The sequence below is a fragment of the Nicotiana tabacum genome, chromosome 2, assembly GCF_000715075.1.
Source record: "Nicotiana tabacum cultivar K326 chromosome 2, ASM71507v2, whole genome shotgun sequence".
Classification (NCBI taxonomy): domain Eukaryota; kingdom Viridiplantae; phylum Streptophyta; class Magnoliopsida; order Solanales; family Solanaceae; genus Nicotiana; species Nicotiana tabacum.
The window spans coordinates 70,680,798-70,752,886 of record NC_134081.1 but is presented as its reverse complement, the minus strand read 5'-3'; the positions used below and the strand labels follow the sequence as shown (position 1 = coordinate 70,752,886).

Sequence of the window (72,089 nt, the reverse complement as noted above, 5' to 3'; positions counted from 1 at the left end):
CACTCAAATCCGACTCCAAATCAATGTTCAAACTCAAAATTTAACTTAGGAATGTTTAGACAAAACCCCCAATTTCTCTTAAAAATTCATAATCCAAATGCCAAATTCGAAGATAGATTCATGAAATATAATCAAAACCGAGTAAAAAATACTTATCCCAATCCATGTGGTGAATATCACCTCCAAAATCGCCCAAATCCGAGCTCCGTAGCTCAAAATATGATAAAATGACCAAAGCCTTCCAAATAGAGTGCCTTATAAACACTGCCCAGGGATACTCTTCGTGATCGCTAGAAAGGATTCGTGATCGCGGAGAACAAATGCCACTGCCACACAAACACTCTACGCGTTCATGACACTGTGATTGCGAATATGAAGCACATAGATGCCCAAGCATCCGCGAACATGACCATGCTTACGTAAACGTGGTAAAGAATCCTCTAGCTCCCAGATCCCACTCAGCACTACGCGACCGCGATGCCCTATATGCGAACACAAACTGTAACTAAACCAAACCTGCACGAACACGTATCCTGAGTCACGTCCGCAATGAACAAACCACCAGTTGGACAAAACACACTTCGCGACCGCGGCTGGACCTTCGCGATCGCGAAGAACACTAGAAGCAACAGGTAATAACAGAAAACCAACAATATCAACATGGCCCAAAATGGTCTGAAACCCGTCCTAAACTCACCCAAGCTCCTCGGGACCCCGTATGAATATACCAGCAAGTTCCAAAACACAACACGAACCTACTTGAGGCCTCAAATCACACATAACACATCAAAACCATGAATCTCACCTCATATCAAATTAATGAACTTTTGAACTTTCAACTTCCAAAACTCGTGTCGAACCATGTCAAATCAACTTGGAATGACCTCAAATTTTGCACACAAGTTCCAAATGTCTTAAAAAACCTATTCCAACTCTCGAAACAATAATTCGAACCTGATATCATCAGAGTCAACTCTCGGTCAAACTTATGAATATTCCAAACCTTCAAATTTCCAACTTTCACCAAATAGTACTGAACCCTTCGAGAAACATCCAAATGGAAATTCCGGGCATACGCCTAAGTCCAAAATCACTATCCGGACCTAATGGAATCATCAAAACTCCGATCTGAGGTCAAATATACAAAAGTCAAACTAGATTAACTCTTTCAACTTAAAACTTCCTAGTTGGGAATAATTCTTCCAAATCAATCCTGAATCACCTGAAAATTAAAACCGATGATTCACACAAGTCATAATAAATTATATGAAGCTACTCAAGACTTCAAACAGTCGAACAAAATACAAATGCTTAAAACGATCGGTTGGGTCGTTACATTCTCCCTCACCTAAACATACCTTCATCCTCGAACGTGCCAAGAATTGTTCCAAAGCCATCAAATCACTATGTAAACTCACCATGGACAACCCCGTGGGTGATCCCACGTCACCCCAATCCATATAAGCCCGTCAACACAACATAACTGAAGATCCTTACTTCAACCTTAGTCTCTAACCCTTAGAAACCAATTTCCAACATATAGAATTCATTACGAGATTCGTATCTCGTATCTACACATTGTATACGTTTGAACAAACTATATCAAGCCATAACCATAACCCAAGATATAATCACATGAGATACCACATAACTTGCATACTCATAGCAATAATTTTAGATCATAGTAGTTGCCCACAAGACAAATCTGGTACCGGTAGTAAACCTCATATCAAATAAAAATCCCGTTTAAAACCTTCGTACACTACCGATAGCGAAAACAACACATAGAATCTCATAACCACTTATCAGATAAACAACTCAAGAAGATCACTCGTCCAATAAGGACCATTGCCCAAATTCTGAGCGGAAACCTCATCTCCACCAATACAAGTAACCCAACCGACAAGTCACACCAAAATCCATATGGAGCCCCACACAATGCGGTTCTGTACACCAAACAAGTAATAATTCAGACATGACAAATAATAGTAAGAAAGTTAAATAAGAAGGCTACTAAGAAAGTTAAGAAGGCGGGGTAATATTAACATCTTTCTATGAACTATTTTGAATAAAGTAAAAGCAAAGCACACAAAATAAGCATAAGGCGTTACTCCTTATCATAATACCGTTGCGGCGCGCAACCCGATCCAATCATATCAATCCACATAGGGGTACCTATAGAGCCATAATTCTCGAGCTCACTGATCACATATGTGTCAACATCAAGCACGATAGAGTACCCAAATATAAATGTGGGAAGATGATTAGGCATAACAATACTGAGAAAGACAAGCACAACTATGGTGCAATAAGCAAATCAACATCACAAGGCCCATCTCGTCCGTAGCGCCATAAGACCTAAACATAATTACAATATGCGTGCGAATAATCATGTAACCCTCACAACCCATCATAGAATAATAGAGAAGCACATAACATAGACCAAGGCGCGAATAACATCAATTATGGCTGATGATATACCTGTGGTAACAGTTGCACAAGACCGAGCATATCCGATCTGATACAGAATACACTTTCTCATTAGGCTCACAAATAACCCCCAAACCAAATTCCAATCATTCCCAAACAGGTAAATAACCTTTCAAAAGTCCATAGCAACCAATCCATAACATATACCATCAATTATCCAATCCTCAACATTTTTTCACAATTCGCAATCAAGGACTAGTCTGCCTACAAGAACATCTAGTCTCTGAACTTCATGAATACCAGAATTTCCATATCCGATCTCAACACCGCTACTCAAATGGCTGATACGTCACTCATACTCCATCATCTTACAGAACAATATTCACATGCCCAAACCCAATGCACCTGCCAACATGCGCACTCTCCTCCTCCGATATAAAATAGTGCCAGCATTCTCCTAAGCACCTGAAATCACCTGTGTCATGAAGAACTCATATCATTCCCTTAAAAACTAAAACGCAACCTTGAACTCGCAACTTTCAACCCCACACGACGCACCGCTACCAACATGCTAACTCATGAAAATACTAAAAACTCGTAATTAACTCTGAACCACAAGCAAGTTGAACACCTCATCATCCAAGAACCTTTCATTTAACTCAATCCAGGAGAACATCACCACATGCAATATATCTTCTATACCTATAGAAAACATCAACTCCGGCCCGCAGCCATAACCATGGTGAATTATTCGGAACTAATTAACACATAATCGAGTCATCAAAATTGATCTCCTCTAACTCAACCGAGTCACGCAGACTGCCAACCCGAAAGTAGCTCAATCCTATATGCTCGCTCTGAAGGAACCTTTTGCGAATCCGAAGTTGTTTCTTGCATCTCTCTAATATTGCAATGTAGAATCATTCTTGACATAGAAATACCACAGATCTGGTCACCATTCACTACCGATCTCAAGCCTTATTCATTCATAGATTCAGGAGTCCTTAAATGCCACATATGACCTGGAACTCATCAGAACCTTCTCGATAACCACTCACCTTACTCTGATCTTCAATACACAACCAATATGCACCGAGAAATCTATGCTTTACCATCATATGACTATTCAAAGAAACAACTAAGCAATCCCTCAGCTGGAAAACTGATAAAACGTATGACCCTACAATCTGATCGTCGATAACAGACCCCCTTACTTAGCTCGAAGCCATAGAACATGTCGTCGGTAATCCATAGTACCATATCTTTATAGCTACCCTGATCCTACACTACGAATCAGGTAATACTGGTCGTAGAATACGCTGAAGACTCTACCAAGCGCACACCCAATTCTTGTAATAGTCAAGAAAACTTCCCCCAAATGCTCTGAAATGATAATATATGCATTCCACCGAATGGAAACCTCATAGGAAACACAAGATCCAAACGAATAACGCAGGAGATAACCTCTTGGTTGTACTTAAATCAACACCTTACCATGAACCCACCATAATCTCAACAACTAGGCCACCCTCCAGTCTTCCCAAGTCCGTGCTTACCAACTAGATACAAGAATCTTCTTCGTACCACATATGAATGACTCAAAGATATATCACTGCATCTGCTCCCAAGACTAGACATCATGTCGCGATGATAATCAAACATCCATAGCCCTTCGTAATACAACGGCAGCATAACAACTATTCACGCATAGCTCATACCGAGTGCGCAGCATCGCATATGAGCGAATAGAAAGAATTGAAATTATAGGTTTCAAGCTGAAACAAGTCAGCACGATAAGGAAAGAAAGAAGGGAAATATTTTTCCTAAATGCCCTGTAGCTTCTCGAAGATAGGTATGTACATCATCATATCGATCCGCAAGACTCTAATAGACACTTGCTCATGACTCGTAGAACCTACGAACCAAGTGCTCTAATACAAACTTGTCACGATACAAAATCCACTAGTCATGATGGCACCTAACCCAACTCGCTAGGTAAGCCAACTAACAGTTAACATAATCTAAATGAGATTTATAAGAAAAAAGTGAAGAATTATCTGAACTTTTATACAATAATCCAAGGACTGGTAGTACAAATTATGAGCTTCTAAGACTTAGAATTTACAAAAGCTGGTACGAAATAAATACATCATTTATTCGAAATACACATAAAAAAATTTGCAAAATCTAAAGCTACCAAGGACAAGTGACAGCAATAACTGGAACGCAGGTACATCTTCGATGCCAGCTCCCACCATAAACAACAACTTCAGCTCCAAAATCTGCACGTAAGGTGCAAAAGAGTAGTATGAGTACAATCGACCCCATGTACCCAATAAGTATATTATCTAATATCGGTAAAGTAGTGACAAGGCCTTTTAGTTAAAAGATACTCACTGATATAACATGTGCACTAGACTAGTATTGAAATAATACTAAAATATAACAGAAAAGAGTACAAGAACAAATATGCGAAGCAGTAAAAGAATCATTAGAATAAATTACGGTATATATTCCTCAATATCACAATCGATCATTTCCTTATCACGATGACCATCAAACATAAAGTAGTAAATACAAAAGTTTTATTGCATGGGAAATGTACTCAAGATATCAAATCAAATAGCACAGCACCACTCTTCGTGCATTAATCTCATCCTCACCAAATATACGCATAACAGTACCAACCAGGATAATGAAATGCCAATAACCGTAGCGACAAAGTAGGAATTACTCAGGTAGCAATAACGAACAAGGCAGTGCATATAGACAATGGTTACATACTAGGTAGGAGGCGTAGAAGTAATGATAGAAATTAAGATGGAAGAACATAAACTTCACTAACTAACATGGTAGAAGGGGTAGATGTGAATATAACAAACATGAAGGAAGCATGATCTTTATAAGCTAAACAAACAAAAAGCATGGATAACTAACATAGTAGAAGGCTTAGATGTAGATATGACAAACATGAAGGAAAGCATGATCTTTATAAGCTAAATACAAGGAATGGATAAGTAACATGGTAGAAGGCTTATACGAAAGGTGCAACAATTGAGATACAACATAGATGTAGATATGACAAAAAAGAAGGAAAGCATGATATTTACAAGTTAAACAGATAGAAGGCATAGATAATACGACAACAATTGTGGTAGAGGACAAAGACAAAACAACAACAACAAGTCACATAGAAAATATAGGTGCAACAGTAACAACTCAAGATAAAAGCATGATGTTTACACAAGGAAAAGATATCACAATATATTGCATGTCTCTCGTCCTCGCCTTCACGGAAATACCCTTTGTGCAATGAACACATGATAATATAAAAATATTGGCACGACATCACCCTTCATGCTTTTGCTTTCATCCTCACATGATAATATAAATGAAATGGCACGACATCACCCTTCGTGCTCTACTCACATGGCACGACATCACCCGTCATGTTTTACACTCTTCCTTGGATGGTAATGTATATGAAATGGCATGGAATCACTCTTCGTGTTTTACACTCTTCCTAACCAAGCACATGTATATCAGTAACAAGAAAGGTAGGAAGCCTGAATAACATCAAGGAGAGTGATTAAGCGAATATTCCAAATGAACATAAATCACAACTTTCAAGCCAATAACAATTCAACAAACTTCAAGAACCTAATCTTTCAAGTATCTCAACCAATCTCAAAAAATTAATCTTCAACTCAAGTATAGATCCAATATCTCAAGAATATTGGTCGTAGCGATGTATTTGTGATTAAGTATAGGGATGACCAAATTTAGTACATTAATAGTTTCACAAAAATCCATCAAATTTTAATCATGTTTTAATAAGCTAAATCATGGTTTCTAGCATTTAACTTCATATTCATATTAATCTAGAAGTCAAGTAAAACATGAAGCAGGAAGGTCACATATTCCAACCAGGCACAAATAATCATATAATCTACCCCTCGAGCATGATTAACCCTGGCACAGGCATATACGCTCGTCACATCATATATTTATCACCCCCGCATGTAGCAAACAATATCAATTAGTAAATAATTCGTCCAATAAAGTTAGGCTAGATACTTAGCTCAAACAATTCCAATCGATACACTAGAAGCACCATCCCGCTCAAATCAACCTACGAACGGCTTGATGCTAGCCAAAACCAACTCAAAATCATCAAGTTATACCATATGAAGCAATCCCAAATGATAAAGGTCAAATCTATACACATTTACTCAAAGTCAACCAAAACGTCAACCTAGGCCCACATCTCAAAATCCGACAAAACTCACAAAATCCAACAACACATTAAATTACGAGTCCAACTATACTAATTTCACTCAAATCCAACTCCGAATCAATGTTTAAACTCAAAGATTCACTTAGGAATGTTTATACAAAAACCCCAATTTCTCTTTAAAATTCATAATCCAAATGCCAAATTGGAAGATAGATCCATGAAATATAATCAAAACCGAATAGAAAATACTTACCTTAATCCATGTGGTGAAAATTGCCTCCAAATTTTCCCAATTCCGAGCTCCATAGCTCAAAATATACTAAAATGACCAAAGCCTTCGAAATAGAGTGCCTTATAAACATTGCCCAGGGATACTCGTCGCGATCACGGGAAAAGCTTCGCGATCGCAGAGAAAACATGCCACTGCCACACAAAACCTCTATGTGTTCGCAACACTGCCAAATACGAACACAAAGCATACAGGTGCCCAAGCTTCCACGAACGCGACCACGCTTATGCGAACGCGGTGAAGAATACTCTAGATCCCAATGACCCACTCAGCACTACGCGACCGTGGTGCCCCATACGCGAACACGAACATTAACCAAACCAAACCTTCGCGAACGTGTACCCTGAGCCGCGTCCGCGATGAACAAACCACCTGTTGGCTAAAATGTACTTCACGATCGCAGCTGGACCTTCGTGATCACGAAGAACACTAGAAGCAACAGGTAATAGCAAAAAACCAACAATATCAGCATGGCCCAAAATGGTCTGAAACCAGTCTGAAACTCACCCGAGCCCCTCGGGACCCTATCTGAATATACCAATAAGTTCCAAAACACAACACGAACCTACTCGAGGCCTCAAATCACACATAACAACATCAAAACCATGAATCATACCTCAAATGAAATTTAATGAACTCTTGAACTTTAAACTTCCAAAACTCGTGTCGAACTATATCAAATCAACTCGGAATGACCTCATATTTTGCACACAAGTCAAACTTATGAACATTCAAAACCTTCAAATTTCAAACACTCGCCAAATAGTGTCGAACCCTTCTAGAAACATTCAAATGAAATTCCGGGCATACGCCCAAGTCCAAAATTACTATCCATACCTAACGGAATCATCAAAACTCTGATCCGAGGTCAAATACATAAAAGTAAAAATTGATCGATTCTTCCAACTCAAAGCTCCTAGTTGGGAATCATTCTTCCAATTCAATCCTAAATCACCTGAAAACCAAAACCGATGATTCGCACATGTCATAATATATCATATGAAGCTACTCAAGACTTCAAACACCCAAACAAAATATAAATATTCAAAATGGTCGGTCGGGTCATTACATTGGGATTTCTTTTGTTGAAGGATTATCTTGAGTCTGAGCTTTAGAGGTACGTCTTCTTTTTGGTTTTTTCTCCTTGAGCTGGGGATGCAAGGAAGATGGGTCTTCACTGGAAGTAATCGAGGCATCACGAGCCCTCTTTCGGTCAATGACTGCTCGAATTTATTGATGAGCCACAATTAGGTCATGGGAAACCTCAACAGCGGGGCTGAGAGAAGACCCCTTCGGAAGGTCTGCGTATTATGAAAAGGAGTCAATAAATTGTACTACATCATGTTGATGATTGAAAAGCAAAAGGAGAAGTTTTATTTACCATGATTCTTGGCCTCCAATTAAATTTGGGTGAAATTTCTTTCCACTAACGGGAGTCCAGTATAGAAATATCTAAAAAATATTGTACCAATTGGTTTAAGTTCTTAACTGTTAGAGAAACCCAACGGGTAGCTGAAATAAGACAAGTAAAATTTAAAAAGAGTAAATTTTCTTTAGCGTAGTAGAAAAAAGGCTATTTGAAAAACTTACAAGTAAAGTTCCAGGATTCAGGGATAGGAATTGTTGTCGTCGAAAGAATGTCCCTGGTAGAAATAACATCGAACATTTCAATCCAACCACGGACGTTATCATCATCAACACTGGTAACATTTTATTACCATGATTCTTGGCCTCCAATTAAATTTGGGTGAAATTTCTTTCCACTAACGGGAGTCCAGTATAGAAATATCTAAAAAAATATTGTACCAATTGGTTTAAGTGTTAGAGGAACCCAACGGGTAGCTGAAACAATACAAGTAAAATTTAAAAAGAGTAAATTTTCTTTAGCGCAGTAGAAAAAAGGCTATTTGAAAAACTTACAAGTAAAGTTCTAGGATTCAGGGATAGAAATTGTTGTCGCCGGAAGAATGTCCCTGGTAGAAATAACATCGAACATTTCAATCCAACCACGGACGTTATCATCATCAACACTGGTAATGTTGGCATGGTGATCACGTTTGCTGAGCTTGATCATGCATGATAAACTGCCAAAAATGCATATTTGTCGGTGTACTTTCATCTCATAACTTGTGTGGTTATGGTAGGTTACATGAGTTTTTATAGTAAATTATGCTCATTACGTGCATTCTTATGTGTAGGAGCAAGTTGGATGAAATGTAAGCAAAAGAAGTTGATTCGTGACCAAAAGACAAAAGAAAGACTTTGCTCGTTCACACTCGCGTGCACACGAGAAGGTGAACGAGCTATTGAGGCAAAGCTTGAAAAAACAACAGTGAAGTATAGCAAAAAGGCATGGAAGTGAACGAGAGACCTAGAAGAAAAATAAAAAGAGAAGAACTTTGCTCGTTCACACTCGCGTGCGCACGGGAGGGTGAACGAGCTAACCTAAAAAGGTTGTTTCGAAGTGGGCTTGTATTATTTCGTCCCATGCTAACCCTATCCCATATAAATAGTCTTTAAACTAACTTTTGAGGAAGGAGGAGGTTTTTGAGAGAACTTTTGGCCAAGGGAGAGCACGGAGCCTCCGTCGAGGCCGGAATTCATCAGGTTCCATCTTTCTTCCATCGAACTTAGTAATCTTTACGTTTTCTTGATGATTTGTTTTTTTGCTACCATGTCTATGTGGAGCTAAACGTCATGTTTTAGGGTTGTGGTTGTCATGAATATTGAAGTTTATTAATTATATTACCTTTAATTTGAGTTATCATCTTTGGTTGTTTCTCTAATTCTATGCATAATTGCTTAATTATTTGGCCAGCAATTGAGTTCTATTTACTATCTATGCTATGCTTGGGAAAGCCGTGCTTAGATTAGAGTAGAATTGGAGAGAGCTTGTTTCTGAACCCGTGGCTCGGGGAAAGATTTCGCAGTTAGGATAGGAATATACCTAACAGTCTTGCTTAGTTGAATGTTGTATTATATTCATTCATGATAGATTCTAGACCATAGAAATATAGGGTTGATATATTATGGATAGACGGATAATATTGTGGGAACATGCTATTTATATAAACGATCCGGTCAACTAGAAATCATAGATAATTTGGATTAACAAGTGTAATTACGAACTCAATAGGATTGATAAACTGACCATAACCCTGGAATCTATATCTCCCTTGGTTACGTGTTTGAATTTCGCAATAGTAGTTGTAATAGAAAAGTTAAACTTTTGATCATCTTGGACAGTATGTTGATTTTAGTTTGCTTAGTTAACGGTTATTCTAAGTCTCTGTGGGTTCGACATCCGACTTTCGAGTCACTTTATTACTTGACGGCCACGTATACTTGCGTGTACTTGGGGAACCAACAATGCCTCCACAAAATATCTTTGGAGAGTAGAGGTTGATCAGGTGAGCAAGAGTGAGGGTTTCACCGGCCCGGGAGCACAATACTCGAAGGCAAGCTACCGTTCGCCATATTGACGGACTTAGCTGAGCCAAGTAGACTTGGTAGTTGTGGAAAAATTCTAAATTAATGGGATCGATTTCTCGGCCCATTCTTAAAGTAAAAGGGCACGTGTAAATGCACATGAATCCTTATTTTTTTAAAGTAACCCTTTCCACTTTATTAGGGGCTAAACCTTCAATATTTTTCTAGTCACAATCGTCTTCACAACAAGGATACTAACAGGACAAATGGAAGAAGGATATCTACTGACATGTCTGTTTCTGTCATTTTTAGGGTTAGGGGGTTCCCGTTAAACCTGGAGATCTGTTTCACTATTTAGTTTAGAGGGGATTATGGTGTTAATAGTAGGAGGACCAACATCGACTTCCTTAGATTTGTTCTTTTTGAATGGGCCGCCACTGACGAAAGTGCCTGAGTAACCGGGGGAAGAGGTAATATAAGACATAGTGATGGAAAATGTGAATATAAATGTTTTACTGAGAAAGAGGGAGTTGAAGAAAAGCTCTAAGGAAATTCTAAGAAGAAAGGTTTGTAAGTGAAAGATAAAAATGGTAAGAATACAGATCAATTGGCAATGCAGATATTTGTAGAGCTTCCTTGTTGTCGCAATACAGATCAACTAGCAATGTCACATCTTCTCCCAACTCTTTTAATAAGCCAATCAACCAAACAACTTCAGAGACAACACTTGCCATGCTCCTATACTCAGCTTCTGCTGAGCTTTTTGAGACTGATCTTTGCTTCTTGAATTTGCAAGAGACTTATGATTCACCATACTTAATTAAGAACCCAAAAACTGGTCTTCTTGTGTTAGGGCATGATGCCCAGTCAGCATCACAAAACACAGAAATTATGTCAGACCTTTCACTGCTAAACATAAGTCCCAGCCCTGGTTCTCTTTTTATGTATCTTGCTACCCTCATAGCTGCATCCCAATGAAACCTTTTAGGTTGCTGTAGAAATTGACTAAGTGTTTGAACTGTATAAGCTATGTCTAGACTTGTTAAGGTCAAGTATAACAATTTGGCTATCAATCTTTGGTTCTGTCCCTTTTCTTCAAGTATGTGATCATCTTCACCTCCTGTTAGCCTGACATACTTTGGTATAGTCAACTTCACATTCATCTCAATAGATGTCCAAGACGGTTTGGCATCTCCCAACCCCAACTCAGATACGATCTCCAAGGCATACTTTCTCTGATTAACCAAAATGCCTTTGCTTGGCCAACTAAATTCCATACCAAGAAAAAACTTCAACTCTCCTAAGTCTTTAATCTTAAAAGCCTTGTGGAAGGAGTCTTTTGTTTCCTTTATCAACTGTTGGTTGTTCCCAGCAATTATCATATCATCTACATAAACCAGAATCACTACTACATCACCCTTTTCTTTTTTATGAACAAAGAATGATCAAGACCACTCTGCTTAAATCCTGACTGTAACAAATCTTCAATCAACTTTAAATTCCATTGTCTTCTTGTTTTCTTTACTCCATACAAGAATTTAACAAGTCTGCAAACTAGCTTAGATTTTACTAGTTGTCTCCCCCTGACTTGAAAATCCCCGTGACAGCTCCATGTAAACCTCATCATGTAGGTCACTTGCAAAAATGCATTGTAAATATCCATCTGATGGATGTGCCAATTCTTCATAGCTTCTAAGGATAAGACTGTCCAGACAGTAACAATCTTGACCACAAGTGGGAATGTCTCATTGTAGTTAAGGCCTTCCTTTTGACTATAGCCTTTGACTACTAGTCTGGCCTTAAACCTCTCTATCTCCCCATTAGCCTTAAGCTTGATCTTGTATACCCATCTACACCTAATGCAAACACACCAACTCCCATGTCTTGTTTTACTGCAATGCCTCTGTTTCTTCCTTTATTACCTCAATCCACCTAATATCACTAGTACAAGCTTCTTGAAATGACTTAGGTTCAGATATTACCGAGAAGACTCCTAAATAAGCTCCGTGAGATGGAGATGAGTGTTCATAGAAAGCAAAACTCTAGGATCAAGAAGATACATTCCTTCTTGAAAAAACTTATTCAATTTATCACATGAGGAGGGAGACTTTGGAGGATGTCAAAAAAGGCATTCCTAACATAGACGACTGCATTGTTGAAGCTCTCAGTTTAGAGACAGCCGCCTACGAGAACATTCCTGCATGGCCCATAGCTTCAAGCTCATCGAGCACTTGTTCTAATTGTTAAAAAATCGAAGAGGAAATAGAGGGAAAGGATAAAGATAAGGATGAAGGTACTGAACCGGATACAGAACAACCTTCATCTTCAAAAGATGCAGTAAAGACTTCTCATCCTTCAGACTCTGCTGATAAAACCAACTAATATAATTTTTGTTGAGTTCGGCATTTTGAGAAATGAAAAACATCTTTTACTTAGCAATTATGTAAAGACATCTTTCCAGTGATAAAGTTCGGGAATACTTTACATTCGATAACTTTAATACCGAGAATTCATACTTTCGGCTTCTACCCTTTAACTATGAGGGTTTAATAAGAGAGTTCCCTTATGTTTACGGTATTCTTGAAGGGGATGTCTCCTATTCACTCTGACACCAGCATTTGAAGTTTAACTAACTTTCAAATGAAAAAGATCATATCGCATCATTTAGACAAGAAATAAGATAAAAATAAAATGACTTTAATTTATTCCTTTCATTTGTAAAAGTACATTTACATAAGCAAAAATTCGCCAAAGTAAATAAAGCTGCCAATACATGTAGCTAACTTATACTACTTATTTCTACGGGGATGACCATGCAGTCTCCGGTCCTGACAAGATATATTTTTCGGTTCTAACAATCCCCGGTCTTAATGACACTTTTAGCGCTCTGATATAGAATAGTTCCCCCTAGTGTTCAGATGCAAAGTATGAGAATTCAAACACTGGAGTTCTTGTTGTTATCGATGATTCTTCTTCGTAGTATGCTTTACGTTGTTGTCTCATTACAAATCTTGCCATAAAAATCCAATTGGAAAAAATTGGACGAAGGGAAAGAGAGTGCAACACATACTTTCATTATCATCGAAGATCTTCAATAGTAATACCTTTTGAGGTGAGTCATGTTCTAATTGCATGGTAATTTTATTCTATCTAGTTTTTCCAACTGATGCGAACCATTACCGGTTATAGATAAAATCCAGTAAGGACCTTCCCATGTTGGTCCTAGCTTTCCAACATTGACTTATCGGGTACTTTGAATTACTTTCCGCAAAACCAAATCCCCAACTTTAAAATATCGAACATTTGCCCTGCGATTATAGTATATTTCTATCATTTGCTTTTGTATCACCATCCTCATATATGCTAAATTCGGGTGCTCTTCAAGCAAATCCAGCTAATATGCATTGCTTCTTATTCTCCTCCTTGTTTGCCCAGGAATACCTTATGGTCGGTTCCCTAATCTCCATCGAAATCAAATCTTCTGCACCATACACGAGGGAAAAAGGCATTTCACATGTGCTTGACTTTTCCATTGTTCGATATGCCCATATCACTCCCGACAACTCTTCTTGCAACTGCCTTTAGCATCCTCTAATTTATTTTTGAGGTTTTTTAAATTATCACCTTGTTTGTTGACTACGCTTGACCGTTAGCAAAATATCTTCCAGGTTTTTTGATAAGGTAAAATATCTTATAGGTTTTTTGAATTATCACCTTGATCTGCAATCCTTCCAGAAAATTTGTGACTTTGGCACCTATAAATTGTGGCCCATTCCCACAAAAAAATTCCTTTGGTACTCCAAACCAGCAAATGATATGATCCCAAATGAAATCAACCACTTCTCTCTCTCCAGTCTTTTTGAAAGCACATGCTTCAACCCATTTAGTGAAATAATCGGTAAAACCTATAAGATATTTTACCTTCCCGGGACCCTTGAGGCATATGACTAATTATATCCATCCCCCATTTAATGAATGGCCATGGTGACACCACCGAATATAGAAGCTCTAGTGGCTAATGCACTAATTGCACGTGACACTGACACTTATCACATTTGTTTACAAATTCCTTCGCGTGTTGTTCAATTCGGGGTCAATAGTAATAAGTCCTTATCAATTTAAGAACCAATGAGTCTGCACCAGAGTGATCTCCACAAACCCCTTCGTGAACTTCTCTTATCACATAATTAACCTCTGATGTCCCTAAACATCGAGCCAACGGTTCTTGAAAAGATCTTGGGTATAATTGACCATCAAAAAGGCAATAATGAGCAGCTTTAGTTCGTAGTAACCGAGAGGCTTCAGAATCTTCAGGCAATTTCTCATGCTTTAAATATTCTATAAACTCATTTCTCCAATACCAAATTAGGTTGGTTGAGTTTACTTCGCAATAACCATCCACGTCATGGACTGGATGCAATAACTGAACAACTGCATCGGAATCAGCTCCTTTTATTTTTATGGAAGACCCTATATTGGCCAACGCGTTTGCCTCTACATTCTCTTGACTTGGGATGTGAATTACCGACCACTCCCTGAACCTGGAAAGTAAATTTGAACTTTATTCAAGTACTATTGCATGAACTCTTTTTTGGTGTCAAAGAATCCATATATATGATTCACTACCAACTGGGAGTTGCATTTTACTTCAATCACCTCATATCCTAGTCACCGGGCTAATTCAAGTTTTGCAAGCAAAGCCTCATACTCGCCTTCATTGTTAGTTAAAGGAACAGTTCTAATGGCATGTCTCAGGGTCTTCCCGAAGGAGTTATTAATACTATCCCAAGACTAGACCCTTTTACGTTGGAAGCTCCATCCGTAAACAAGGTTCATACACTGGAGGCGGTTCCCGATACCATAACTATTTTTTTAGCAGCCGAATGCATCATTCCCGGACAAAAACCAGTCACAAAGTTGGCTAAGACTTGTGACTTAATAGCAGTCTGAGTTTTATATTCTATATCAGATTCACTAATTGCAATTTCCAGTTTAGCCAATCGACTCGATAGTTCAGGCTTGTGAAGGACATTCCTCAATGGAAAAGTCATCATAACAACTATTGGGTGACATTGAAAGTATGGTCTAAGCTTTCAAGGGGAAACTACAATAGTTAGAACCAACTTTTCCCTGTGTGGATAACGTATCTCAGCTCCCGGTAGTATTTTACTAACATAATAAAAAATAAATTACGTATCTCCTTCCTCCCAGACCAAGAATGCACTCACCGCAACTTCCGAGACCGCTAAGTAAATTAATAATTATTTACCCTCATTTAATTTACACATTACCATAGGACTGGACAAGTACATTTTCAGGTCTCTTAACACTTGTTGGCATTTCGGAGTCCACGAAAAATCATTCTTCTTTTCCAAAACTGAAAAGAAATAATTATATTTTTCTGACGACCTCGATATGAATCTTCTAAGGACCGCCAACCTGCCAGGCAACCTTTGCACCTCTTTTACACTTGTTAGTTGGCCAGGGATATATTCTGTGTCCTTAATATTGTCTTGATTCACTTATTCCTCTTTTAGAAACTAAGAAGCCAAGAAACTTCCCAAACCCAATTCCAAAAGCACATTTTTCAGGGTTAGGCTTCATGTTCGTATTTTTTTAAAATATCAAATGTCTCTTGTAGATGAGTCATGGATTCCTACACTAAGATACTTAACCAACATGTCATTACTATAAATTTCCATAGTCTTACCAGTTTGACGTTCAAAATTTTTATTGACGAGCCTATGATAAGTAGCTTAGGCATTCTTAAGCCCAAACAGCATCACATTATCGCAATAAGTGCTAAAATTTGTGATGAATGAGGTTTTTTCTTGATCTTTCGAGTGCATCCTAATTTAATTATACCCGGACTACGCATCATGGAAACTCGTCAATTCACATATTCTCCCAAATCTTTCAATAAGCCAATCAACCAAACAACTTCAGAGACAACACTTGCCATGCTCCTATACTCAGCTTCTGCTGAGCTTTTTGAGACTGAGCTTTGCTTCTTGCATTTGCAAGAGACTAATGATTCACCATACTTAATTAAGAACCCAAAAACTGGTCTTCTTGTGTTAGGGCATGATGCCCAGTCAGCATCACAAAACACAGAAATTATGTCAGACCTTTCACTGCTAAACATAACTCGCAGCCCTGGTTCTCTTTTTATGTATCTTGCTACCCTCATAGCTGCACCCAATGAGACCTTTTAGGTTGCTGTAGAAACTGACTAAGTGTTTGAACTGTATAAGCTATGTCTAGCCTTGTTAAGGTCAAGTATAACAACTTGGCTATCAATCATTGGTTCTGTCCCTTTTCTTCAAGTATGTGATCATCTTCACCTCCTGTTAGCCTAACATACTTTGGTATAGTCAACTTCACATTCATCTCAATAGGTGTCCAAGATGGTTTGGCATCTCCCAGCCCCAACTCAGATACGATCTCCAAGGCATACTTTCTCTGATTAACCAAAATGCCTTTGCTTGGCCAACTAAATTCCATACCAAGAAAAAACTTCAACTCTCCTAAGTCATTTGGTCAATGTTTGACAACGGGAAAGAATCTTTAGGGCATGCCTTATTTAGATCTTTATAATCTATACACATTCTAAACTTATTATTCTTTTTAGGAAGAACCTCTATGTTAGCTAACCAATTAGGATAATTTACTTCACGAATTAAACCTATATTTATCAACCAAGTTACCTCCTCTTTAACAGACCCATTCCTGACTTCTACTATTGGCCATTCTTTTGCTTCACCGACGGGAAATTAGGGTCCAAACTTAACTTGTGGACAACCACATCTAGTGGAATCCATGTCATATCATAATGAGACCATGCGAATCAATCGAAGTTAGCTTTTAAGAACTCAATAAGTTTAAGCACGAGTTCAGGACTCAACCCCTTTCCCCGGTAAACGTTTTTATATGGGAACTCTATTAACAAAGCAATTTGTTCCAGTTCCTCTGTGGTCGACTTTGTAGCATTTGATTCTTTTTGTAGCTGAAAGGATCTAGGCACCTGATAATAATTTGTTGTCTCCTCATCTCCAATACCTTTGACCGGATATGGAAGGGAAATAGACATTAGTTTTTATAGTTTCTATTTGCTCATTCCTCCCGCCTTACTACTGGATAAGGTGACAATGTTTATTTCTCTCGCAGCAGGTTGATCACCTCTAATCTTCTTGATCCCATCTGGCATAGGGAACTTCAGAAATTGATGATAAGTCGATGGCACAACCTTTATTTCATGAATCCATGGCCTACTAAGGATCACATTATAACCCATATCTTCATCCACCACCTCGAAATGTGTTGGCAGTAAGATCTCCTCTCGAGTTGTTACACTCGTTAGGTTGAACTCGACAAGAAGCATTGTTGCTGGAACTATACTTTGGGTTAAATTTGTTGGTTCCAAAACCCTCAATTAGATGATATTAGCTGAACTACCTAGATCAACCAACACACATTTACTTTTAAAATTTAAAACATTAAGTGATATTACGAGAGCATCATAGTGCGGCAACATAAGGCTGTCATCGTCTTCTTTCATGAAGATGATTTCATCATCTTCTGATTCTTCTTGGACTCTCTTGCAATGAGTTACCGATATCTTTGTCTTCTTTTCTGCCAAAAATGTCACCCCATTTACTTCACCTCCACCAAAAATCATGTTTATTATTAAATAGGGTGACCTTGCGGCCGATTTTGCTGGTTTCGTTGAATCTCGATTCCTCCCATAATTATTCTTGGCCAGATGAATAAAACATTCTCTAAGACGGTCATTCTTCAACTATGTTGCAACCTCTTCACGAAGTGCCGGCAGTCCCCAGTCCTGTGGCCATGCATTTTGCGGAATTCACACCACAGACTAAGATTTGACCGAATTGGTTTCGGAAATCTTGCCTCCTTGATCTTTCTCTTAGCTGAAACCAATTTTACAAAACTAATATTGAAGTTGTAATATGATAACCGGGTGATATGCCTAATCCCGAGACCTCGATGGTTCTTTCTCCTACAAAACCCTGCTATTCCGACCACAATCCGTCCTTCTATCTGATACAAGCCTTTCGATGATTGCAAACCTTTAGTTTCACACTCATCAGCTCTTTCATAAGACTGGAAACGACTCCTAGAGGACCTCTGATATGCATCTAAATCACTTCTAAACTTCTCCTGATTTCGATCGCGATTGTGTCCTTTGGATGACACCAAAGAACTCAGTTGATCATCTTCAATTCTGATTTTTGATTCATAACGATTATGGATATCTTCCCATGCAGTTGCCTGAAACTCGAATAAGCTTTCCCTAAATTTCATAGAGGCATTGGAGCTTAAAGGACTGAGACCTTTGGTGAATGCTTCAACTGCCCAATCATCCGGCACTGCTGGCAACAACATCCTCTTATTTTGAAACCAAATTGTGAACTCCCGCAACAATTTAGATTCTCTTTTAGCGATTCAGAATATATCTGCTTTCCTAGATTGGACTATCCTCACCCCAACATAAGCATTAATAAAGAAATCTGCAAGCATTTCAAAAGAGTTAATCGAATGCTCAGGTAAAGAGAGAGTACCATGTTAAATCAACCTTTGTTAGTGTTTCTTCGAATTTCTTCAGCAGAACAGATTCGATCTCATGCAAATCATTTCCCTTTACAGCCATAGTGTAAGTTTTGATATGCTCTTGTGGATCCAAAGTTCCATCATACTTTAAAATATCGGTTTGAACGGCAACTGCATATACTTCTTTGAATCCGACTCCTTTAATAATGGTGGTTCTCCTGAGATCTAATCCATTAGAGAGTAGAATTCTTTAAATTTTGATACATCCAATCATTCATTTCCCTCATGAATCTCATGAGATTGGTTTTTAAGGGATCATTTGTGTTATTGTCGTTCTCGGATCCACCACCTACACTACCTGCTTGATTTTTATTGAATCCAAACTCCTCTCTTGAAAGCGATATTACCGGTTCTTTGCATTGTTTGATTTGTAGGCACGCTGGGAGGGGCTCGAACTCCTCCATTGGAATTATTGGAGGCAACCGAAAGTACTTGCTAGAGCTCCGTCATTATTCGGTCTTGTCTTGAGAGATGGTTCATGATTTCCCTTTGCTGTGCTCTCAAAACATTCACCGTTTCAACAACAGGTTCATTGTCCATATCATCAGGAGTTCGACTTCTCACATGCCGAGGATTTCATTCTTTGGAACCAGAGTTGCCTTATCTCTATCGTTACGAGTTTCACTGGTAGAATCATCACACTGGAACATATGCTCACACTCATTGTTTGTTCCAACATTGAAGGAGTTGTTCACATCATTCGTTGCCATATCCATTTTTACTTTACTGATGAAAAAGCGTCAAAAAGTTGTTACTAACATATGAATGGATCAAAGTAATACCACAGTTACCTATGCCCCACATTGGGTGCCAAACTGTTTATCCATAAAATAATATAGTTAAATTTATAACGTGGTTTAGAGACACTTGGATTAATTTAATCCAAGAATATAAAATACTTAAGAATAGAAATAAATTAATTAAAGAAACTTGAAGAAACTACAAGCCTAGCTGTGAGATTTGCTTCTCCGGAAGCAATACTAAGAACAGTATGTAGAACAGAAAGAAAAAATATTGTTAATAGAATACGAGCAAGTTTAGCCTTTTTGCATACAGATTTTCTTGTCTTGCAATGAATACAAATTCTCCTATTTATAGATCAATTCAGGAAGACAAGATCCCCAAAGTAAGCTCTTCTTCAATAAGAATAAAACTCCTCTTGATGGTTGTTTAATGGTTGAGTAAAATGCAAAGATTCTTTATAACGATTGCTCATTGGATATTGCCTTTTCCAACAGATATATTCTTTTCAAACTTTTGTCCCCAGTTCTAGCGTCTTCGAAAGTCACTCAGTACCAGTCACTCATATCTTATTTGTCTTTACTGTCACGTGTCAAATCGACGAGCATCAACCTGTCATTCATCAATTTTACCCCATACAAGGCTTATTTTCTTCAAGTTTCACTTTATCAAAGCTTTCTAATATAATTCACTCCTACCAAAATCTTTCAATTTTTTTGGTAATAAAATACTTTTATTCAAAGTAAACTACTTTAAGATTCATTACATCGGGATACAAGTCTAGGCAACATAGTACCCATACTATCTCTAACAAAAGAAGAAAAGATAAGGGCAGGGTATTAGGGTACACCAAAAGCTTTCAAAAAATATCCAAGCTACATACAATTTTTTCTGACTAGTCCGCCACTCCATTAGATGCTCTATACATGTGCTTAAAGGTTGGATTGACCGTATAAGATAATAGGGACCTGCAATCATCAATCAAGTTTTGATATATACAATTTTCTATAGTTAACATATTGATTAATTCTTGGCAATTAGTTTTGATAGTTAAAGGCAGGAAGCCTTTTTCCAAAGCAAGCTTTACTCCATGAAATAAAAGCTAGTGCTTATATGTAGATGTTAATAGCATGTTGTATCCCCATATTGAATCCCAGGATCCATGTTTTATTTCTATCTCTAAAGATAACCCTAATACTACCTTTTCCCGGATTTCCTAAATAGGATCCATCAATATTAAGCTTATAGGGGGTGGTAGCCATGGGTTCCCACTTCATGTAGATAGTCACCTTGGTAGGATTATTATGCCCCTTATTGGTCATGAATAAGTATTCTAGGTTCTATTAACTGGGTTTCTTATGTGTGGATGAGAAGTGTTATTTTGGAATATTTTGCTATTTCTAGTATTCCATAGGAACCAAAGCATGACAGGTAGGAGCTCAGCCCAGTTAATATAACTATCGAATTATTTTTTGGATTTAAGATGTTTTTGAGCCATATGAACATTGTATCATTTTAAAATTGGTTGAACGGATAATTATGGGGGATATTGTGATGACCCAGCCAGTCGTCTTGTGTATTGTAGCCCCGTTCCTCTGTTATTACTTATTCTATATGCATTTGTGATCACGTGACTTGTCGGTGTGGTTGGTTTGATTTTGGGGATATGTCAGAGTGAATTGGGACACTTAGTTCCAAGGTTGGAAGTTTAAGTTGAAAGCATTGATTGGATGTTGAATTTTATGTAAATAACTTCGAAATGGAGTTTTGATGGCCCCGATAGCTTCATATGGTGATTTTGGACTTAGGCGTATGTCCAGATTTGGATTTGGAGGTCCTTAGGTGGTTTTGGCTTGAATTGGCGAAAGTTGAAAAATTGAAGGTTTGAAAAGTTGGAAATTTTTTCGAGAGTTGACTTTGTTGATATCGGGCTCAGATTTTGGTCTCGAGAGTTGGAGTAGGTCCATTTTGTTATTTATGACTTGTGTGCAAAATTTGAGGTCAATTAGAGTTGGTTTGATATGATTCGGCATTAGTTTTAGAAGTTGGAAGTTCATTAGTTCGTTAGGCTTGAATTGGGGTGCAGTTTGTAATTTTGATATTGTTTGATGTGATTTGATGCTTTGACTAAGTTCATATCATATTTTAGGACATGTTGGTATGTTTGGATGGGGTCCTCGGAGCCTCATGTGTGTTTCAGATCAAGTTGGGACTCATTTTGAACTTTATTGGATTGTTGATATGTGTGCTTCTAGCAGGTGGGAATTTTCTCAATACGTTTGCGAGCTTGAGGATAAGATCGCGAAGCTTTGGTTACTTGTACTCTAGAACCTCAGAAAGAGATTGGCCGACGCCAAAGGAAAATGGAAAGAAATCTTGCCCGAAGTCCTATGGGCATATCGTACTACCTTGAAGTCCAACACCGGGGCCACCTCGTTCTCATTGGTTTACGGCGCCAAAGCTCTAATACCGGTCGAAGTCGGAGAACCGAGTCTCAGGTTCCGATATGCAACCGAAGAATCAAACAACGAGACCATGAATACAAGCCTGGAACTGTTAGATGAAAGGCACGAATTTGCCCTTGTCCGGTTGGCCGGCCAAAAACAACGAATCGAGAGGTATTACAATCGAAGAGCCAACCTTCGACACTTCAATGTCAGGGACTTAGTATTGAGAAAGGTCACATTAAACACCCGGGAGCTGAACAAAGGGAAGCTGGGGCCGAACTAGGAAGGTCTGTATCAAATTATCGAGATCACCAAAAAAGGGTCATACAAACTCGGAGCAATAAACGGTGAGCGACTACCAAATAACTGGAATATAACTCACTTGAAACGATACTACTACTAAGGTACGACCCCATTTACTTCTTTTATTTATTTGCATTTTGGACTAACACTTGCAAGTAATGCGTCAAAGAATGACACAATTTTTTAGGCCTAAAAGCACGCGTTGCACTCTTTTTCCCTTGAACCAGTTTTGTCCCAAATGGATTTTCCGTCAAGGTTTTTAACGAGGCAATAATAGATCGTGCTAACTTAGGATCGAAGACCGGTTTTCAATAGTATCCGAGGCTTCTCTATGATCGACCTCGAACACTGGGGGCATCACCCTCGGATAGTCCAGGCTCGATCGTTAAGATTTACTGTAAGGGCCAAATGGTTGACTGAACCGTTCACACATAGACTGCCCGAGACCGGACACAAAGCTTGAACACATGTGTAACTTTGTATATTACACACAAAATTGAAAGGAAGTTTCTACCTTGCGGATAAATATTTTTCCCCTTGAAAATTTTTCTTTCTTACATTTGATCTCCTAAACACATCGAGCCCAATGGCCACCTCATTCGGGGACTGCTGCCCAAGGCAGGTTCGGATAGCCCGGGATAATAAAGCCCAGGGGCACAAAGCTTATTTGGCAGTGCATGAACTTTAAAGGCTACGGCCACCCCCATTTGGGGACGGTTATCTCGGTTAAGCCCGGATGACTCAGGGTAACAAGGCCACTGGGAAACACCCGAACTAAAAAGGCTACGGCCGTCTTAAAACGGCTCGGAGACGTCCGAGACCCGTAACCAAAAAAAAAACATGGCCTTTAATATTTCTAAACCAGTTCAAAAGGCTACCATCGGCAAATTGTAATCTAAAACATTCTAAGTACTTTGGAGAAAGCTTTCGGTCATACCAATCCCGCCACAAGTCTTAAACAAAATAATATCGAGAGTAAGGCCTGTTTGAACCTCCGAACAAGACCTCATTATTACGTGCTAATGCATTCTTCACAATCATAAAGAAAAAAGTGAAAAGAAATAAGCTTAAAAACTGTTGAAGGGAAAAAGAGCCTTATATATAAAAAAAGATCTTTACAAAGGCCAAACGGCCTCGACAAAAAGGTACAAAAGTACAAAAACAAGGAAAAAACTACAAGACATTTAAACGGCTTGGTCTCTACCAGAACCCGCCTCATCACCGGAGCCATCAGAGTCTTCTCTGCCCCCGGATCCACCCAAACCCTCGGAATCTTCTTCGTCCTTGGGATACGCCAAATTCTTGGCCTTGACCTCGAGCCCCATAGCATTTTCGACCTCGGCCAACAAATAAAAACCCCGAGCATGAACTTTCTCGAAGGCCTCCCTTCGTGACTGCCACTTCATGTACTCGACAATATCTTTCAGGCAGTTATGGGCTGCCTCGGCATTGGCTTTATACTGGGCCACCATCTAGTCGGCATCGGCTTTGGTTACTTCAACCACCGACTTGGCCGCCTTAAGCTCCTTGGCAAGAGTCTCTCGATCGGAAACAACTGAGCTTAGCTGAGACTGGAGCTCCTCAATCATTTGGGACCGTGCCTCACCCTTCTCCATCGTCGCTCGAAGCTGGGCCTCCGCCGAGGTCAACTGCGCCCGGGCAGTCTCCTTTTCCGAGGCCAAGCTGTCCATCCTGCCTCTCCACTCTTCGGCCTCGACCTTGAATGCATCCATATCGGCTCGGAGTTGGTCGATCCGATCAATATTCTATTGAACTTGCGGGTTCCGACCATTAGACATCGTGTCTAGCTCATCGTCACTAACTTCAAAGATTTTTACCTGTTCAACCAGGTAGGGGTGTTCTTTCCGAGCCGCTTCCAGCTCATCTCGAAGGCTCTTAGCCTCTCCTTTACGCTGCTTGCTGAGAAGTTTGTATGTGTCTCTTTTCTCAGTAAGCTCTCTAACTTCGGCTTCGAGTTGGTTCAGCTCATCCCGATACCGGAGGAAAGTTTCGTGGTGACGCACCGAGGCCTACAAATATGAAGAAAAATATTAGGATTATCAATGAATTAGTTCAAGTATAAGAGGAGAAATTGAAATCACCAAGTGTTATCTAGAGTTACCCGGTTCAGCGCTTGTTGTGCTTCGTTGAACAGGCAGGGCGCGTCCACCTCGTTCATTTTGGCCTGGTCTTTTTCGATCACTAGGCACCGGAGATACCTGGCCACCTCTACGGGGGCGGAAAGAACCCAGGCATCCTCCGGAATGGTGATGACAATGGACCGCTTTCGATCAGGATCCATACTCGGGGCAGGGAACCGGTTGATCAGTTTCGGGATCGAGTTAGTACCACCTGCACCCGAGGACAGACTCTTCCTCGGTACCTCTATGTCACCCAATCCGGTGATGTCTTTCTTGGCGGTGGAATCCACGCCATCAAAAACGCTGCAGAGCAGGTCGTATGCTCTGTGGGCCCCCTCGTTGGGGCGCTCTTTCACCGTTGGGGCCTCGTTGTACATAGACTCAGTAAACGAGGGTGACTCGATGATGTCTATCACACCGAGTGCCTCCTTCGGGGCACTACCTGCATCCCCGGGAAGCCTCGGCCCCTGTCTCTTCATCGACCTCCCTGGCTCTAGGCAGATCGGCCTCACGGATCTCTGGTTTAGAGGCCCCCTGATTTTCGAGCTGTGACGGCTCGCGAGCCACTAGAACAAAAGGTTCTTATTCTTCTTCGGATTCGTCTCTCAGCCGATAGAGCGAATCTGAAGCTGGTTCTCGGGCACTGGTGGTTTCTTTTGACTTGCGCACTAGCCTTCTCCTTGTTTTTGTTTTCTCCGAGCTCGGGGAACTCAGAGCCTTTTTCCTCTTCTTCTCTTCGGCCTATCTCGGAGAAGGGGACTCGGCAAGAAAGTCCTCGCCACTGACTGAAGGCCTCAGCTCGACATCCTTGGATATACCTGCAAAAAGAAGTAAAGGGAGTAAGGGATTAATGATAAAAGGAGAATCCTAATACTACCTACTCGAGAAAGAAATATTACCATGGGAACGGGTATCCCAACGGCCCTTCGAGAGTTTGTGCCACGAGCGCTCGAAGTAGGGCATCTGTGATACGATACCCTCGACCCACTCCTTGAGTCGAGGGACTACATTTGGGACCCGAGTGACGTTTGCACTACCACAAAGCACCGATAAGGAAAAATAAAGTAAGTATATAATCGACATTCGAAAGTAAGTTATACTTACGTGATGTATTCCACTTCTCGGGGAATGTCCTGCACTCAGCTGAGATCAAGTACGAAGTCCTCACTCGGAAAAAATGACCTTGCCAGCCCCGATCCCGGTCCTCATCAATACCTTAGAACGGGGCTTTACTGGCCCGACGCACAAGCTTTATCAGCCCCCCCTCCCGGAAGATTCGGGGAATATATAAGCGAATAAGATGGTCGATGGTGAACGAGCACCGATCGATTTTGTTCACAAAGAACCGGAGGAGGATCACAATCCTCCAGAGGGAAGGATGAATCTGGCCTAGGCACACATTGTACCTTCTACAGAAATCTAAAATGACCGTGTCCACCGAGCCCAATGTAAAGGAATAAGTTTAAACACTTAGGTATCCCTCGATAAACGTGGTAATGGCTTCATCGGGGTCGGGGACCACTATGTCTTTATCGGCCCAGTTGCAGTCTTTTCGGACCGTAGGATGTACCTCTTCGGTAATTGTGCAGATGTATCTTGAGACCCCCTCACACCGGCCCTGTACGGAGGAAGGCTTTTCAACCTTGAAATCGACGTTGACCGAGAATCCCCCGGGGATGAACATTTTCAAAGGGGGTTCAGGTACTGGTTCATCGACGGCCGCACACGGAACGGTCTCCTCAACCTCAATAGCCCTTCCGCGAAGTAGAAGGAGCTTCTTTCTAGGGAACGATTTTGGACGTCTTTGCCATTTCTTTAGAAAATGGAGGAAAATCTGAGAAAGGTGAAGAAAGAAAGGGGGTTGAAGGATTAGACTTTTTGGCTTGAGATGAAGATGGGTAAAAATTCTTGCAAAGGACCTCGAATAACCGGAGTAAAAGTGCTAAAGAGTATTAAAATCTTAAAGGTACGAGGGTAGAAGGTTAGGATGTAAAGTTAAAATGAACAAAGAAGGGGGTATTTATAGTAGTTCAGCGGCGTTTCACATCTAAGGACGGCCGACCGGCGGCTGACATGCATTTAATACCATTATGACTTGACTGACGAGACGTTTCAGTTATTTTGTCATTTCTGTCATGGTGTATCGAAGTAAGAATCTGAAACTCGTGTCGTTTCTCGTCGTTTACTCTCCGAAAAATGACGAGACTATATGTATATGGATGAAATCGAGCTCATGGTACATCCTAACCATTGACAAAATAAGCGAGGCTCGAGACAAGGCAGCAAGGGATCGAAATCGAGCCAAAGCCCCACCGGCCCAGAATCCGGGGGCATGACGCGCTGCCATCGAGAATATCGAGGTCATGGTCCCAGAATCAGTCCTAGCCTTGAACGACTTCGAAGAACATTTTCAGACAATCCAGCATAGCAAACAGAAGGCCGAAATATCCGTGGCCGGCAGAATATTACGGAGGGGATCTCGGCACGTATCGATAAGGAACTGGCAATCAGTGAATCAGAAGATTGTTTGCCTTTTATAGAGTTGTACCTACAATAGGACTCCCCTAGTATATAAATGGGGTCTGGTAATTCATGAAAGACATTGTAACATGCACTCAAAAGCAATATATTATTATTTACTCTGTCTTTAGCTCTGGTTCTTTTTCAACAGTTTACTGGTCATGGCGAGTCCGGCTCGATAGTGGCTGTTTCACTAAGGCTGAAACTATTCAACTCGTGTGGTTCAAATTTATTTTATCTTTATTTATTCAATAGTAACTAAATTTATCGCTTTGTATTAAATTAATCCGCGTATCCTTAAAACTACTTATAAATTTAATTGTTATCCGATTACGAGGGTAAACAATATTAAAAAGTACTTTAAAATACGTAACCTTGGGCCAGAGGGCACGAGAGCTGAATTATATAATCAACTACTACTCCCTATTTGTTAAGTTCATTGTTTAATTTATGCATAATTTAGATCTCATTTGTGTTCAGAAATCAGTCAACAAGTATATTTACTCTTCTTTTTTTTTTGTTCGTATACAACTATTTCTTCGATTTAAACAGGACAAATTCCTTAAGATCTTATCAAATGTCTTAAATTATTAAGATGTTAATTATCAATATTTTGTCCGTTACCAATTTACCATCACACAAGCATTACAATCAATTTTCAGTGCATAACTACCATCACCTGCAAACAGCAAAACTCCAACCATCTCTATCGCAAATCACCACTGCCTACACTACCGCATAATTATTACCACAATAAATTCAAACATATAAGAATCTTTCTTGTAGAGTGACCAGGGGTTAATCAAGAAAGATCTTTTGTTCTTCTTATATTATAGATTATAGATTGTGATTGGATTCACATATATTTCGTAAAGAGAATAAACTTATTTTTTGAGAATTTAATAAAAGTAATTAAATTCTATTAATTACTAATGTTTACATGAAAATATAACTTTTTACTAATGAGATGTGATTCACGGAGAAAAACATATGAGGAATTATATTGTAGAGTGATCTCTAAATTTTTTTAGTATTTAATTTTTTTGATTAAGCAGTCAACGTGAATTTTCTGCGGCGACACATGCTCTTCCGCTAAATCCACGCCTATACTATCTGTCCCAAGAAAAGCCATCCCCTCCTATCCGCTAATTAGGGAACTGAGATTCCTCTTCTTTAATTACTTGATTACTTAGTCTTTTGTAACGATTCTATCGATCTTTTTGAGTTTTAGTATCATGTTCTATAACTTAAGTATTTGAGTCGTTCATATGACCTTTTAGGACTTGCACATATAGTTGATTCGGGTCCCAAGAGGTTTAAGAGTAATTTGGAACACTTAGTTCCTAACTAGAAGTTTTAAGTAAAAAGAGTTAATAAAAGTCAATATTTTGAGTAAATGAGCTTGGGTTCATCGTTTGAAGGTTCCAATAAGTTCTTATAATGATTTTGGACTTGTACATAAAATTGAGTTAGGACCCGAAGGGCTCCGTGCACTTCAATACTATTGCATGATAATTAAAAATTTAAAGTTCATAAGTTTGACTTGAATATTGACTTTTAGTTGCAGCATTTTTTGTGTGTTTTCAGCCTTTAGACAAGTCTATATAGGGTATTTGGACTTGTCCGGATGGTTTGGAGGAGACTTGGAGTTTATTGTATCATTTTGGGAGCTAAGAAGCTAGAATTGAACCGATTTTGAAGCGATTTTCATCTATGACGATGGGGGTGAGTGATTATCACTCAAACTCATGATTATGACATATCATTAATTTTTGCGTTAGAATCAAGGATTCAAAAGTGGAAAAGAGTAGTTTTAACTTAAAAGTTACGAAAGTATATTTTGGGGGTTTGAATACCGATTTCAATTCGAATTTAAAAATTAATCACATATTTAGACTCATGACATTATGGGTCAACGAAATTTGATTTTGCTTGGGGATTGACTATGTGGCCAGAATTGACTTTTGAGATTTTGTTAAAGATCTAAGCTTTATCATTTGAAAATAACTTGTCACGACTCGGAATCCGAACCTCGGGGTCGTGATGACGCCTAACATCCACTTGCTAGGCAAGCCGGCATAAGATAATTAAATAGCTAATTTTAACAGTTAAAAACACAATGATGATATACAACGAGAAATAGAAACCTAGTCTAACACAGTACTGATATAAGTCGCATGATAATATTTAGTTCCATAAATCCGGAGTCACGAGTATGTGAGCAACTAGATGTTTACAAGCAAAGTATGAAATAAATACAACTGGTTCGAAAGAAATAAACAGTAAAAGTTGGGAAAGGAAGGGGACTTCAAGGTCTGCGGACGCCAGCATATCTACGTCGAGTCTCCTTATGCAACGATCCAAGCTGAAACATCTCACGCACTGCGGGGATCAATACCAGTATCTGCACAAGAAGTGTAGAAGTGTAGTATGAGTACAACCGACCCAATGCACTCCGTAAGTTTCGAGCCTAACCTCGACGAGGTAATGACGAGGCTATGACAGGACACCTATGTAAATAAACTTGTACAAGTATATATAAAGCAGCAATAATAATAGAGAATGATAACATGCAAACTGGGAGGGGACATGCAAGAAGGGAAAAAAATATAACAACTACGACATGTATGAAATCACGAAGTAACCAAATAAATCATCAACCGGTAAATCGGTAAAACCAATTATATGAAAATGACACAACATCACCATTCGTACTTTTTACTCTCGTCCTCACCATGAAATGATGATATGAGTAAAATAAAATGGTACAGCATCACCCTTCGTGATTTTACTCTCATCCTCACATGATGATGATATATGATAATGTTAAATGATAATGAAACAATCATGTGCATAGCATCACCCTTCATGCTTTAATCCTCATAATCACTCAATCAATGATAAAACTATGCATATATGGCATGGCAACACCCTTCGTGCTTTTCACACTTACTCACCAAGCAACAATAATAACCCAAGGTATCAAACAAAGTAAGAAACCAATTTCAACTTCAATCATGGTGCTATGATAAACAAATTCAATTTTCAATATCTCAACCACTTCAGATTAATCAATAACACGAAAGTGTAACGACCCGATCGGTCGTTTTGTATAATTACGGCCCATTACCTCTTTTATTGCTTCACACTTGTGTGTTTACGATTTTATGACTTGTGGGGTTGGTTGATTTCATTCTGAATAGCTTTAGGACCCTTGATTTTTGACTTAGAAGTTTAAATTAGAAAATATTAACCAAACTTTGACTTTTGTGAAAACGACTCCGGAACTGTATTTTTATGGATCAGATCGTATCGTGATTTCAGACTTGGGCGTATGCCCGGAATTGATTTTGAAAGTCTGTAAGTTGATTTGTGTTGATTTGCCTAAATTTGGCAATTAGAAGTTGAAAAGTTTGACCGTAGGTTGACTTTTAGCTATCGAGATCGAAATTTGATTTTAGGACTTGGAATAGGTCTGTTATGGTATTTAAAACTTTTCTGCAAGATTTGGTGTCGTTTATAGTTGATTTGATAGGATTCGAATGCTTAGTTGTAATTCTAGAAGTTCTTGAAAATTTCCTTGAATTTCATGCATTTTACAGCTCAATTCCTAGTTTTAGATGTTATTTTTGTGTTTTGATCGCGCGAGCGAGTTCGTATGATATTTTTAGACTTGTGTGGATGTTTGGTTTGGAGCCTCGAGTGGTCGGATGAGTTTCGGACATGTTCCAGAATCTTTTGGACTGAAGTTGGCAAAATCTGGTGTCTGGTGCTCTGGTATCGCAATTGCGAACACCAGAGTCGCACTTGTGAAAGTGATAGAAGGTGGCAGTTGTCGCAAATGCGACCACCCCTTCGCATTTGCGAAGCCAACGGAATTTTACCTAAGTTCGCATTTGCGAACTATTTTTTACTTTTGCGATATTGTCACGACACGAAACTCCCACCTTCGGGACCGTGATGGTGCCTAACATTTCACTTGCTAGGCAAGCCAACAATAGAACATGATCAGGTGGCATACCTGGAAGATCTTACGGGAATACATCGGGGAACTCCTGAACTACAGACACTGAATCAATAGCCGGAGTCTCTGCAGTAGTATCCCGAACATAGGCTAGATAAGCCAAACAACCCTTCTCAACCATGTGTTGAGCCTTTATAAAAGAAATAACTCGATTAAATGAATTAACAGGCGAACCCTTCCACTCCAGCTTAGGCAATGCTGGAATAGCCAAGGTAACAGTCTTGGCATGACAGTCTAGAATAACATGATATGGAGACAACCAGTCCATACCCAGAATAATTTCAAAATCGATCATCTCAAGCAATAGGAGATCTGCTCTAGTTTCATAACCACAGAATGTAATAATACAGGACCGGTAGATCCGGTCCACAACAACAGAATCGCCCACAAGAGTGGACACATAAACAGGAGTACTCAAGGACTCACGAGAAACGCCCAAGAATGGAGCAAATAGAGATGACACATATGAATACGTAGATCCCGGATCAAATAATACTGAGGCACCTTTGCCACAAACAGAAATAATACATGTAATCACGGCATCTGAGGCCTCCGCATCTGGTCTAGCCGGAAAAGCATAAAACCGAGCTGGAGCGCCAACTGGCTGGCCTCCGCCTGGCTGACCTCCACCTCTAGGACGACCCCTACCCACCTGTCCTCCACCTCTGGGTTGTCGGACTACTGGTGGAGCAACTGGTCCGGTAAGCATAGGCTGCTGACCGTGTTGTACTGGTCTACCCCGAAGCCTGGGGCAAAACCTCCGCATGTGACTGGGATCCCCACACTCGTAACAACTCTTTGGTGCGATGGGCTGCTGACTAAGTGTCTGACCCTGGGGACCTGAATACCCACTGGGAGGACACTGAATAGCTAGTGGGCGGTAAGAACTCTCTGGGATAACATTGAGATAAGGTCGCACTGGAGCACCTCGAGGAGGTGGTGGTGCTGGATATGGGGGTCTGATGGACTATCCCCTCACAAACTGACCTCTGCCCTCGGACAGAGCACCTATGAACTCTCCAGAGTACTTGAACCGCTTATCTCTCATAATCCGCTCTCGGCTCCACTGACGTACACCCTCAATCCTCTGGGCTATCTCCACAACTCGCTCATAAGAAGTACCCATCTCAACCTCTCGAGCCATAGTGGCCAGAATACCAGTATGTAAACCGGCTACAAACCTTCGCACTCTCTCCACCTCAGTAGGGAGTATCATTAGTGCATGGCAAGATAATTCAGAAAACCTCGCCTCATAATCGGTCACTGACATCTGACCCTGCTGGAGCTGCTCAAACTGAAACCGCAACTCTTCCCTCTGGGAGGGTGGAATATACCTGTCCAAGAAGATACGGGTGAACCTGTCCCAAGTCATGGGAGGAGAATCTGCTGGTCTGCCAAGAGCATAAGATTGCTACCATCTACGGGCTCTACCCTCTAGCTGAAAAGTAGCAAAATCAACCCCATGGGACTCTAATATCCTCATGTTGTACAGTCTATCCTTGCAATGATCAATGAAATCCTGTGGATCCTCATGTCGCTCACCCCCGAAGACAGAAGGATGTAGCCTAGTCCATCTGTCCAATAGTTTCTGAGGATTCGCGGCTATAGCTGGCCTGGGCTCAGGTGTAGCTGCTGCTACTGGCTGGACTCCACCCATGGGTAGTGCACCCTGGGTCTGATATACAGCAGCTGCTTGTCCATGAGCCTGCGCGGTAGGGGTCTGTGCTCCCCCGCCCGCCTGAGATGTGGCTGGGTCTGCCGGAAATAAACCGGCCTGAGTCATATTATCCATGAATCGCAGCATACGACCCAAGACATCCTGAAATCCTGGTGCAGATGTGAAGTCCACCGGAGCTGGCTCTGCCACAGGCACCTCACCCTGCTCCTCAATAATGGGATTCTCTGTTGGATCCATTGGCGGCATAACCGGAATAGTCCTGGGATGTCCTCTCCCTCTACCACGGGCTGGAGTCCTCCCTCGGCCTCTAGCAACTGGGGGAGTAGCTCTTCCCTGGTCTGGAATCTCATTAGAGCGTGTTCTCACCATCTGTGAAAGAATAAGAGAAGGATATTTAGTACTACATTAATTTCACGATAGAATATGAAGAAAGGTAGTTTCCTAACACCATATAGCCTCTCGAAGATAAGTACAGACGTCTCTGTACCGATCCGCAAGACTCTATTAGGTCTGCTCATAACTTGTGAGACCTACGTGAACCTAGTGCTCTGATACCATGTTGTCACGACCCAAATTCGCCTATAGGTCGTGATGGCGCCCAACACTACAGCTAGGCAAGCCAACTAATAAGTCAAACATACATTTGTTAAACTTTTATTCCAAGAAGATAATAAAATACCAATTTCTACTAATGTGTGTGCCAAGACCCGGTGTCACAAGTGCATGAACATCTAGTAGATTATACAAAACTCCAAATACTATCTGAAATACAATAGACAGAATAGAAAATATCAGAAGAGACACTGGTAGCTGCAGAACGGCTCAGAAAGGCAGCTCACCGCTATGCCTCGGGATGACGTGGGTATGTGATGATACGTCTTCCACTAGTACCTGTCTCAGATCCTGCACAAAAAGTGCAGCAAGTGTAGTATGAGTACATAAACAACGTGTACCCAGTAAGTATCAAGCCTAATCTCAAAGTGGTAGAGACGAGATGGCCGACTTTGACACTCACTATAGGTCAATAATAATTGAAGTAAAATTAAGATATTTAAATCAGCATGATTTACAGAATTTACAAATAATTTATTTACTCAGTGAAAATAATTAAATTCCTTCGAATGTAGCAATTCTCAATATATTAATTAAATTCCTTCAACTCAAATAATTTCCAATTTATCAATTAAATCTCATTTACAAGAGTAACAATTAATTCCTTAACAAGCAAGAATAATAATTCATTAAATTCCAAGGATTTTTCCAATTTATTAATTAGCTTCTCAATCTGAAATAAACTATTAAAGTATCGTATAATTATTATTATTAAGCACGATTTCTGCCGAGGACGTACGACCTGATCCAGAGTATCGTGTACACTGCCGAGGGACGTGCGGCGCGATCCATAGATGCATCTATCCTGCAGAGGCGTTCCGCCCGCTCCACAAGAAAGGAGGACATTTTTTTATGTGCCTCCGGAAGGACAGTATGTTTATTATATGATAAATTTGGGAGGAGAACAATTTCTTTTGACAATTAATTGATTTAAAAAGAAATCAAGCCTATGAGATTTTCATCCTTTAATATCTTTATCAAACAATTCACAATATATTCATATATATATATATATATATATATATATATATCAATTAATATTAATTAATCAAAGAATACAATTTACACAAGTAATACATGCTTTGAGTCCTAAACTACCTGGACTTTAGCATTAATAGTAGCTACGCACGGACTCTCGTCACCTCGTGCGTACGTAGCCCCCACAATTAGCAATAATTATTTAATCTTAATCACCTATGAGGTAATTTTCCCCTCACAAGATTAGACAAGAGACTTACCTCGTCTTGCTCCAATTTAATCCACAATTTTGCCTTTTCCACGATTATCCAACTCCGTCTGGCTCGAATCTAGCCAAAATAATTCGATACAATCACTAAATATTATAGGAATCAATTCTATAAGAAAATACTACATTTTAAAGAAAAGATCCCGAAATTAATTAAAAATTTGCTCGCGGGGCCCACATCTCGAAATCCGGCGAAAGTTACGAAATTCGACAACCCATTCAATTACGAGTCCAACCATACCAGTTTCACTCAAATCCGACTCCGAATCGATACCGAAATCTCAAAATTTCGTTTCTATGAAATTTCTAGATTTTTCCAAATTTCAATCTCAAAACACTAATTAGATTGTGAAAACAATGATATACTTGTATATGTAGACCAAATCCGAGTTAGAATCACTTACCCCAATGTTTTTCCCTTGAAAATCTGCCAAAAGTCGTCTCTGCTCAAGCTCAAGTTCGTCAAAAATGGCAAATGGGACGAATGCCCTCTTTTTATAACACTGCCCAACAACCTTCGGAACTGGCCCTCGAACTGGACCTCGATCGGGGCTTCGATCATAGGCTCGAGCCTGGACCTCGATCATGGCCTCGATCAGGGCATCAAGGTTGGGCCTTCGATCATAGCCCTCGAGCCATACCTTCGATCATGCCCTCGAGCCTTGCCTTCGATCTCGGCTTCGATCAGGGTATCGAGGTTAGGCCTTCGATCATAGCCTCAATCATGGCATCGAGCTTGAACCTTCGATTGTGACCCTCGATCTTGGGTCTCAATCCTGGCCCTCAAGATGGACCTTCGATCAGGGCATCGAGCATGGGTCTCGATCCTAGCCCTCGAGCATTACCTTCGATCATGCCCTCGAGCCTTGCCTTCGATCGAGGCTTTGATACTGAGCCTCGTCCCTGGCTTCGACTCAGGCCTCGATCTGAGGCTCGATATCTGGGGCTCGATCTGAGGCTCGATCACAGCCCAGAATATGCAGCAGAAGAGAAAATTGCAGCAGCTTTTTAAGTCCAACTTTTGATCCGTTAACCATCCGAAACTCACCCGAGGCCCTCGAGACCTCAACCAAATATACCAACAAGTCCTAAAACATCATACGAACTTAGTCGAACCTCTAAATCACATCAAACAACACTAAAACCATGAATCATACCCCAATTCAAGCTTAATGAAACTAAGAGTTTTCAACTTCTACATTCAATGTCGGAACCTATCAAATAAACTCCGATTGACCTCAAATTTTACACACAAGTCATAAATTACATAACGGAGCTATGAAAATTTTCGGAACTGGATTCCGACTCCGGTATCAAAAAGTCAACTCCCCGGTCAAACTTTCAAACTTTAAATTCCTATTTTAGCCACTTCAAGCCTAATTTCACCACGGACTTCCAAATAAAATTTCGATCACGCTCCTAAGTCCAAAATCACCATACGGAGCTGTTGGAATCATCAAAATTCTATTCCGGGGTCATTTTCTCAAAATGTTGACCGAAGTCAAACTTAATACATTAAGGCCAACTTAAGGAACCAAATGTTCCGGTTTCACGCCAAACACTTCCAAATCCCGAACCAACCATCCCCGCAAGTCATAAATCATTACAAGCACCTACAGGAAGTTTTATTTTAGGGAACGGGGTTCTAAAAGTTAAAATGACCGGTTGGGTCATTACATTCTCCACCTCTTAAACAAACGTTCGTCCTCGAACGGGTTTAGAATTATACCTGAAGTGCTGAAGAAGTCTGGATATCTGCTCCGCATGTTTTCCTCGGTCTCCCAAGTCGCTTCCTCGACTGGTTGGCCCCTCTACTGGACTTTTACTGTAGAAATCCTCTTGGACCTCAACTGGCGAACCTGTTTATCAACAATGGCAATTGACTCCTCTTAATAACCCAAGCTATTATCTAGCTGAACTGTGCTGAAGTCTAACACATGTGATAGGTCGGCATAATACTTCCGGAGCATAGATACGTGAAAAACCGGATGAACTCCCGATAGGTTGGGAGGCAATGCAAGCTCATAAGCAACCTCCCCAACTCGTTTCAACACCTCAAATGGGTCTATAAACCTTGGGCTCAACTTGCCCTTCTTCCCGAATCTCATGATTCCCTTCATCGGCGAAACCTTCAAGAGAACTTTTTCACCTACCATAAATGATATATCACGCGCTTTCTGATCCGCGTAACTCTTTTGTCTGGACTGAGCTGTACGAAGTCGCTCCTGAATCAACTTTACCTTTTCCAAGGCATCACTTACCAAATCAGTACCATACAACTTAGCCTCACCTGGCTCAAACCATCCGATAGGTGAACGCCATCGTCGACCATATAAAGCCTCAAATGGAGCCATCTCGATGCTGGATTGGTAACTATTATTATAAGCAAACTCGGCCAAAGGCAGGAAACGATCCCACTGACCTTCAAAGTCAATCACACATGCCCTGAGCATATCCTCCAAAATCTGAATTGTCCTCTCTAACTGCCCATCGGTCTGCGGATGAAAGGTTGTGCTGAGCTCTACACGGGTCCCTAACTCACTCTGTACTGCTCTCCAGAAATGTGAAGTAAACTGAGGGCCTCTATCTGATATGATGGAAATTGGCACACCGTGCAACCGAACTATCTCCTGAATATAAATCTGGGCCAACCTCTCTGAAGTATACGTAGTCACAACAGGAATAAAATGTGCCGACTTGGTCAACCTGTCAATAATCACCCAAACTGCATCAAACTTCCTCAAGGTCCGCGGCAACCCAACTACAAAATCCATAGTAATTCGTTCCCATTTCCACTTTGGTATGGTCATCTGCTGGAGTAGGCCACTTGGCCTCTGGTGCTCATATTTAACTTGCTGGAAATTTAGACACCGAGCTACATACTCAACTATGTCCTTTTTCATTCGTCGCCACCAATAATGCTGCCTCAAGTCACGATACATCTTCGTAGCACCTGGATGAATAGAATATCGAGAACTGTGTGCCTCCTCCAGGATCTTTTTCCTCAGTTCATCCACATTAGGAACACATAGACGATCCTGGAGTCGTAGAACACCATCCGCTCTAATAGTAACTTCCTTAGCATCACCTCATAGTACCGTTTCACGAAGAACCACCAAGTGTGGCTCATCATACTGGCGAGCCTTGATCTGTTCAAATAGTGAAGACCGGGCCACAACACATGCAAGAACTCGGCTGTGCTCTGAAATATCTAGCCTCACAAGTCTGTTAGCCAAGGACTGAATATCTGAGGCTAATGGCCTTTCCTCTGCTGAAATGAAAGCCAAACTACCCATACTCTCCGCCTTTCTGCTCAAGGCATCTGCAACCACATTTGCTTTGCCTGGATGATACAAGATAGTAATATCATAATCTTTTAGTAACTCCAGCCATCTACGCTGCCTCAAATTTAGATCCCTCTGCTTGAACAAATGTTGCAAACTGCGATGATCAGTGTAAACTTCACAAGACACCCCATAAAGATAATGCCTCCAAATCTTAAGAGCATGAACAATCGCAGCTAACTCCAAATCATGTACCGGATAATTCTTTTCGTGGGGCTTCAACTGACGTAAAGCATATGCAATAACTTGCCCTTCCTGCATCAATACACAACCCAAGCCAATGCGCGAAGCATCGCAATACACTGTATACATCCCCGAACCAGAAGGCAACACTAACACTGGTGCTGTGGTCAATGATGTCTTGAGCTTCTGAAATCTCACCTCACAATCATCGGACCATCAGAATGGAGCACCCTTCTGGGTTAATTTGGTCAAAGGTGTTGCAATAGATGAAAAACCTTCCACGAACCGACGATAATAACCTGCCAAACTCAAAAAACTCCTGATCTCCGTCGCCGAAGTGGGACGATGCCAATTCTGAACTGCCTCAATCTTTTTGGGATTAACTTTAATACCTTCGCCCAATACGATATGTCCCAAAAATGCTACAGACTCTAGCAAAAACTCACATTTAGAGAACTTAGCATATAGCTTTTGTTCCTGCAATGTCTGAAGCACTACTCTCATATGCTGCTCATGCTCCTCCTTACTACGTGAGTAGATCAAAATGTCATCAATGAAGACAATGACAAATGAGTCAATATACGGCCTGAATACCCTGTTCATCAGATCCATAAATGTTGCCGGGCATTAGTTAAACCAAAAGACATTACCAGAAACTCATAATGACCATATCTAGTACGGAAAGCAGTCTTCGGAACATCCGAATCCCGAATCTTCAACTGATGGTACCCCGACCTCAAGTCGATCTTAGAGAATACCCTAGCACCCTGCAACTGGTCAAATAGATCATCAATACGCGGCAACGGGTACTTGTTCTTAATAGTGACTTTGTTCAATTGGCGATAATCAATACACATCCGCATTGTTCCATCCTTCTTTTTCACAAATAATACTGGTGCACCCCAAGGCGATACACTCGGTCTGACAAACCCTTTGGCTAGTAACTCTTCAAGCTGTTCTTTCAATTCTTTTAATTCTTTCGGAGCCATACGATACGGTGGGATAGATATAGGCTGGGTATCTGAAGCCAAGTCAATACAGAAATCAATATCACGATCAGGTGGCATACCTGGAAGATCTTACGGGAATACATCGGGGAACTCCCGAACTACAGACACTGAATCAATAGCCGGAGTCTCTGCAGTAGTATCCCGAACATAGGCTAGATAAGCCAAACAACCCTTCTCAACCATGTGTTGAGCCTTTATAAAAGAAATAACTCGATTAAATGAATTAACAGGCGAACCCTTCCACTCCAGCTTAGGCAATGCTGGAATAGCCAAGGTAACAGTCTTAGCATGACAATCTAGAATAACATGATATGGAGACAACCAGTCCATACCCAGAATAATTTCAAAATCGATCATCTCAAGCAATAGGAGATCTGCTCTAGTTTCATAACCACAGAATGTAATAATACAGGACCGGTAGATCCGGTCCACAACAACAGAATCGCTCACAAGAGTGGACACATAAACAGGAGTACTCAAGGACTCACGAGAAATGCCCAAGAATGGAGCAAATAGAGATGACACATATGAATACGTAGATCCCGGATCAAATAATACTGAGGCACCTTTGCCAAAAACAGAAATAATACCTGTAATCACGGCATCTGAGGCCTCCGCATCTGGTCTAGCCGAAAAAGCATAAAACCGAGCTGGAGCGCCAACTGGCTGGCCTCCGCCTGGCTGACTCCACCTCTAGGACGACCCCTACCCACCTGTCCTCCACCTCTGGGTTGTCGGACTACTGGTGGAGCAACTGGTCCGGTAAGCATAGGCTGCTGACCGTGTTGTATTGGTCTACCTCGAAGCCTGGGGCAAAACCTCCGCAGGTGACTGGGATCCCCACACTCGTAATAACTCTTTGGTGCGATGGGCTGCTGACTAAGTGTTTGACCCTGGGGACCTGAATACCCACTGGGAGGACCCTGAATAGCTAGTGGGCGGTAAGAACTCTCTGGGATAGCATTGAGATAAGGTCGCACTGGAGCACATCGAGGAGGTGGTGGTGCTGGATATGGGGGTCTGCTGGACTATCCCCTCACGAAATGACCACTGCCCCCGGACGGAGCACCTCTGAACTCTCCATAGTACTTGAACCGCTTATCTCTCATAATATTCTCTCGGCTCCGCTGACGTACACCCTCAATCCTCTGGGCTATCTCCACAACTCGCTCATAAGAAGTACCCATCTCAACCTCTCGAGCCATAGTGGCCAGAATACCAGTATGTAAACCGGCTACAAACCTTCGCACTCTCTCCGCCTCAGTAGGGAGTATCATTAGTGCATGGCAAGATAATTCAGAAAACCTCGCCTCATAATCGGTCACTGACATCTGACCCTGCTGGAGCTGCTCAAACTGAAACCGCAACTCTTCCCTCTGGGAGGGTGGAATATACCTGTCCAAGAAGATACGGGTGAACCTGTCCCAAGTCATGGGAGGAGAATCTGCTGGTCTGCCAAGAGCATAAGATTGCTACCATCTACGGGCTCTACCCTCTAGCTGAAAAGTAGCAAAATCAACCCCATGGGACTCTAATATCCTCATGTTGTACAGTCTATCCTTGCAACGATCAATGAAATCCTGTGGATCCTCATGTCGCTCACCCCCGAAGACAGAAGGATGTAGCCTAGTCCATCTGTCCAATAGTTTCTGAGGATTCGCGGCTATAGCTGGCCTGGGCTCAGGTGTAGCTGCTGCTACTGGCTGGACTCCACCCATGGGTAGTGCACCCTGGGTCTGATATACAGCAGCTGCTTGTCCATGAGCCTGCGCGGTAGGGGTCTGTGCTCCCCCGCCCGCCTGAGATGTGGCTGGGTCTGCCGGAAATAAACCGGCCTGAGTCATATTATCCATGAATCGCAGCATACGACCCAAGACATCCTGAAATCCTGGTGCAGATGTGAAGTCCACCGGAGCTGGCTCTGCCACAGGCACCTCACCCTGCTCCTCAATAATGGGATTCTCTGCTGGATCCATTGGCGGCATAACCGGAATAGTCCTGGGACGTCCTCGCCCTCTACCACGGGCTGGAGCCCTCCCTCGGCCTCTAGCAACTGGGGGAGTAGCTCTTCCCTGGTCTGGAATCTCATTAGAGCGTGTTCTCACCATCTGTGAGAGAATAAGAGAAGGATATTTAGTACTACATCAATTGCACGATGGAATATGAAGAAAGGTAGTTTCCTAACACCATATAGCCTCTCGAAGATAAGTACAGACGTCTCCGTACCGATCCGCAAGACTCTATTAGGTCTGCTCATCACTTGTGAGACCTACGTGAACCTAGTGCTCTGATACCATGTTGTCACGACCCAAATTCGCCTATAGGTCGTGATGGCGCCCAACACTACAACTAGGCAAGCCAACTAATAAGTCAAACATACATTTGTTAAACTTTTATTCCAAGAAGATAATAAAATACCAATTTCTACTAATGTGTGTGCCAAGACCCGGTGTCACAAGTGCATGAGCATCTAGTAGATTATACAAAACTCCAAATACTATCTGAAATACAATAGACAGAATAGAAAATATCAGAAGAGACACTGGTAGCTGCAGAACGGCTCAGAAAGACAGCTCACCACTATGCCTCGGGATGACGTGGGTATGTGATGATAGGTCCTCCACTAGTACCTGTCTCAGATCCTGCACAAAAAGTGCAGCAAGTGTAGTATGAGTACGTAAACAACGTGTACCCAGTAAGTATCAAGCCTAATCTCAAAGTGGTAGAGACGAGATGGCCGACTTTGACACTCACTATAGGTCAATAATAATTGAAGTAAAATTAAGATATTTAAATCAGCATGATTTACAGAATTTACAAATAATTTATTTACTCAGCGGAAATAATCAAATTCCTTCGAATGTAACAATTCTCAATATATTAATTAAATTCCTTCAACTCAAATAATTTCCAATTTATCAATTAAATCTCATTTACAAGAGTAACAATTAATTCCTTAACAAGCAAGAATAATAATTCATTAAATTTCAAGGATTTTTCCAATTTATTAATTAGCTTCTCAATCTGAAATAAATTATTAAAGTATCGTATAATTATTATTATTAAGCACGATTTCTGCCGAGGACGTACGACCCGATCCAGAGTGTCGTGTAAACTGCTGAGGGACGTGCGGCGCGATCCATAGATGCATCTATCCTGCCGAGGCATTCGGCCCGCTCCACAAGAAAGGAGGACATTTTTTTATGTGCCTCCGGAAGGACAGTATGTTTATTATATGATAAATTTGGGAGGAGAACAATTTCTTTTGACAATTAATTGATTTAAAAAGAAATCAAGCCTATGAGATTTTCATCCTTTAATATCTTTATCAAACAATTCACAATATATATATATATATATATATATATATATATATATATATATATATATATATCATATATACATATATATATATCAATTAATATTAATTAATCAAAGAATACAATTTACACAAGTAATACATGCTTTGAGTCCTAAACTACCCGGACTTTAGCATTAATAGTAGCTACGCACGGACTCTCGTCACCTCGTGCGTACGTAGCCCCCACAATTAGCAACAATTATTTAATCTTAATCACCTATGAGGTAATTTTCCCCTCACAAGATTAGACAAGAGACTTACCTCGTCTTGCTCCAATTTAATCCACAATTTTGCCTTTTCCACGATTATCCAACTCCGTCTGGCTCGAATCTAGCCAAAATAATTCGATACAATCACTAAATATTATAGGAATCAATTCTATAAGAAAATACTACATTTTAAAGAAAAGATCCCGAAATTAATTAAAAATTCGCTCGCGGGGCCCACATCTCGAAATCCGGCGAAAGTTATGAAATCCGACAACCCATTCAATTACGAGTCCAACCATACCAGTTTCACTCAAATCCGACTCCGAATCGATACCGAAATCTCAAAATTTTGTTTCTATGAGATTTCTAGATTTTTCCAAATTTCAATCTCAAAACACTAATTAGATTGTGAAAACAATGATATACTTGTATATGTAGACCAAATCCGAGTTAGAATCAATTAACCCAATGTTTTTCCCTTGAAAATCTGCCAAAAGTCGTCTCTGCTCAAGCTCAAGTTCGTCAAAAATGGCAAATGGGACGAATGCCCTCTTTTTATAACACTGCACAGCAACCTTCGGAACTGGCCCTCGAACTGGACCTCGATCGGGGCTTCGATCATAGGCTCGAGCCTGGACCTCAATCATGGCCTCGATCAGGGCATCGAGGTTGGGCCTTCGATCATAGCCCTCGAGCCATACCTTCGATCATGCCCTCGAGCCTTGCCTTCGATCTCGGCTTCGATCAGGGTATCGAGGTTAGGCCTTCGATCATAGCCTCAATCATGGCATCGAGCTTGAACCTTCGATTGTGACCCTCGATCTTGGGTCTCAATCCTGACCCTCGAGATGGACCTTCGATTCACAAAAAATATCATTCACTTTACAATTGTCCTCGACGAGTTTTCATACTTTGAAAACGGTCGATAAAAGCATTATTACTTACCGTTTTAAATATCTTACGCTCTATATAGCAAACTAAATAATCATTGAGAAAATCATCATTCATCCTATTATGTAGATCATTTTTTATGTACTTCATTGATGAGAATGCTCTTTCCACACTTGCGGTAGCAACAAGTATAAGCAAAGTCAACTTCACAAGCAAATAAATAAGTGGCCAAGTAAGATCCAATTTTGTCACTATCATCACTCTAGCAAAATCCTTAATCACCTTCAGGTTAAGAAATCTACTATCATACTTTTGAGCATAGACGATGAAACTATCAAGTTGGAAATCGAGTTCTCGAAGTTTGTTATCACCAAATTCACTTAGATAATACTCTGCCAACTTCATTATACTGTCCTTATCAAAATTAGCAAATGAATCAACCGGATTCAAACTGGCCATACCAAGTAGTAAGTCAGTAGTCACAACATCAAAACGATCATTAAGCTCTTGAAATTCTAAATCAATAATCGTATAAAACACTTCCACACGAAAGTGATGTAAATATGAAACTTCGGACCTCTTACGCTTCGACTTTCCTAGAGTGTAGTCTTCATCCATTTTGGGAATTAGAATATCATGTTTACTACAAAATGAGAACATCTCATCCAACAAGGAGTTCCATTCAGTTTCTCTCATCATTTGCAATCATTTCTTTGCAAGGTCAAGCATTCTCATAGCATTTAACAATATCTTGATCTTTCTTTTGTAAAGCTTTGTTCAATTCACTTGTAAATAACAACACCTTGAACATCAAGTGCAACATAAAAATAAATCTAAATTCTTGAATCTGGCTCAAAAGATTTCCCGCTGCAAATCTATCAAGATAATATGGACAGTCGCGCTTCATATCTTTAAGCACATTAACAATTGAAGGAAATAAAATCATCAAATTATCCAAAGTTTTAAAATGAGACCCCCAACGAATATCACCCGGTGGTTGGAGGCCACATTCTTGATTCAAACTTTGCCCCGTATAGGCTTCTCCAGATTTAAGCAACTCTTCCAACTTATCTGCTTGATGTTGTCGAAGTGACTCCATGCGCTTAAATGAAGATCCAATATGTCACGACCCAAAATCAAAACTGTCGTGATGACGCCTATCTCAATACTATGCAAGCCGACAATCTCAATAAACCACCATATCTTTGAAGTTTGAAAACATAACATTGAATTTCATATAAAATCTCACAATTTCTGACATAAAAATACATTCCCAAAACTCGGTGTCACTGAGTACATGAGCATCTAATATGAATACAAAGTCTGACTAATAAAACACTGTCTGAAATATATAAAACAGTACAATAACTGAAGAAACGAGAGACAAGGTCAGCGGACATCGAGCAACTACCTTGATAGTCTCCAACAGATAAATCCTCAAATCTGGGAAACGCCGTATCCGGAAGTACTTGGATTTGCACACGAGGTGCAGAGTGTAGTATGAGTACAACCAACTCAATAAGTAACAAAACTAACCTCGGAGTTGAAAGTAGTGACGAGCTCCGCAGGTACAGTCCAGTATAAATAATAACAATACATAAATATAGGCATGCTTTCAAGTTCAACATTTGCTTTCAGTACAAATAAAACAGATCAGTTCTGAACAATACGAGGAATATGACATCTCTGTATCTACATGCCAATGTACATACTGTATGTGATGCACCTTAATGAAAATTCCGTGTACTCACAATCTAAAATACTCAATCACTCAGTACTGTATATGGCCAATCCAGCCCAGGGAAGATCCATCCCAAAATATATATGTATATCCATCAACTGACAGTCAGTCACTCAATACTGTATAAGGACAATCCAGCCCAGGGGAAGATCCATCCCCAAATATCAATGATTCTAACAAGATCCATATCTAGGAGAAATCCATCCCTCAATGTAAATACTTCGGGCAAGATCTATGCACATGGAAGATCCATCCCTTAATATTTATATCTATGGCAAGATCCATGCCCAGGGAAGATCCATCCCAGATATATATATATATATATATATATATATATATATATATATATATATATCAACTACGCTCATTGTAGGGGTGCAAACTCCGGAGGGGCTCCTTCAGCCCAAGCACTATAATAGCCAGATCCAGGCATAAACAAATAAACATAACTATCACTCAGAATCTTCAGTCTCTCGGGCTCTCAATAACATGAAGAATCAACCTGACATGATGATATGAAGTATCAATGAATAACAACAGAGACTGAGATATGATATGCAAATGATAGATGTGACTAAGTACAAAATTATAAATTTAAACAAATAGTTCAACAACAATACGACCCATGTGGGTCCCAAAACATATCGGCGCATAGCCAAATCATGATCTTTAACATGAGGCTCAGCTCAATTTCTCTAACACATAGAGGATGTGTGGATAATGACATTTATTTAATTATGCAACTCTACGGAATCAATTAGGTCACAATTCCTATTATACACGCTCACACGCCCGTCACCTAGCGTGTGCGTCATCTCCAAATGATTCATACAACATGTAATTCAGGGATTCATACCCTCAGAACCAAGTTTAGAAGTGTTACTTACCTCAAACAGCGTAATTTCTTACTCCGCTATGCCCTTGCCTCGCGAATTGGTCTCCGAAAGTTTTGTATCTAGCCATAATTAATTCGATTTAGTCAATACAACTTATAGGAAATTAATTCCATATAAAAATATAAATTTTCCAACAAAATCCGAAATTGCACTCAAAAATTGCGTCTTGGAACCCGACAAAAGTTACAAAATATGAACGCCCATCTAACCACGAGTCCAACCATATAAATTTCATCAAATTCCGACATCAACTCGGCCCTCAAATCTTCAATTAAAGTCTATGAAGATTTCTACCATTTTTAACCCAATCTTTACCCATTTGAACTCAACAATCTTTTCACAACCTTATTGGTATGTGTATGTATAATTGATGCTCTTACACCCAAGAATCGTACTTTTAATCTCCCATCTTTTACCCCAAAAATCGAAATTGAAGAATTGGGGGAAGAGATTCTTACCTCTATGAAGCCTTAGCAAGATCCTTGTGAAATCTTCAAGTCTTGAACAAGAATTGATGAACAATTGACTAAGTCTTCACTTTCTCTCTCTAAGATGCTCTCACCACTCTCTAAAATATCATATGAAACCCTTCAAAATGATCCCTAATAGTGTTTTATAAGAATGGGGTCGGGTTTATAAAATCAGAAAAATGAAGCTCTGAAGCACACTCTGCGGTCGCATATGCGATTGCAGAATTAATATATGGTCCGCATATCGGCCGCAAAAATTGGTGCCCAAAACTAGGGGTCGCTTGCCTGGGTCTGCGGTAGTTATGCGGCCCGCATACCCGTTATGTGATCGCAAATTATATCGCAGACTTGTTATGTGATCGCATAATGCACCGCATAACTTCCCTCCAGAAATCCCAAGTTGATTCTGCGATAGGTTTTGCGGTCCGCGAAATAATTATGCGGTCGCATAATTGACCGTACAATGGTCCTCAAACTTGGCTCATTTTTGCTACACTCTGCGGCCATTATGCGGTCCGCAGAGTGATACTGCGACCGCATAGTGGGCCACAGAAATGTCTTCTTCTGCCAAAAATTTTCCTGTACTCCCCAGTGCATTGTTCAACCCAAAAAGTCCGAACCGCGATGGGCTTTTATATAACCTTTGTACTAATTAATCTACCTCGGCACCATAAAGCCTTAATTTCCTTAGCAAAAATTCTCCGGGGTCGTTACACATAAGTCAACATACGATCAACCTTTTCAACTTAAATTCTAAACCTTGGAACTAAGTGTTCCAAATCATTCCAAAACCTCACCGGACCCGAACTAATTACCCCCGGCAAGTCACATAACAATCGTAAATTACAAATTGAATAGTAAATGGGGGAACATGGTTGTAATAGTCAAAACAACTGGTCAGGTCATTACATAATAGTATTCAAAACATTAGTAATAACATAAAAGAAATTATCCACATCCGAATACTTTTTAGAAAGAGCTACAAATGCTAGTTGCAATTGATGAGCAAAACAGTGAATACAATATGCAGAGGGAGTATCTTGCAAAATTAAAGACTTGAGACCACTTATTTTTCCTTGCATATTACTAGCTCCATTATAGCCCTGCCCACGTATCTTGGATCTACTTAATGAATGATCCAAAAGCAAAGAATAAATTGCTTTTTGTAATGACGAGGAATAAGTATCATCCACGTGGACAATACCCAAGAATCGCTCTATCACCATTCCACTTTTGTTGACATATCGCAAAATTAAGGCCATTTGCTCCTTATGTGAGACATCCTTTGATTCATCAACCAATATTGCAAAATAATCACCATCCAAATCTTCAATGACAGCTTTAGTTGTTTCTTTAGCAAAAGCCTCCACAATCTCTTTTTGAATTGTTGGACAAATCATCATATCATTTTGTGGTGCATGGCGTAATATTACTCTTCCCACATCCGGATGCCGATCTCCGTGTCATTCCAAAAGTTCAAGACAGCCACCTTTATATTCAGATTCTTCTCTTTCATCGTGTCCACGAAATGGAAATCCCGAAATTAAAAGAAACCTCGCCACATCAATTGAGGCAGTTAAGCGCATCCGGTAATCACCTTTTACTTTTTCACTTTGCTTATCAAAAGAAAATTGAATCGATTGACGTTGATTTTTCAAATCTAGCATCCTATAGAAGCATTTGTGATGGATACTATTTACTTCACCAACATGTTCTTTGAATCTTTCCACAACCTTCTTCCAACCCCTAAAACCATCTTTTGTAAATGCATCCCCTACATTTCCACGACTTTCAAGTTCATTCTTGAATAAATAACAACACAAACAAAATGTCGCATCTGTTTTTATGCTATACTCCAACCATTGAGAATATGATCCCCTAAATCAAGTGGGACTAAATTGACGCATTTTACTCCTAATCTTAGTTTTAGTAAAGGCATGACAAAATAGTTGACAAGGCCCTTTGTTTATATAATATCTCCTCACTTCATCTCGAATATTAGGACCATAATCCGAAATTAGCATTCTTTCTTTGGGATCAGATTCAAAAGATTTCAAATCAAGCACTTTATCCACATTTGAAAGTAGAGAAGGATTTGTCTCTCTTTGATCTTCCGGAGCGATTTGTGAACTCCTGTATGGCCAACTAGCACTAGAACTTGGTTCACCATTTTTCGACTTGGTGAGAAATCTATCCATTTTAATCTTATGGATCATTCCTACAAAATTAAATATTCACACTTCTATTTAATCTATCTTAATTCAAATAAATTATTAAATTCAAATCAATCATATTAAAGCATGTCTGTCAACAGATGAAGAAGTTATAGCACAAAAATTAGGCATCTGTAGTTCTGTACATGTATGTTTGAACTTACACACTTTAATTGTGTTTGAATATTGAGCAAGTTCTTCAATAAAGCTGCAGTGAGATAATTAAAATACAGAGCAATGAGAGAGTAGTTAGATACCTGAGGCTGAGAATGCTGCTTTCTTGAAGAATCCATTCACAGAGGCTAGAGCCGATAGAGAGAGAGGGAGAGTTGAGAGGGAGACAAACTGCGAAGTTTGCTTTTAGAAATTAGGGATTTGATATATTAGTATATACCCAAATTCCTCCTAAAAACGTGGGCCATGATTTTAGCCAAAAAGAACTATAAAAAAAAACTTGCCCATGATTTTAGCTAAAAGGAACTTTAAAAAAAAAAACTTAATATCGAAAAGGTGAAGGGACGGGGATCGAACCCTTGACCTGGGGGTACACAGGGGCACCAACTTACCAATGCACCAAGGTAGTCAATTGAGCATGGGTGGTCACGAACATATTTATATAGATAATTTTAAAATTGGTACTGTTTATACATAGCCTAGAAAGGGAAGGATGGGTGTATGTACCCCATCCCCTCCATGTAAATCTGCCTCTGTCGGCAGCCCCTTAAAGTTGTCCTCATTTTTTACTTAAATACTCTATTTTAAGTCTGTTTCATTTGAACACTTTAACCAGACCTTTACTGTGTCATTTACATAAAATGCTAACATGGCTAGCGGAGTGTTTCTCACATTTTTCAAGCGCGTAAAAAGCATCTCCACCTACGACCGTTAGGTCCTGGGTTCGAGTCACGATGGAGGAAAAGTGTGGAAACATTATAGATCCTCCTAATTTGGGAGGGAAAAAAAGTTAAAAAACAAACCTTTCATACTGTCACGCCCCAAACTTGGGGAGCGCGACCAGCGCTCCACCGAGAGAACCCGGCCGAGCAAGCCTGTTAGATTTTTTCTACCCAAACTCATCCATGAATAAATAGGAGATGTACTCCATTAATCAAACACTAAAAAGATTTTATTAACAACTTCTATTTCATTCTCATTAGCAGCTTCATTCATAATTTTTTAAAATATTACGAGTTTATAGAATTAATGAAAAACATGATTTCCAAATACCAACATTTTTAGTTCAATTCCCAACATAAATCACAACCCACAACCTGTCTACGGAGCCTCTAAGTACAATAGAAAAGTAATATGAAAATGCCGGCAGCAAGGCCCAGGCTATACTTCAAAACACAGTACATGAGAAACAAAAGTTACATGACCCCGAAATGAAGTGGGGCTCACCAAATCAACTGAAAAGAGTGTACTGCTATCACTGATTAATGCCGCCTGCTGTAGAACCACCTGCATCCATTAAAGATGCAGCGCCCCCGGCAAAAGGAATGTTAGTACTGTCGAATAGCTCTAGTACGTATAGCAAAAAGTCGTCTTTCAAAATAGAATGACCATATAAGAAAAGACAACACATAGAAACAGCAAGTCACAATCAACAATATCCAAATGTCCAGTTAAAATATAATAATTTTCAAAATACGAACTTTATATATAATTTTGGTTGGGAGATCATTAGCACCGATATACCACCGTCTTTGTTAGCGCGGAGTCCGATCATGCCCGATCGGCTAGGCCATCTCCCCACGGACAATGTGGTTTGACAGGTGATGCGAAAGAAAGTTATTACCAAGAGTAGTACCACCATGTGCGCAACATGGCGTCCGATCTCCACCCGATCAGCTAGGCCGTCTTCCCACATATGCCGTGTGGGTTGACTTTTCCAATCCACAATTGTTACCAGTTTCATCCCAATTAAGGGGAATAATATCACAATCCACCCCTATATCGATACGTGTAGTTTCAGGTGTAGGCCTTATGACCCACCCTTCCTCGGTTTTACTAATGATGCTCCCAAAAATATTTTTGATTTGATTTGCACACAAAGGTAACATAAATATAATTGTACTCACCTCAACATTTTTCGCATTGTATAAATTCTCATTAGTATTTTCAGTTATTCACAACTACAATATTTCATTGGCTCATTTGGCCATTCACAAGATTCTCTATTCCTGGCACGATGACCGTATTTCATATTTCATACTTTCACCTCTTTCAATTTCAAAGATCACCATCAAATATCAACATATAGAATATTTTAGCAATCATATAACTCAAATTTATTAGTAATGGGAACTTTAAACATAAAAGGTTTCTTTCCAAATAATTGGGCATACCGACCAGCAATACAAGCACACATCAAAATCATAAGCAATCAATAGACCATTTATTCTTGCAATACTCCTTTCCCAGAAATGATAATATATAACTTCAACACCTGAGTATGTAAGAACTCGACTCACACTGGATATATTTGTAAAGCAAAGCATTAGTTAAAGCAACCACTCATGGGCATGAATTAAGTACAAACGCTTTTAGGAAAATCTATTTTCGAAATTATTTTTAAACAATTGAGTCGAGACTCATTTCATATTCTTTATCGCATCCTCTCAAATCATTTGCACTACTAGCCACAATCATAACTTAAATTCTTGGCACGTTGGCCACATACTATTCCCCCAATTCAATTATTTTATTTCCAACCATCTTTATAGATTATCAACATTAAGACATTTCCAATCAAGACTTTAGGTACACATATGAGCAATTAAGAGTCTTAAGAATATTGAGATTTTCTCACACAATTTGGGATACTAGCTTTCATTTGAAATACGATTCAAAGCCATAACATTTTAATATGCAACCCATACTTTGAAACTCACGGGAACATTATGGAATTCGATTCTAAGAGAGAAAATTTAGCCAACATACCTCAATAGAGCTTCCTTAAACTCTAAAATATTTTGAAATTTTTAGCAACCTCAATCTATTTTAGAAATATAACAAATTGAACTAAAATTAGGAAGATGATCATAGTTCTAGCTCATTTGAGCATTTTATCAAACACTAAGTGTGCATTAAGGTTTCAAGGTCCTTTTATGGAGGATTCCATCATCCCACAACCCAATCTTTACCATTTTTAGCTCAACAATCTTCCTACACTATTTGATAACACATGCATGTAAAATAAACAACTCTCATGCCCAAATATTATCTTGCTAATCACCCATTTCTAGAAAAAAATTCGAAATTGAGGCTTAGGGTGTAGAATCTTACCTCTAGGATGAAGACCTAGTGAGTTTCCCTTCTTAATCTTCCAAAGTTTGAGCAAGAATTAAAGAACAATTATTGAGGAACACCTTCTCACTATAGGGCACTCTCTCTGACTCTAAAATGTCAAATTTTGCTAAAAAATGGCCCCTTATATCTATTTTAACGAAGTAGGGTCGGGTTTTAAAAACTCAAAAATAAAGCTCCGGAACAGGTTCTGCGGTCGCATATGCCGCATAATGATTATGCGGTCCGCGAAATGACCGTAAAATTTGGGTGCCAAAACTGGAAAGGAACTCACCAGGTATGCGGTCACTATGCGGCCCGCAGACCTGTTCTGCAGTCGTATAATGCACCGCAGAACCTCCATCCGAAAAATCCCAAAGCGGGATATGCAACAAGAGTGCGGCCCGCGAAGTGGTTATGCGGTCGTATAATGGCCGCGAAATTGACATCAAAATGACCTAGAAAACCGACCCACTATGCGACCATTCTGCGGTCGCAGAATAGGCCGCAGAAATGCCTACTTTTGCCCAACATTTTCTTTAACTCCCCAGCACACTGTTCAATCCAAAAAGTCCAAACCGCGGCTCACAAGCTCACCACGAAGAATTTATACTATTATTAACCTCTACGTCTGCCCCCGGCATTACAGAACCCCGGTTTTTAGAAAAAATTTCACGGGGCCTTACACATACTTCTTGCCGGAAAACAAATAGCTTTTGCCGGAAAACTTTTCAATGAATGTTTCTTTAAAAATTTTCGATCTTTCACACCATTATTATCTCCTCATCCAAATATGAGTACACTACCACTATCGCCATCTTTAAATTCGGCTACCACCATAAATTTTTAATTTTTGTTTTTCGTTTTTAAGATCCAATAAAAAATAGGAAAAATGACCAAATATACCCCTCTACTTTGATATATTGTTCACATATACCCTCCGTTATACTATAGGGCCAAATATACCCCTGTCGCTATACTTTGGGTTCAAATATACCCTTCATTTAAACAGAGGAACACATGTCATCGTCCTATTGGCCAATTCTAAATATCTCCTAATTAATTAAAAAGACTCATTACCCATATTCGAAAATTAATTTTCTAAAGCAATTTTTTTTTTATAAAAACTAGAAAAAACTGATTTTTTTTTTTACTAAAAACTGAAAAAACGAATCTTTTTCTCTCCAGTTTTTACAAAAATATTGCTTTAAAAAAATTAAAAAATATTTTCTAAAGCAATGTTTTTGTAAAAACTGAAAAACTAGTAAAAATTGGAAAACTAGAAAATTAGTAAAAACTGTAAAAAAAAATATTTTCGCTTTTTTTTTTTTCCAGTTTTTAGTAAAAACAAAATTCAGTTTTTTTTCTAGTTTTTACAAAAAATATTGCTTTAGAAAATTAATTTTCATTTTTTTTTTCTAGTTTTTACAAAAAAATTGCTTTTAAAAAACTGAAAAATATTTTCTAAAGCAATGTTTTTGTAAAAACTGAAAAACTAGTAAAAACTGAAAAATTAGTAAAAACTGGAAAACTGGAAAAACTAGAAAACTAGTAAAAACTGGAAAATTAGTAAAAACTGTAAAAACTGAAAAAAAAAATATTTTCGTTTTTTTTCTTTAGTTTTTAGTAAAAACAAAATTTAGTTTTTTTTCCAGTTTTTACAAAAAATATCGCTTTAGAAAATTAATTTTCAAAAAATTAATTTTCGAATATGGGTAATGAATTTTTTTAATTAATTAGGAGATATTTAGAATTGGCCAATAAGACGATGACATGTGTTCCTCCATTTAAATAAGGGGTATATTTGAACCCAAAGTATAAGAAAAAAGTATATTTGACTCTATAGTATAACGGACAAAGGGTATATTTGGCTCTATAGTATACGATGAATAATATATCAAAGTAGTGGGTATATTTGGCTCTTTTCTCTTAAAAAAAAACCTACAGATCTGAAAGTTTTGTGGGCAGTCCAAATGGATTGCAGGTGGATTTTGTCGGTACGAATTATTTCGGCGAGGCAATGTCTGATGGTGTACGAGATTAGCAACCGAACACCTAGAAGATTGTTCCTATTGCAGCAATAATTTTAGAATGGTACAAGGTCTTTGATTGGTAATTAAATAGAATGTAATTTTGATTCCTCTGAGGTTGTGATGGAACTTGTTCTCATGTGATACTTCTTGAGGCCACTATGGCGACATTTTCGCTTGAAGATTCGACGGCGGCAGGTGGTTGTCCCCCCTCTTTGCCATGTCCATGATTTCTCCATTTATTAAAACCAACAATCCTTACCTCTGTTAAAAAGGGCTATTATGCTCTTTCTTTTTCTGCTTCTGCTGTTACAACAGCTGATTTATGCAAATAAATAGCCAATTTCCGTCACCAAAAAAAATATTATCCACTCAATTTGGTTCACTCTATATTAACAGCCAAAACTCTCAATAGTTCTTAACCCAGAAAGGAAGAATGAAGAAGAAGAAGAACGAAAAAAAAAAGACCAAATTTTTGGAGCAGAAGACAGAGCTGAAAATGAAATAGTCGGAAATTGATTTTCCGGCGAGGAGTGGCGAAGATGACGATGGGTGGGGTGGGGTTCTCATTTTTACTTTTCAATTTTTTTAAAGTTAAATCCCGTCCTCGTCTTATTAGTCACTGTGGTGTGAGAATTACACACACCTTTTATGTTATGAGGCCTACGAATTTTGTGTCTCACTAATATTGTAAATGCATGATTAAAGTATTTAAATGAATCAGACTTAAAATAAAGTGTTTAAAATAAATTGAGTACAATTGTAAGGGGCTGACTATGCCTTTCTAATAGCTAGAAGTTTGAATCATGTTTAAGATCGAAATTAAAAAGTCAAGAGTATTAGCCTTTTGCTTTTAGAATACTAATTTTCTATATAACCAACCAAACATGCGTAACCTTTTGATTAATGTTTTAACAATTTTTTCTCATAATATTCCAAAAGAAATTAAAATTTATTTTTGTTGAGAAAACATGGATCAATTTACTATTTCCTTTTTTATTTGGGAATAATTATTTGAACCAAACGCCAGGCGTGGATCAATGATGGTTTAATTCGTCCTTACCTTGATTAGAAAAATATATTTCAAAGAAAAAGAAAATAAACGAAAATCAGATGCGCCATTTTTCCCCCAGTGTAGATGCGCCATTATTAGGTGCTACTAATTGTTAGCTAACGCATAATAATACGAGTGAAAAGAAAAGGAAAAAGAAAGTTGAAGACAAGCCAATTAGCCAAAGAAGAATCCAAATTAGCCTACGCACAGAGTTTTTCTTCATCGAGTTATATCCTGTAGAAGATTGAAGAGCTCATAAATCTCACAGGTACTGCTTTCCTCTCATATATATTACTATACATAATACATACACAAATTTCAAGCAAGTATTATTATGGGTAAGTATGTTCGTGTATATGGTCCAGTTGCTCCATCGACGGTTTCCTTCGTCTGCATCGCATTTCGGTATAATACGTTATCGTTTTACCAACTAATCAAAAAGATAGAGTATGATTTTAAGTGTGCCGAATAGTACAGAAGGACTACTAATTTGTGGGGTTTGGCGTGAACTTAGTTTTTGTTCCCTCACGGTTTAAGTCAAAGGTAGTGGGTGCGGCTATGATCATATTGATAATCTTCGAAATGTATGAAATCCCCATGAAAAGCTTAGCTAGGGTTAGAGAGAACACAGAGAATAGAGAGAAGAAGAAGAAGAGAGAAGCTTCTCGATTAAAATCTGATATATTCTCCCATAATGAAAACTCATTTACAAAATGTGTATAAAATGATATATATACATTGGGCCTAAGGCACTGACCCGTCCACTAACTAGTCTACTAACTATGCCGAATAAAATTACATAGGTATTGGGCTCATTTGTGACGCGGCCCAGATGCCAAATATTCTCCAAGTTCAGCACCCCCCTCCCCCCCAAGTTGGAGGGGGAAACCACCTGCAACTTGGAAAGAAAATAATGGTGACTCTGCCCAGTTAAAGGCTTTGTAAAAATGTCGGCAAGCTGCCTGGCAGTAGGAACATGAGCCAAATGAATGAGGCCATCACCTAACTTGGTCCGAATAAAATGACAATCCACCTCAATGTGTTTGGTACGCTCATGGAAGATAGGGTTCTTTGCAATATGGACAACAACCCGATTATCACAAAAAACAGAAATAGGACAGGAAACAGGAACATGCAGGTCAGCTAACAGACGAGCCAACCAAGTCAATTCTGCAACTACTTTGCGAAGAGCCCGATATTCAGCCTCGGTAGAAGACAAAGAAACAATAGGCTGTTTTTTCGATTTCCAACCAATCAAGCAATCACCCAAAAAAAATGCAAAAACCAGTCACAGAGCGGCGGGTATCAACACAAGCTGCCCAATCACTGTCTGAATAAGCAGTCAAGGTGAGGTCAGAAGAGTGAGAATAGAATAGCCCAACATCAAGTGTGCCTTTGAGGTAGCGCAGAATGTGCAAGGCAACAACCATTTGAGGGACTCTGGGACACTTTAAGAACTGACTAAGGTGTTGGACAGCAAAACAAATGTCAGGTCTAGTGTGGGTGAGAAAAAGTAACTTCCTAATCAAACTCCTATAGGTCTCAGGCTTGTCAAGCATATCACCAAATCAGCATACAGCTTCTCATGAAGCTCCAAAGGACACACCACAGAAGAAACATCAGAACAAGTATATTCAGATAACAAATCAGCAGTGAACTTCTTCTGATTAAGGAGGAGACCAGAAGGATAATAAGAGACTTCAATGCCCAAAAAATAGTTCAAAGTGTCCAGATCTTTGATTTTGAATTGATCGTGTAAAAACATCTTCAAATCAAGAATTGCATCAAGATCATCACCTGTCAATATTATATCATCAACATAAACAGCCAAAATAGTCGATGAACCAGGAGAACCCTTGATAAAAAGAGAGTAATCATTGATAGAATGAGTGAAACCCCTAGAGCATAGAGCTTGAGATAATTTGGATTGCCTAGAAACTTAGTGTAGTCCATAGAGGGACTTTCTTAATATACAAACTAAAGTAGCAGAAGAAACAGAGGGCCGAGAAACTGAAAGACCATGAGGCAATTTCATATAAACTTCTTCATTCAAATTACCATGAAGAAAAGTATTATTAACATCCAATTGAAATAAAGGCCACTTGTGTTTAACAACCACTGCTACGAGATACTTGGCAGTGGACATCTTCACAACAGGGGAAAATGTCTCAGTGAAATCAACATCTTCCACCTGTGTATCACCTCTAATCACAAGCCTAGCTTTGTACCTTTCTACACCACCATCAGCTTTATATTTCACCTTATAAACCCATTTGCAACCAATGGCTTTCTTGCCTCTAGGTAATTCTACAATATCCCAAGTGTGGTTGGCATCTAGAGCCTCAAATTCCTTTCTCATGGCATCCTGCCAAGCAGGAATGGAGGCTGCCTGAGAATATGTACTAGGTTCAAATTCAGCATGCTCAAGCATGGAATTAGAACAAGAAGAGGTAGAGGTTCTGGGAAGAGAACAAACATAGTCTTGAAGATAGGTGGGGAGATGATGTTCCCTGGAGGATCTTCTCAGATGAGGAGAAGGAACAAAAGATGAAGGAATGGAAGAAATAAGAGAAGGAGCAGAGGTAGAAGCAACAAAAGAAGGGGAAACGGTAGGAGAAGAAGAGGGAGCAACAATAGCAGAAAGAGGAGAGGAAGAAGAGGGAGATAAAGGTGCAGGATTATCAAAAAGGGAAGATGAGGGTGGAGATGGAGGAGAATCAGAAGATTCAGGATAAACAGTAGAAGGGTCAGGAACAAAAGTAGGTATACAAGGAGATGGAACGGAAGTTGGAACAGGAACCTCATTGGACTGAGAGAAAGGGAAATATTGTTCATGAAATATGACATCCCTAGAATTGAGACACTTATTAGTGGTTGAATTGTAGAGTTTGTAACCCTTTTTAGCAAATGGATATCCAAGAAAGATGCATGGAACAACCCTGGGCTTTAACTTGTCCCTATGAGGTATAGAAATTGTGGCATAGCACAAGCAACCAAAAGATCTCAAATGAGAGTAGTTGGGCACTTTACCATACAACATTTCAAAAGGGGATTTGTCATCAAGAAGTTTGGAGGGCAATCTATTAATGATGTAAGTGGCAGTCAATAAACAATCACCCTAAAATGGCAGTGGTCAACTAGACCGAAACAGCAATGCTCTAGAGGCCTCAAGTAGGGTTCTATGTTTTCTTTCAACCACCCCATTTTGTTGAGGAGTATAGGGGCAGCTAGTTTGATGGATTATTCCATGTTCTGAGTAAAAGCTAGAGGCAGAGAGGCTTGAACCCAGTTCTAAGGTATTGTCACTCCTAATGGTTTGAACTTTAGTGTGGAAATGACTCTGGACCATAGCAAGGAATGCTTTTATCAAAGGAAATGCATTACTTTTAGCCCCCATTAGATGTGTCCAAGTAGCTCTTGTATAATCATCTACAATGGTAAGGAAGTATTTATCCCCATAATGTGTAGGTGTATGATAAGGCCCCCATGTATCAATGCGTATGAGTTGGAAAGGTTTTGTAGTAGTAATGGAGCTATTCGGAAAAGGCAGCTTAGTTTGCCTTGACATAGGACAAACATTACAAATAAAAAGCTGTTTGGATGATAATTGAGATAAGCCAGAAATCAATTTCATTCTAACAAAAGGAACATGAGCAAGTCTTTGATGCCAAAGAATATCCATTTTATTCATTTCATTAGTATTACAACTCGGGATAACAGTGCAAACATTTGGTAAGCTAGGACAACTATAGTTACCTAAGTTGCTCGGACTCGGGTGCGGGTGTCCGATACGGGTGCGGATCTAGAGGTCAGATCCTTCATGATCTAAATTTAAAGATTCGGGGGTACGGATCCAGGTACAGATACGGGTGCGGGGATTCGGCTAAAAATAATTCAATTATTTAAAAATAAAGTTATAAAAATATGTCTAAATTATGAGACATTATGTAAAAAACTTACAAGGTATTTCGAGAAGGAGAAAATATTGAACAAGAGTAGAATTTTAGAAGGAGATAAAAGGAAAAGGACTGACATAGAAATTTATATATACAAGGTATTCCATTTTCTTCCATATCACCCTAGCTTTTGATTTGTTTTCAAAAATCATTGTATCTATTCCAAATTTCTCCATTGATTTGGGTCAAAGTACCCAAAATCGGTTGACCAGATCCGACACGGATCCCACACCCATACCCACACCCACGTCGTGTCGACACAGGTGCGGCACTGAAAGTGAAGAGTTCGAACAACTTAGATAGTTACAAGTGGATGTAGAAACATGAGGAATAGGAATGGAACTAGAAACAGGAGAATTACAAGTAAATGTAGAACCAGGAACAACAAATGAAGAATTAGCATTATTCATGGATTGTAAATCAGTAAAAAATTGAGATTGAGATGGTCTTTTCCAGACAAGCTTGTAAAGACTACTGTCCAATTTACCAAGATCCAGAGGCTTCTTCAGAGAAGGGCCCTATGGTATAAGTAAACAAGTTTCATAAGCAAACAGGACAAAACATCTAAACTGTTGAATGATCCTATACACGGAAATAAGATTATGCTGGAAAGAAGGAATGTATAGGACATTGTGAAGAATGAGGGATGTATGCAAGGCAAAGAACCAGTGCTGGTTACTTTTACTTTGTATCCATTAGGTAAAGACACAAGATAAGGAACAGGTAAAGGAGTAAGATTAGTAAGAAAATCTTTATTAGATGTCATGCGATCAGTAGCCCCAGAATCAATTATCCAGGTTAGATTAACTGTTTGAGAAAGCATGCATGAATTAGAACTAGTAACATTCAACAGATTACCAGATAGTAATGTACCAGCAAAATTGGTAGAAGCCATGAGATTTGACTGAGGAGAAGTATCTGACACATGAGACTGTTGTAGCAGAGTCAACAATTGATTGTACTGTTCCATGAACAACCCAAGAATCATGGAACTCTGTTAAGAAGAACCAGAATGAGAAGAACCATCAGCATTATGCCCAGCAACAGTGAACTCAGGCTCAGCAGTAGCATTTGCTGCAACTCTTCTCCCCTTTGTGAACTTGAAATTGGGAGGAAATCCATGAAGCTTGTAACACTTATCAATTGAGTGCCTATGCTTCTTACAATATTTGCAAAAGATGGGGACTTTGCCCTGATCAACATTTGCCCTTTGATCAAAATTTATCTTTTGATTATACTGTTGTTTTGGAAGAGGAGGAGGAGGAAACTTGGCATAATTGTTGACAGTTGCATTGAATGAGTCCGAGTCTGAATTGAATTGAGGAGTAGAACTAATATGTCTCTGACTCTCATCTTGGAGCAATATGTTATAAGCAATGTCAAGAGAAGGAAGTGGTTGTCTCATAAGAAGGTTGCTCCTAACACTAACATATATTTCATTAAGTCCCATTAAGAATTGATATAACTTGTCCTCCTCCAATTCCGTTTGCAAAAGACAGTTACAAGGATTTACAGAATGCTTGCACATGAAGGCCAACTTATCCCACAACCTCTTCAATTTGTTAAAATAGGATGCAATATCCAGAGATCCCTGACAAGTGGAAGCTAATTCTTTGTTAATCTCAAATATTTTGGTCCCATTAACAATACCATATCTGGTTTCAAGTTGCTTCCAAATACACTCAACAGACTCAGAGTATTGAACGATCTCAGCAATCTCAGGAGATAAAGAGCTAGTCAATCAGGATATCACCATATTATTACATCATCTATTCCAAAACTTTAATTCTGGTGCATTATCAGAAGGTATGGGACATGTGCCATCTATAAAAGCTATTTTATTCTTTGCTGACAAAGCAACTATGATTTTTCTCTTCCAACCCCCAAACCCGGTACCAGAAAATGGTATAGGCACTAAAGAAGTGCCAGGAATGTCAGATGAATGTATGAACAGAGGACTTGAAGGGTCTGGGGAGTATGTAGAAGACGAGCTGATACTATCTCCCAAAGTCATATTGAAAACAACAAAGTCAGACCAATTTTATGCAAAGAGCTACTCACGTAAAACCCTAGGACAAGGAAAACCAAATGCAACAAACAATGAGTGATAACAGGTTCAAATTTACCACACTTCTTCGCTACCGGAAGAACGGCCTTCAAAATGACAACAAACAGCAAAAACACCAAAAAAAATCAACGAATCTGACGAAGCACAACTGAGACGAAAGTGAGAGAAAATCCACAAAATCGTGTGAGGCTACCATCGGACGAGAGCTGAGTGTGAGATCTACACGAATCCTCGCTCTTATACCATGATAATCTTCGAAATGTATGAAATCGCCATGAAAAGCTTAGCTAGGGTTAGAGAGAATAGAGAGAAGCTTCTCGATTAAAATCTGATATATTCTTCCATAATGAAAACTCATTTACAAAATGTGTATAAAATGATATATATATACATTGGGCCTAAGCCACTGACCCGTCCACTAACTAGTCTACTAACTATACAGAATAAAATTACATAGGTATTGGGCTCATTTGAAACGCGGGCCCAAATGCCAAATATTCTCCCGGTCCAACACTTATTCTATGCATACCCAAAAGGGTCGGGTTGGTAGATGGTGTCAATTTAAGTGTTTAAGATAAGTATTTTAAAATCTATGAATGTATATAAGCTTTTCTTTTTAATGACAATTAAGGAGTTAAAACTTCTTGTTGTATTCACTTGAGTTTGATAATGATCATATTCTTTTGTGACAGTTAAGATGCAGAGTCACTATTGTGTATTTGTTAGTTTGAACAGAGTGAAAGAAAGTAACCATTTTTTTTTAAATTTAAATTTCTTTTTCTACAAACTCCGTCTATGTGAGCTTGCAAAGCATAGCCGGTTCCTACTTCCTATCCTGGATAAAACAGGTGGTTGTGGTAGGTTGATGGCTAGTACTAAAAATAGTCTGTGATGAATCCTTGCTGAACTGAATTGTGCAGAACGCATATAGAGGATTCGTCTAAAGCCGATTCCAACTGTGGGATTGACATGTAGTTGAATAATTGATTCTATATTTTCTTGCATCTCGATGCCCAATATCACATTGTAGTACTTATTTGCTCCGACGACTTTCACCCGGTGAAGGGTGAATTTAATCAATAGACCTAAATTAGCATGAGTGTTAGGCGCTGTAATAGGATTTGGGGTAGAACTATGACAGAGAGAATTTCAGTAATTGGAATAATAAAATAGACAAAAGAATATAAGAGGAAGGTACTTTATTGCTGATTCTCAGCACAAAGGAGGTATTTGTAATATATAGTCCACGAGGATGGTATTTGTAATATATAGTCCACGAGGAGGTATTTGTAATATATAGTCCACGAGGATGGTATATATAGTTCAGGAGGATATTCTTTGTGATTGGGAAATTGAAAGGGTCAATCTATTGTTTGAGAAACTGGAACCTGTGTTGATTCAAGATGATGTGGTTGATTCATTGTTCTGGACAGCTAAGGCAGACGGGAAGTTTTCAGTGAATTCATGCTTGGAGCAGCTGTCAAATCTGCATTCTACGGAATGAAGTACAGTGGACTTGGAAAATGTTATGGAGAACAAAAGCTTCACCAATGTGGTATATTTTGGATGGACTGGTTTGCGTTATGCATGCTTAACACAGGACAATCTGCTGAGAAGAGGATTCAGGTTATATAACAGGTGTTATTTTGTAAATCTTCAATAGAGACTTTGAATCACCTTTTCCTACACTGCAATCAGATCTGGCGGATATGTGTATGCCTGGAAGCTTGAAAGAAACATTTTGCAGCTGACAAGGCCAAAGACTAGGTTTGAGAACAATTCCCCTTTGTGTTTTAGGAACCATAGATGTTTTGATGGAGTAGGGGATACTATAGCTTGTGATAAAAGTAGAAATGTCTTCAAAATCTTCATTTTGGTATAAGTTGAGTCCTGTAAAGTGTAAACATGATAGATGGCATTCTTGATTACTGATTCCTTGCAGTCATAAAAGGAGTCAGTCTCCGCTGCAGTCTTACCTGCACTATCTGGTGCTGTTTTATTAAGAAAATTACGTTGCTTATGAAAAAGAGAACCTAATGTTGTAAGTAGGTCTTAACCAAATCCCATGCAAGTGATTTTCTGAAAAAAAGGACCAGGTTCTTATTTCCCAGTTAAACATGCCATGAGCTAGGGAGTACAGATAAATGAACTGATTCTCTTATACTATCTCCTTAGAGTGACTCAAAGAGCTACTTGTGCAGCACTGTATGATTTGTTTTAGTTTAATAAAATGTTATGAGCTCCTAAGTCATCCTGTGGTGTACCGGATTTCAAGCTGTAGGAAAAAGCATCAAAGAGTATTGCAGTAACACTAATGTTGCAAAATAGGAAATCTGAAACTGTCCAGAAACTCAATAACAGTTGCAGAGACCAAACAATATTCTTGAGAGAAAACTGCATCCATCAGGACTACCAGTTTTATCAAATATCTAGCACATGTATGCATCACAGGTTCTAGGCAAAAGTTGGAAGAATTAGCCCAATGTTGCAAAAATGAAATGCAGTAGTTCAGGGAGGCATTAGTTTTAGAATGATCGAGAAAAGAAGTCAGTAAGATGCAAGAGTTTACAGTATGAGTCGTAAAGGATCACCGTAAGATTTCAATCTTACCTTGTTCCATTTGCAACGAGGTTTTAGAAATAATCTCAAAGCGTATTTTCACTGCCCTGGTACAAGCTTCCTTGTCTGAGGTTTAGTATCTGGAAGATATCACATCTTGCCGTCCATGGCGTCTTGTTTACTGTGAAGTTTATTTTCTGAGTTGAAGCACCTGGATCTGCTATGTTCTTCCACAATCTCTTAAATTCAGATTGCCCCCCATATTGATGGTTAGTGTTTCAGTTCTCTCTGTGATGGTCAACATGCCAGTAGTGTCGTCAAATGGAATATCCATCTGAGTGGAGCTTTGAACTTGCAAACTATCTTTCCCTGTTGTTTGAGACCATCTGTGCGAGTGAAGACCTCTGCATGCACAGTTCATTGGAGGCAAGCAGTATGTATTGCGTGTGAGAAACTCCTGTTGTATAGTTGTTAAAGAAGCAATTCCAAAGGCTCCTCTTAATAAGTAGAGAATAGAAATAGAGCAGAAAAAAGAAAACATATTTTTTATAAGTTCAATTTAATGTTTAATATGTTTTTAAGTTGTCTTCACTCTTCCAGTGTATCAAGGAAAGAAACATCTTCATCCATGTCTTCTACCTAAACACAGGCCTTTTACTTTCCTTCATGTGCACAGAGCTGCTGCCAACATTCTCTTCTCTCTCTCTCTCTCACTTTATATGCTCCTTGCACCATAAATGTGCATGCAAGGACTGTCGTTGAAGAATATGAACATTATGAGGATGAATCTTTTTTTTTGATAGGGTAAATTGTATTAATCAAAAGGGAGAGAACTCCCGTATACACGAAGTATACCAAAGACGTAGAGAATTTACATCAGAACATGATTCTCTACAAAAAACGCCCAATCTTCTATACAAGTAGGGGCTAAATGAGTGCATCAAAAAGCGATCAAAGATAAAAGACTATTCTTAAGATGTGAAAAAGGAGACTCAATCTCCTCAAAAGCTCTCCTATTTCTCTCCCCCCATACTACCCACATGAGAGCTAACGGGGCGAACTTCCACGCCTTCTGCTTTCTTCTTCTCCGAAAACCGCCCCAGCTATGTAACATTTCCTTTACAGTGCTTGGCATCACCCATTGAACACCAAAAAGATTCAGGATTGCCCTCCACAAAGCAGAGGACACAGGGCAATGCAACATAAGGTGATCAACTTCTTCCCCTGAGCTTTTGCACATGTAGCACCAACTAACAAGTGTAATTCCCCTCTTTCGGAGATTTTCAGCAGTCAAGATCACTCCCCTTGCCGCTAGCCATGCAAAAAAGCACACCTTCGTGGGCGCCCTAGGAATCCAGATCGAGGAGTATGGAAAAGTGGTCTCCTCTCTCACCAACATACTCTGGTAAAAGGACTTTACGGTGAACAAACCATCGCCACGCAAGCCCCATCTCCAAGAGTCACAGGATGGCTGAAGCCTGTCTTGCCCGTATAGCAGCGCCAACAAAACTTGGAGCTCCGCAATCTCCCAATCTTGCATGTTCCTCCTGAATGAGAGGTCCCATACTACCCCCTTCAAGCTCCTTGCGAATCTGTTGGACCATCAGTTCTTTCTGGTTTGAAACTCTGAAGACGTGGGGGAAGGAGACCCTGAGAGTATCCTCTCCACACCACCTATGATTCCAAAAGCTGATTCTCCTTCCATCTCCCACCCTGTAAGTGATGTTGCCACTGAATGCTTCCCAATTCTTCATGATACTCCTCCACATGCCACAACCGAAAGGTGTTGTGATCGCCTTGGTCCTCCAACCCCCTCCCGTTGAGTCGTACTTTTCTACTATGACCTCCCTCCATAGAGCATGCTCTTCTACCCCGAATCTCCACAACCACTTTCCCATTAAAGCTCTGTTAAAAACCCTAAGATCTTTCACTCCAAGTCCACCCCACTTCTTTGGGGAAGTGTCTGTCTGCCAATTCACTAGATGAAACTTTCTAGTTCCATCCGCCGCATCCCACAGAAAGTTCCTTTGAAGTCGCTCCAGTTTTTCTGTGATGCTCACCGGTGCTTGCAACAGTGATAAGTAATAGGTGGGCATACTCGATAAAGTGCTTTTGATAAGCACTTCCTTACCTCCTTTTGACAAATACCGTTTCTGCCACCCTGCTAATCTTTTTTCAACCCGTTCGATCACTGGATTCCAAACCGTAGTATCCTTATATGAAGCGCCCAAAGGGAGACCCAGGTAAGTAGTGGGAAGGGAACCCACCTTGCATCTGAGAACACCAGACAAGGCATCAATATTAGTAACCACACCTACCGGGAAAATCTCACACTTGCCGATGTTGATTTTGAGTCCAGATACTAACTGAAACCATGCAGGACCTGCTTCAGGTAGGTCAACTGATTCATGTCGGCATCACAGAAAATTAGTGTGTCATCCGCAAAAAGCAAATGTGAGACTCTTCGGGCACTGAGCACCCCAATCGGAGCTGAGAATCCTCTCAAGAAACCTCCGCCCGCCGTCCGATCCATCATCTTGCTCAGAGTCCATCACTAAAATGAATAACATGGGGGATAGGGGGTCACCTTGTCTGAGACCCCTGGAGCTGCCAAAGAAACCACACGGGCTACCATTAACCAGGACAGAGAATCTGACTGAGAAAATGCAGAACTTTATCCATCCCCTCCATCTTTCCCCAAACCCTATCCGCATCATAATGAAGTCCAGAAACTCTCAATTGACATGGTCGAAAGATTTCTCAAGATCCAACTTGCATAGTAAGCCGGGTTCTCTATTTTTCCTTCTGGAGTCTACAAGTTCATTTGCCACCAAGGCAGCATCCAGTATCTGCCTACCTTCCACAAACGCATTCTGGGAGGACGAAACAGTCATGTCAAGTACCTTCTTAAATCTGTTGGAAAGCACTTTAGAAATAATCTTGTAAAGTTCTTAACATTTAGAAAGAATCTGTTGGAAAGCACTTTAGAAAGAATCTATAAACCATTTGCTATTGCACTGCAGAGTGGCTGCAGATTTGTGGCACATGTTCCTTTCAGTTTTTGGCATAAGTTGGACAACCCCACAAGGCATAAAAGAAGCAGTTGAAAGTTGGAGTCAGTGGAAAGTTGACAGAACCATCAAGAAGATCTGGCAGATGATCCCAGCATGTATATTTTGGTGTATTTGGACAGAAAGGAACCGCAGATACTTTGATGGCATATCAACTCCCAACAGCTCCCTGAAAGCAAAGTGCCTTAGGAATCTATATAGCTGGAGCAACCTTTCCCCTCTTTGTCTTTGGCTTGATTGCCAACCTTAGGTTTTTGGTGCTTTTGGTTAGCTCCTTGACTAGAACTGTATTTTTGTGTAAATGGAGCTAACCAACCTCTGTTGTAATGTTTTGCATCTTCTTGATGCCAGTAATATAACATCTTACTTCATCAAAAAAAAATATGGAGAAGCAAAGCCCTAAGAAGAACTAGTGTTTTCATAAGAGGCTGCCTGAAAATCCCCCTTGAGAGGTGATAACAATCTGTGGTCTCTTCACAGATTGTTTTATGGAGCTCTTGATTTTCAGGGAAAGTGATTCTCGTGTAAGTAATATGGAGAAGCAAAGCCCTAAGAAGCCTGGGAACCCCCCTTGAGAGGTGATAACGATAAAGAGGAAGGATTCACATGAAAGGGTGTCTCCGAAGGCAAAGGAGGCAGTCGATCACATCGTTGCATTTTGAATGACTGAATGGGGTGCTGGTCCATAATTTCTTCAGCTGGGGTTTTTCCTATCATGCGTCTGTTTCAAGGATCTTTTGTTGGCTAGGAAACAATACTGCATAGGAGCTAGATAAAAACTTTGTGAAATGATCATTAACTGTGTTGATGGATGGGAAAAAATATAGAGTTTTTTAGGATTAACTGATTAAGAGATGCAAATAGCAGATACGTGATAGGTTCATGCAAAATCTTTTTGTTTTGTGAGGGAGCAAAAAATCGTTATACATGAAGATGTTTCCAGCTGTTTGGTTAGTCTCAAAATGCTTTGTAAAGGACAACCTGCTTGTGGCCGTTGAGGTAGTATAGCTATGTTTTCACTTTGTAAATGGGCAGGCAACTCCTTTGTGCCGGTAAATGAAAACCTCTATAATTGTTTATGAAAAGGAAAAGATAAAAAGATCCAGACTTTAGCACCTAGAGGCGTGACCTAGTGGTTAATGCAGTGGGTTGAGAATCACAAATCCTAGCGGAGGCAAAAACACTAGGTGATTTTTTTCTATGTGCCCAAGCCTTGGTCGACAGAGTTATTTGATACCTGCGTTGGTGGGAGATAGCAAGTACCTCGTGAAATTAGTCGAGGTGCGCGCAAGCTAGCCCGGATACCATGGTTAATCCCAAAAAAGAAAAAAAGAAAAGAAGATCTAGACTTAGATTCTCTTTTGAAATACAACATACTTTGACATCCTGTGTGGCTAGTGAAACGAAGTATATAAATTTAATTTGGAGAAAGGATCATGTTGAGCTCTTTAGGAGGCGGGAAGAAAGTTTCACAAAAGATACCATCCTGTCAATCTTGTCAAAGTGCAGAAGGACTGCAATTGGTTAATAGAAAAACTTTATTGGCACGTTACCATGTATGCAAAACTAAGTTGCTCCGACACGGCAGTTTAGATGCCGCACCCGTGTCGACACGATACTAGTATGGGTGTGGGTATGAGATCCGTACTATATATGGTCAAACAATTTTGGGTACTTTGACCATAACAGACGGAAAAATTCAAGCCGAGATATAATTTGATTCCCGAAATTAGAACCAAAACTAGGATAAATTTGAAGAAAATAGCATACCTTATATAGGAAATCAATTCTTTACTTATCTACAACCAGTGTTTTAAAAAGCGTTTTTGGGGCGAACCCTGGGGTGAAACGCACCAAAAATGCCCCGAGGCGATGGTGGGGGGTGAAAATCTCAAGAGGCCTGCCCAGCAATTCGGGGCGTACGCCCTGGCGTTGAGGCGTGTTTTTTGCACTGAGGCGTAAGCCTAAGAAACTTTTTCAAATTAAAACAGAATTTGTTGAATAAGTCATTAATATAATACCCGAATTCTCAAAAGTCAGCTTGTAATTACTCAAAAGTTTTATGGAGCCCTAATTAAATTTAAAAGTCAAGACCTTTTTTTATTGATAGAAGCCCTAATTTATGGTCTTTCCCAATTCTTTATCATGTCCTCTAGTCTGCTACTATCTCCCAAAAGCAACAAATTAGTCATTTTTTTTAAGTTCAAAGTTTAAATTGCAGGTTAGTCATCCTTTTTGTTCCTCCATGTAGAAAACTTTATTCTTTTCAACTCAATGTAGAAAATTTTATTCTTTTCAACTCAAGTTACTTGTAAGTAGCGTATAATGAATTGTTTTGACTAGTTTTTTTGTGGGGATGGAGCACATCTATATATATTTTTCACTTATGTATAGTTTTCTTTAATTTTTGTGCAATTTTACCTATTTAAAAATATTTATTGTAATTATATTATTTTATAAAATATTAAAAATTAAAAACCCATGGGGCTTACGTCCCGTTCCTCGGGGCTTACGCCTCGCTGAGGCATATGTAAAACGCCTCGCCTTTTAAAAACTGTCTAAAACTTGAGAACTAAAAAAAATTTCACTTTACAAGCTATACGTAAGTATTCCACAAAATTTCTCATATTTTTTATATTTTTATTTTTTTGAATTATTTTTAGTTGGATCCCCGCACCCGTATCCGTATTCCCGAATCTTAGAATTTACTTCTCGAAGGATCCGACCTCTAGATCCGCACCCATGTCGGACACCCGCACCCGTGTCCGAGCAACTTAGAAGCGAAATTCTGATGCTCGTGATATGCCAACATGTACTAAAAACTTCATCACTTCAAATAGATGTAATTGTTCGAATCCAAATTTGTGGAGCTTTGTGGAAATGTAACTGTTTAAATGAAAATAAGAATACGTTGATATGTACCTGAGCTGTAGAGCCTCGTGGTCGCCCTCTAGGCATCTTAACCGATTGAAGCGTCCCTTGAGCTGTAGAGACGCATGGTCTCCCTCTAGATCTCTTTACTGATTGAAGTGTACACTGTAGAGAGGCGTGGTCGCCCTTTCGATCTCTTAACTGAACACCCAATGTTTGTTACATGTGGCTTTTTGAGAATATATCTGCTGTGACAATGCATGATTAGATGATTAAAGCAGTGAAGTGAATTCCAGATATGAAATATATGTATATATGGAATCACCAGAATGATTTAATTCATATTTAGTGCCTAAGTTTTCTGGTATGTACTATAATCCACATGTAATATTTGTTAAAAATCACAATCTTTAAGTTCTAGAGTGCAAAGGAAGTCCAAACTTAGCAGACCTAGAGAGAATTTGAAGGGGGATGACTATTCTTCCAGTGTAAAGTATATCAAATTAATGCGGTAGGTGGTCCTTGGTTCCTGTGTGATGTGTTGTTTTGTAAAACAGATAATGTCACTTCGGAATTCTCTCCATTTTTTAGTCTATCAGAATGGAAAGAAATGCTTTATATTCAAGCCCCATTAAACACTTCCCATTACTAGAATTTTTTTATTCTTTAGTTTGATAGCTTTTAGTATAACAAAGATCCATATGACGTGCTTAGGATTTTAGGCTAAGTGGTAGTTGAAGTATTATCCTCATGCTGAAATTTTCTAGGTTGTATTCAAGTCTTTTAAACACTTTCCTTAACTCTCTCTTTTCGTCTCTCTGTGTGTCTGTGTATGCATATCTACCCACTTCATTGAATTTTAGGTGGATGGATAATTGAGCAAAAAGATAAAGAGGAGAAGGTGACAGAAGAAAATGTGCAATGGTTGTGATAGACGGTGAAGGAGTGGAAATGTTGGTTCATCTATTTGGAGAATAAGTTGGAGAACAAAAAGAAATGGAACCAAACAGAACTGTGAAGGACTGGAATAAATAAATGATTCTTCGCAGCAGCTACAGTTTACCTTATTGACATAGTGGACTAGAAAGAGATTAGCAGGTGCTGTTATGCTTAATTGCTCCGAACTTTGAAGTACTCTGACGGAATTCTTTATTGATTATGGGACATCTATTATCTCAATCAAGTTGAACAAGTGCGACTACCATTATAGAGATGGGCTTTAATTGAGATAATTGTCATCATACAAAAACTTATAACTAACGTGGTTAATACTTGGCTAATAAAGCGGAATCAATGAATTGTCAAAACAATACATACAAATAGTGAAATCAAAGGGATAGAAATTGCAGTTCACAGAGAACATTTATGTCGCTTTCATCAATAATTGCTTTTGTGAACATGGTTAGTCATGAAAATCTAAACCGCTAATTTCTTTTGGTGACCAAGTACTGATCATAAAGCTTCAACTGGAATACTTCCTGTTGAGGATACTAATAGTATAATCTCAAACTATTAGGTAGGTGTATTTTTTGATTTTATTTTAGAAAGTTATTTATAAATGTGTGTGCTTTGAGTATCTTGTAAGTTTATTATGTTTGTATACATGATTAAACAACAACAACAACAACTAAGCCTCAGTCCCAAATAACTAGGGGTTGGTTATATGAATCATCACTGGCTGTGTTTCTCTATTTAAATTCATCTCAGGCCTTTATATGCATGATTAAATAGAATAAATTTACGGTAAGATCAATATTATCCTTATTTTAATCCTTTGATACATTTATTCAATTTTCATAGAAAAGGTGTACAAAGAAGAACCCTTCTTAAGGGATGTGTTGAATATATATAGAAGGTTTGCATATGACCTCCCGTAGACGGGAAGTATTTCCACTTGGCTATGTAAAGAATTCCAATATTAGGAAGTATTGTAATTGTAAAAGGCACTATTTCCATATGAGTTATGGAACCCGACACTAAAATTTAAAATATAAATTAGAAAGTTCTTCTATTACATGGTACAAATGCCTGTGTGTAGCTTTTGTCTTAAACTACGAACATCTTCTACTAGTGTCTGATATCAGTTACTCCTTCTATCCCAATTTATGTGGCACCGTTTGGATTTCGGAAGTCATACTTCTTAATT

At 39.4% G+C, this 72,089-nt stretch overlaps 3 protein-coding genes across 3 annotated transcripts; all 3 read right to left on the bottom strand.

Moving 5' to 3' along the window:
* Positions 1 to 25,389: 25,389 nt before the first annotated feature.
* Positions 25,390 to 44,425, bottom strand: LOC107762598 (uncharacterized). Its single transcript, XM_075226627.1, has 2 exons — positions 43,798 to 44,425; positions 25,390 to 25,466 (listed from the first exon to the last, which is right to left on the bottom strand). The coding sequence occupies exons 1-2, from the start codon at positions 44,423 to 44,425 to the stop codon at positions 25,390 to 25,392; spliced, it is 705 nt and encodes a 234-aa protein (XP_075082728.1).
* A 22-nt stretch (positions 44,426 to 44,447) lies between these two features.
* LOC142166893 (uncharacterized) lies at positions 44,448 to 44,825 on the bottom strand. The gene has a single exon (XM_075226624.1). It carries the CDS (start codon positions 44,823 to 44,825, stop codon positions 44,448 to 44,450), a length of 378 nt encoding a protein of 125 aa, XP_075082725.1.
* Positions 44,826 to 47,738: 2,913 nt separating this feature from the next.
* Positions 47,739 to 48,233, bottom strand: LOC107772060 (uncharacterized). The gene has a single exon (XM_016591548.1). It carries the CDS (start codon positions 48,231 to 48,233, stop codon positions 47,739 to 47,741), a length of 495 nt encoding a protein of 164 aa, XP_016447034.1.
* Positions 48,234 to 72,089: the final 23,856 nt, after the last annotated feature.

What these genes read in the sequence shown, in the direction of transcription:
- LOC107762598 (XM_075226627.1), bottom strand. Translation starts at nt 44,425, where the DNA reads ATGATGAGAGAAACTGAATGGAACTCCTTGTTGGATGAGATGTTCTCA. An exon ending in TTTAGTTTGCTATATAGAGC is followed by an intron (nt 25,467 to 43,797) that starts GTAAGATATTTA and finishes TTCTTTTTGCAG; the next exon opens with GTATATCCAAGGATGTCGAG.
- LOC142166893 (XM_075226624.1), bottom strand. Translation starts at nt 44,825, where the DNA reads ATGGAGTCACTTCGACAACATCAAGCAGATAAGTTGGAAGAGTTGCTT.
- LOC107772060 (XM_016591548.1), bottom strand. Translation starts at nt 48,233, where the DNA reads ATGATTTGTCCAACAATTCAAAAAGAGATTGTGGAGGCTTTTGCTAAA.